Here is a 60,948-nt window from a genome sequence, read left to right as displayed (position 1 = left end):
TAAGGCTTCCAGGGTGGTGAAGTTGGAGCAGTTGCTTATCATGGAGCTGGACCTTTCTTCCTTTCTGTTTTCAGGGTCCAGAGGCAAGGAAGAGCCTAATGGACTTGCCTGGAGGGCAGCGGTGCTCTAGAAGACCTCACTATGCTGAAGTCATTTACTCCTGGGGAGAAGCCAGTGTAACTGAGGCAAAGGAGAGAAGGGAGGGAGGGAGAAGTAACTGGCTTCAGAGTAGCCTCCCAGAAGATGGGTGTTGTTAGGAACTCTCTCAAACACAGGGCCTATGTAGAAACACACGGACTTTCACACACTCATCCATATAAACCCATCCACAAGTTATTTGCTGAGATACACACCAGTCTTGCCACAGATACCACAGATGATCAGATGGCTAACATAAACATGCCGTCCATCTGGGAGTTACACTCAAGAGAAATGCTCACATATATTGCAACACACAGCCACAAACAACTACGCATCCCTGTGTAAGCAGCCTTACACAGCAGGGTTCCCATAGATGAGGGTAACCAAGGACTCGATTTTGCCGATTTCACTGAGCGACTGCAACAGGCACTCTCCCAGGGGCGGGTCGTCAGTTTCTGTCAACCTAATAGGCTCATGGCTTTCCAGGGTTACAGCCTCATCCAAATACAGGCGGCTGTAAAGCAACCAGGAGACAAGAGAATGCGAGCGCTCAGCTACCACCACCTACGGTGAGCAGAGGGGCACATCTCCTGCACTGGACGTTACACCCACACAGCCACGATCTCCCCATGGCAAAGGAGGTCCGGGCTCTGGCAATGAGCCGCAGCACGACACACACACGTACTAGGGCCACCTCCTCTATCCACTGGCCGCACAGAATTTGTCCTGTCCACAGATTTGAAAAGGAGAGAGAGGGAGATGATGATAGTTGGACAATAAAACTGGGCAAGCACTTTCTCTGGGGCTTACTTTATAAACTTTAGCAAAAGTATTACACGCTTTGACTTAGCTGATGATGCAAAAAATGAATCAATCACAAAACCTAAAAATCCCTTCCAGCCCTAAGAATGCAGACTTTAATGTTCAGATCATGGACAATTAAAAGTTGGCACTATCTTCAAAAGTACCCACTTAAAAACAGAAATTAGATATCTACTGGTTAAAACATCAGGAGGGAAGAGAGCGACCTCAGACACACACTCCTCATTAAGTTTTTCTACTCACTGTTTAATGTTCACATTTTAATAACTTAGGTTCACTATAGAAAATCTATGAACATTTAAGGCAAAAAAATCCTGTCTCCCTCAGTGCAGATTTATCTAACTCTACTAGCACAGTTTACCCCTTTTAAAAAGTATAGTCGATTGGCTCCAAGAACTGAAATAGAAATGCATTGTGTTCAACTGTGTGATACAGTTTTTCTGAAAACTTAAAATTTTTAAAATGGCATCTACATTGTTCCCACTGCACCAGTAACTCAAGCTATTAAGAGTTTGCAAGTGCAACGGCTTGATACAAAGATCCTGCATTTTATTATGTTGTTCTTTCAAAAAGGACTCAATACAAAGTCAGCATTAAAAAAAAAATCAATACTCAATTTAAAACAGAAACAGTAATTTCAGAAAGTCTGACATTCTCCTATGCAAAGACTGGCAGAGAGAGAAAGGGGTGGAGAGAGGAAAAAAAACTCCTTAATTTAAACCTTTCTTCACCCTGCTGGGAAGGCAAGTTCCCAAACCATGACTCCAACTTAACCCCTTCTGGACTGGTAATTGAAGACAGGGTTGGAAGCAGTTTTATGGAATGCTGATGGATAGTGTCATTATTAACCATATCAGTATACATGTATGGCACTTCTATTGCTGGGTTCCTGATGCAGCAGCCTCTGATACGTTTAGTCTGAGACAGTATAACCTTTATGTCACCAAAGCCTCACTGTACATTCACCATCCCTTGCCCAGTCTCCCAAAACAGATTCCTGAGAAAGACATCATCACAAGGAATGTCCAGTTTGAAGGGGACCTAAAGGCAAAACTAAGAAGAACAAAAGCACCATGGTTACATGGCAAGTGTTTTCCATAAACCAAAACCATGCAATTAAATAGTCCATCTTGGCGCCAACTCCGTACCGACCAGCTTTTCCTCCTTTTCTAACACATCTTCTTTCTGACCTGAAGGCTGTGGATTCAAGACGGCTGTTTACTTTTTCAGATACAGGTGTGTGACAAACAGCCAAAGCCAAGTTTGCTTTAAGACAATAATAACAAACACTGCACCCCTCCTGGAATGCATAAACCAGTCAGAATACATGGGAACACATATGAAAAGAGCATTGGACAGTGTTTCCCTTGGCTAATGAAAGGTGACCGGTTAGCCTGACCACCAGGGAAAAGCAAGAGTGAATATTTGGCAAAAGTCTGTTGTGGATACCGGAAGGTAGGTGGAGGAACTGAAGACTGCTGCAGGGCTCTGCCTCAGGGTGCCTCCTCCTAGAATATGGCCCAGCTGCCCCCCAGGCCTGGGAAAGCCCCCAGAAACCAGCTGTATCTAAGAACAGACCAGGCAGGCATCGTTTGAACCCTAAGATCGTCCCCCTACTTTCCTTTCCCCGAATGCTGGATCCTGCCTATTCCCTCTCCACACTTGACTACCAACAAGTAATTTAGCACCAGGGCCTAAATCAGCCCCTTCCCGGGTAGTAAGGGGCAGAGGCGATGAGCACACAGTGACGGTGGTCGGAAGTCAGGGACTGGACGCTGCAGCTGTCCCTTGGCAAGGCAGCTTGCTATGGAGCTTTGTGAGGACATATCTCCTGGGAAATAAAGGCTCCGAGCCGAATGTGCCAGCCTAAGTCACAGTGTGGGTCTCTCCCTGGTGGGTGTGGAGCAGCTGGAGGAAGATCGGGAGGGGAGGGGCTCCCGCTGCAGCCTAAAGGGAACATCCTAGCAGGAATGCTCTCCCTGGGACCTACCTGGTGGGCACACCACCCTTTCCTACACAAACAAACAATCCATGGGGCGGAGCCGAGCTTGCGCATGGAGCCCAAGGGCACACACGAACACCCAGGTCCTCTGTGGCTCTGGAGACTGGGCTCCTGGCCAGGCCTGCCGGCCAGGATGGAGAGGGGACAAGTGGGCCATCATAGGGTTAAGAAAGGGCTACCTGCTCAAGCAGGTGGGCAAGCAGGTCAGAACTAGGGCAGGCAAATTCTCTCTTTGGGAAAAAAAAATCATAAAGAGCTGTAAACTGACAGTGCACATCTGTCATTCTGATCCTTCTCCGCAGAACCTAAGGCAACAGAGAGCGGAGACGAGGGCAGGCATTTCATGAACAGCCCGTGGCTCCTGTGGTGCTGGACGCCTGCATACACAGACACGTGCGGACAGGTCCTGTCGGGTTCCCGGAAACAGGACGAAGATGCGTGCCCTGCAGGCCCAGGAGTGGGACGGCCAGGGGCCAGGGCAGGGCCGGGTGCTGGACGAGAGGCAGGGGCGAGTCGTAAGGCAAGGTTCCTAAGACCCTCCAGCTCTGCTTTGGTTTGCAGCTGTCACAGAAAACGCCAGGGAACTGCTTCTGGAGATGGCCCATCCCCAAGTCAGATGTCACCAGTCACTTTCTTCCAGGATGGCCATCTTCTGCTTCCTTCCAAATAAAGTGCAGATGGTCAAAGGACCCTGGTTTCTCATGTGCCAGCTCAGTCAGCCATGAAGAATAATAAAAACAAAGATGCCCCTCTGGTATACATATATATCTCTCTATATATTCTTTCATTTTTAATAAAACCACAAATATAGAACTTTTAAACTGATGTCTCAGACTGCAAGCGAAGGACAAATTTGTGAGATTTGGGGTCTATGAACTCTTCCGAGAGCATGATGAACGGAATTTTCTTCACATTGACAACGAGGCTGAAGTCCAAGCATTTAAGGACAAAAACGAGTCCATCCCGCAGCCCGTTGGTCACAGCCTCGTCGCTGACGAGCCGCCACTGCGTGGAGAGCCAGCGCTCCCGGTCGTACTGCAGTGTGGGGCCGGCGCTGAGGTACCGTTCGAGGAAGGCCTGTAAGGACAGCAGAGATGCTGTTAGGGAGGGAATGCCCACTCCAGGTGGCGCTGCCAGGCTCCCAGGCATGGGGGAAAAAACATCCTCCCAACAAACCAGGACAGCCTGGCTGATCATATACCAATTCCATCAGACCTGCACAACAGAGTCCTTTGCTGGGGAGAGAAGGCTTCCTGACTTCCTCACTCTCCAGCCAGAGGGTGCAGACAGTGGTAAGCACAAGGGCGAGGAAGGAGGGGTGGCTGGTACCCACGTAAGCCGTGGCTGAGACACCAGCCCCATCCAAGGGCCCAGGCCCCATGGCATATGCCTCGGCCTGTACCTGTTCATAGGTTGGTCTCCTCCCATCCTGAGAGCTCCTCGGGGCAAGTGCCAGGCACGGAGGAGCATTCTGGCAATGTGACTGGAAGAAATACAGGGATGTACCTGCTCACACAAAAATGCGTGCTCTGCATTCATTGCTATGTGCCTTTGGACAAGCTGTCTAACCTTTGTGAGTGGAGCAGATGGCAGCAGTAATGCACAGAACGGCTGTGAGGACAGGGTGGTTAACCTGAACCATCTCATAGTGCAAAAGAAGGATGGTTATTTGACTAAGGTGTCTCAGGCAGTACTGGAATCAGATGCACATCCGACAGGGAGAAGGGGGTGGGAACATTCAGTGAAAATATCCTTGGGTAAACTCAAGTGATCTTCCCTGGTAGCTCAGATGGTAAAGCGTCTGTCTGCCTACAAAGCAGGAGACCTGGGTTCAATCCCTGGGTTGGGAAGATCTCCTGGAGAAGGAAATGGCAACCCACTCCAGTACTCTTGCCTGGAAAATCTCATGGACAGAGGAACTGGTTAGGCTACAGTCCATGGGGTCGCAAAGAGTCAGACACGACTGAGCGACTTCACTCACTCACGTACATGGTAATCCAAAGGCTGGCCAGGTCCCACATCCACCTCGCCGACCCAAGCCCGAGGCTCCAGGAGTGCTGAGTTCCACGGGTGGGATACTCCCCTTGACATGTGCCGTTCCTCCTGCTGAATGCCGTCCTTTGGAAAATTCCTCCTGGCTCTTTAAATTTTCTCAAACTGCTCGCTGAGCCCCTCAGAGAGGTGAACGTGTCCTCCTGTAAGGGCCTACAATCATGGGCATGACTCCCATGTGACAGTCTACTTTCTGAACAATTACTGCTGACTGCTTGTCTGAGCCCCACACTAAACTATCCTCTCCTGGAGGGCAGGAATTATTTTTTCAATATGAATTTCCCATGTGTCTGGCATATGCTGGAGGCTCAACTGAATGTGTGTTACATCAATAAATATATCGCTTTAGCTGTGAGAAAGAAAAATGAACAAACCAGGGATACAGATAGAAAATATTAGGATGCATCACTCCGGTCCTCTTCATCCATACCTTACTGCTGCCAGATACAATATTTCTACCTGTAAGTATATATTCTGAGGCAGAAAGGAGAGCTGTGCTTCTACTATAACACACACTTGTATAAAATTGGCTCTCATATGGGAATTCCCCAGCAGTCCAGTGGTTGGGATGTGGTGCTTTCACTGCCCGCCCCTGGTTCAATCCCTGGTTGGAAAACTAAGATCCCACAGGCTGTGCAGCACGGCCAAAAAAAAAAGCTTTTATGAATCATAAGGAAAAGAATCAGTTAGAGAAATGAAACTAAGAAGATAACTTATAAAATAGAAATAAGATATGCAAAGATACTCTATCACATTAATAGTTAAAGAAAAGTGAAAGTATTAGTTGCTCAGTTGTATCTGACTCTTTGCGACCCCACGGACTGTAACCCGCCAGGCTCCTCTGTCCATGGGATTCTTCAGGCAAGAACACTGGAGTGGATTGCCATGTCCTTCTCCAGGGATCAAACCCAGGTCTTCTGCATTACAGGCAGATTCTTTACCATCTTAGCCACCAGGGAAGCCCATAGTTAAAGAAATATGAATTCAAATAGAAAAACAGTATATTTCCCTCCTCTTAGATGCATGCATGCTAAGTCACTTCAGTTGTGTCTGATTCTTTGCAACCCTATGGACTGTAGCCTGTCAGGCTCCACTGTCCATGGGATTCTCCAAGCAAGAATACTGGAGTGGGTTGCCATGCCCTCCTCCAGAGGATCATCCCAACCCAGGGATCAAACCCGCATCTCTTACGTCTCCTGCATCGGCAGGTGGGTTCTTTACCACTAGCACCACCTGGGAAGCATCATGCTCTTAGATGAACACGATTAAAAAAGAATTATAATGCCCAATGCTGTCAAGTGTGTGCGTGGGGAAATAAACAAATAAACAGTCTCATATCCTATAGGTAGAAATATAAAACAGTAATACCCCTTAGAAGGATAATTTGGCAAGATCTGTACCTTTGATCCAGCTATTCCTCTACTAGATATTGATCCCTCAGAAATACTTGCATATATGAATGAAAACATATGTAAAAAAAGAGAGATTCATTGCAACATTGTTTAGACGTGGGGCTGGCAAACTTTCCTTTAAATGTAAATATTTTTGGCTTCGCAAGGCACATACTGTCATAACTAAACTCAGCTGCAGTAGAGAGAAAGCAGTGGTAGATAATCTGTAAACAAAAGGGTGTGGTTGTGTCCCAGTAAAACTCGATTAACAAAAACCACCAACCCCTAGTTTAGACTAAGGAAAGATCTTAATCCGAATGTGCGTTAGTAGGCCATCTGTTAAACAAACCATGGTATTCAGTGGAACAGGACACAGCTATTAAAGGGAATGAGGGAAATCTGTATGACAAGAGATGGGAAAGTACTGACAGAGAAAGACAGCCAAGAACAGCTTTAAGTGAAAAAACCAAGTTTCCAAGCTATACCTATATGGGATGAGATTCCCATTTCCTTTTTTTGTTGTTTTGTTCATTTCTGCTTTAAGCGCACACACACACCTGAAAGAATATAAACCCATTCTTTATATTAGTAAGAACTGTCTAGGTGGCAGGGATGAAAAGTTCACTTCGTACATTATACTTCTCTTTAATGTTTGGATTTTTATATAAAGATTATTAGTTTTAATTTGGAAAAGTATATATACTTTTTTTTTAAGTGAGAAAGAAAGCAGCCAGTAAACTTAAAAATCTTGGGGAAAAAGGGAAATAACCACTTCCATTCCACGTGGTATGAGCCATCCCTCTGCACAGGCAGGCATGCTGTGTTCACTTGCAACCACCGCGTTCACACATTTTTGCATTCTGCTTTTTGTAACTTAATATTCTAACAGATTCTTCCACATTTTAAGATATACCATAACGTGTAAGCCACTGTTCTGTTGTTAAGTTATTTCCAGTTTGGAGCTAATAAAGATTATCTTGCAAAATAATCCACATATACATTAGTGTGTATCGCTGACTGTGCTAAGCCCTTTTTCTAGGAGGGGGATTAGTGAACCAAAGAATATGGAAAATGTTATGGCTTCTTACTGAATATCTCCATATTGGTTTCCTAGGGTTTGATAAGGGTGACAGTGCAGCCAGCAGTTTATACGTATAGGGCAACGTATGAATACAGGCCTTTATACCAATAATATCACTACCAGTGTTACATGCAAACCATATGCCAAGCTCATTTACTCTCTACCACGATTCACATGTCGTGTTGCCATATTTAATATGATTCTCATGCAATGATCCGATCAGGTAGATACTATTATTATCTCCATTTTATAAAAGAGGGAACAAGTGTAGAGTAACTTAGGCAAAGTCACAAACCGATTAGGTGGTGGAGTCAGGATCTGAATCCACTTCCGTCTGAAGAGGTCACTGGCTGAACGCTTTATTCTGCCTCCTTGGCCACAGCCATCTATTAGACACGAGGCTGTTTTTGCATCATCCCCTAAAGCGTGCTCATGTCATAATGGCCCAGAAGATCACTTAGTAAAACTAACCTCCCAACAGCCAAAACGCCAAACAAGTCAGAGCATGGTTTCCACCCCTGATGATAATGGCTATTTATTTGGTCCTTACATTATGACAGATGCTGTTTTAAGCACTTCACAGGAATGAACTCTTTTAGTTCTCACAACAACCCCATGAGGTAGACATTAGTATTATCCCCAACTTACAGACTAGGAAACTGAGGCATAGAGCCATTAAGCTCTTGGCCCAAGGTTCCCCACTAGTTGATGGAGGTGCCAGATTAGAACAAATCAGCTCAGGCCCAGGATATACAGAGTACTCTGAATTACTACCTGGGCTGTCTTTAAGTGAAAGTCTTTCCTCTGCTTGAATCCTGAAGCCTTCAATTCAAAGGCACATTCAAAAAACAACTGTACCCGGGAAGGAGGGTGGGATGTATGGAGACATGAAAACATACATTACCAGATGTAAAATAGACAGCCAATGGGAATTTGCTCTATGACTCAGGGAACTCAAACAGGGACTCTGTAACTACCTAGAGGGGTGGGATGGGGAGGGAGGTTTAATAGGGAGGGGACATATGTATACCTATGGCTGATTCATGCTGATGTTTGGCAGAAACCAACACAATTCTGTAAAGCAATTATCCTTCAACTAAAAAATTAATAATTTTTTTTAAAAGGGAAAAAAAAACAACAACAACTGCACCAAAATAACATAAAATAAGCAAGAAACATTAATCTTTATCAGTGGGAGCTTTAGAGAAACCTTTATCGTTCCTGACAACACCCTAAAATGGGACTTGCAAGCTCGGCGCCAAGACGCACCTTCGGGGTCATGCTGTGGGTGATGCAGAAGGCCAGGTGCTGCAGAATGCTCTCCATGCTGTGGTAGTTTTGCTGCCGAGTGGTGCGCAGGTACTTCTGCAGAGCCCGGGCCATGGACGGGAAGATGGCTTGGGCAGCCTCCCTGGGGTCCATCACCTCCCCGGGGGCTTTCTGCTGCTCCTCAGCCTGGAGACGCTGGATGTGGATGAAGGCCTCCTCCACTGCGACCACCAGCCTGGGGGCGATGAAACATGGTACTCAGGACAGCAGTGCAGGGCTTGAGAACAGAGTCACACAGGACGTGGGAGGAGGACTCCTAGTTGGCCGCCAGCTGGCCCAAGGCTCCCATCCTCAGGTGTCACCCCAGACAATAGGGAGGTGAGGGAAGGGCAAAGGAAGACAAAGGCAAAAGTAATACGCGGAATGGGGGCTCCCTGATGAGGAGGAAGAAGGATGGGACTGCGGAGACTCCTAATCTCAATTCTGCCACTTATTTGCTTGGGAGACTCACTACAACGAAGGGTGACATGCAAAGAGTTTTAAGGCTCTTCTAACTGTGGCTACAAAAGACTCTGCATGCACTGAGGGGTGGCTCATGGTACAGAGGCAGCTTTATGGAGAACCAGAGCTGTATCCTCTCCATCCGGCCGCCCACACCAGCAGCCCCAGGGAACAAAGAAGGAAGGCAGCATGTATGATGAAAACCATCTTTGTCCACTTCAGCTAAAGTGATCAGCTCTGGAAAACCAGCAAGGGCCTGGGGATAGAGGGCGGGCCAGTCAAAGTGTGGGCTGAAGGCCAGCAGCTTCATCATCAGTTGGGAATTTTTAAGAAACGTAAATTCTTGGGTGGGCCCCACTCTAGACCTACTGGAAAGTAAGTAACCTTTGCGGGTGGGGCCGGAACCTGAGACCTGTGTTTTAACAAGTCCTCCTGGTGATGCTTTTGCATGCTAGGGGGTTGTGTTTATAAACTGAAATTTCATTCTGGTTAAAAAAAAAAATGTCTTAAGAGAACAGACTTTTGATTGCCAAAAGGGAGGGAAGGAGGGAGGTAGATGAGGGACAGATGGGGAGTTTGAGATTAGATGCAAACTATTATATAGGAGGACTTCCCTGTTGGTTCAGAAGATAAAGAATCCGCCTCAAGGCAGGAGACCCAGTTTGATCCCTTGGTTTGGGAAGATGCCCTGGAAGAGGGGATGGCAGCCCGCTCCAGTATTCTGGCCTGGAGAATCCCATGGACAGAGGAGCCTGGCGGGCAAAAGTCCATAGGGTCGCAGAGTCAGACATGACTGGAGCGTCTTAACACGCATGCACATTATATGTAGGATGTATAAACAACAAGGTCCCATTGAATGGCACAGGAAGCTATATTCAAAATCTCGTGATAAACCATAACAGGAAAAATACGAAAAAGAATGTATATGTATGTATAACAATCACTTTGCTATACAGTAGAAATTAACATGACATTGCAAATCAACTACATTTCCGTAAAATAAATTTTAAAAAAAGAGTCGGTGTACATTCAAAAAGAAAGTCTGGTCGGGGTGCTGGTGTGGGGGCTGGGCAGTGTACCTTGCTCTCCGCTTCTTCACCCGCCGCTCATGTTCTGCCTCCTCATAATACAACTCGTTGTGACTTGAGTCCCTGCGCCGAGCAGCTGCGGCGATCATGGCCCGGGACTGACCAGTGGCGTTGTTACTGGGGCCTTTGGGGGAAAGGACAGTGGAGGAAGGACAGTTTTAATGCCTTGGGGTGAGAAACAGCAGAAAACTAGTCCACAGTCTGTCAGTACCGTCTGCCCAAGCCCTGTGAAGCCCATATACAAATCCCAAAGGTAACCTCCCAGAAAGATGAACATGACCCCTGCTCTATGCTCAAAATGTTCACAAGAAGAAGGCAGTCTCCTGACACCCCAATCTGATGAATGGAAATGGAAAAAAAAAAAAAGAAAAAACTCCATAGGAGATGAAGAACACTTGACAATTAAAATGCTGACCCATAATAACAGAGTGTGCTGAAGATGTTATTTACCATCTGCCACAGGAAGTTCCAGTTTGGCCATCAGAGCAGCTGGAACATGCATTTCAGCGATGAGACAATGGGAGAGAATGCAAGGGATGGGGAGAGAAGGACAGAGAAAAGAGTCAACGCCCAGAGACACTGAGCATGCTCCTGCTGAAGAGTCAATGCCCACAGGGACAATGCCCATGCTCCCGCTGGAGTGCCATGGTAACCACAGCGGTCACAGAAAAGACCCACGCCTGGGGCTTGCAAAACGTCACGCTCATTAATACAGACCTAGAACTCCCGGTCTCATAGCCCCGACCGTGGATCGCCTGAACTTTTCAGAAGGACAAGGCAGATCACATGCTTTCTTAGGTAGTATCTACTTAATGGCTTGGCTGGCTAAAGGGATTCTGCACCAGGTTTTCAGATCACAGGTGAAATTTACCAATCCTTTAGGATTCACAAGAGAGTGAACATCTCATGTAGCCAAAAGGATAAAAAACCAGCAACCAGGGAGGATACTGTCACCCAAACTGATACCACCTATAAATTACTTGACTTGTTAACATGATCCTCTTCTAGGCTGCAAAGCTCTTGCCCTGACCCAAGGTGTCCTGTTTCTTGCACTTACCCATCTGATAGCCTGAAACACAGCTTTGATGTCCCCACCCTCGCCTCTGGTCTCCCTCCACCCACTCAACCCTAGCTCCCAGCCAGGACTGAGAAACGCCTGTAAGAACCTCACCAGATGCCTGAACTGGGAGTTAGAGTCTTAACAGATTAGGGTAGCTGAATCTTCTGGTAATTTAGCCAAATTTTGAAAAGCAGCCTTTTCCTATGACCTTTCAATATATGATGTTCACAGCAGGAGGCAGAAAAACTACATCACATAGTTTTCATAAAATCTCAAGAGGAATGGAACTCCCACACATGTAGACTGTAAATCAACATTTCTGTAAAAATACGTTTGCCAGCAAAAAAGAAAAAGAAAAAGAGAGGAAAAGAAAAAATCATTCTGACACGAGAATTTACCATAAAGGCAAACTGTGAGAGGAACAGAACCAAATGGAACAGAATTTAATCTATGCAGTTGTCCACCTGCTCCCACACCCACCAGAGATATCACTTCAAGGCACGTACCATCTACGTTGTAGACCTTCAGCCCAGCCATGTGCTTGGCTGCTCGGAATTTGGAGGCTGTTAGAAGGTTGGGGTTATAGATGGTGAAATCTTTATAGTAATTTTCCAGAACCACCAATGCTGCTCGCTGGATACTGAGAAAAGAAGAAAAAATTAATGCAGTTTTTTTTTTCCCCCAGTAAGGTCCTATGTGGAAAAAAAAAAATAATAATTATCTTTTGGAGTCAGGTAAAATAATAAAACACCAAAGATAGCCTCATACAGAAGGCTCCTGGGTTTCACCACATCTTTTGTCTCCAGGATGAAAATTTGAAGACGAAACTAAGCCCCATCGTCCACTGAATTCTGTCTTCTCCCAGGCCACATCATTAGCCACACCAAATGCAGCCAACAGGTGAGAAGGGACTCTTATAACTTCTAATTTAGATTTGTTTAGACTACACAGAACTATCCTCATTTTTCCAGTTTACAGAAGAGCATACTAAGGACCCACCAAAAGGTCAAGAGACTTTCAGATGGCCTCAGAGCTACTAAGTGAAAGAACAAAGAATAGGTTAAGTTTCTCAGGTTCCAGAGCAGTGTCTCCACATACACCTCATTGCCCCCAGTGGAAGGAAGGTAGGGTTTTCAGTTTCCCATAGCTCAGACAATGCCTGCACAGAGCAGAGTGCACTGGAAAGATGCTAGCTACAGACACCTCCTTCTCTTAGTCCCATCCATCCCAGGCCAGCGAGAACTCCCTCTTTCAGAGGAAGTAAGACCCTTTTCCCTCCCCTGAGGTCTCAGCTGAGACCTCCCTCTTTCTTGGTCTGCAAGTCCTCCAGCTCCATGAGTTGCTGCCTCGGTCCCTCCAAGAGGGTATGTGAAGGGGACTCTCCCTGCCAGTGTCCTGAGATCTCTAACCCGTCCTTTGCTTGGCCCCTCTGTGAGTAGTGGAGGAGCAGAGAAGAGGTAGCAGGGTGGGCTGGGGGCGCTGGGGCACCCATACTCGGTATCAGTTGCAAACAGATGCAGGACACTCTCCAAAGAGTGACCTATACTAACACAGCCAGGGATTTTATATACCTCATCTCACCTGACACTCACAATCATTCAAGGGAAGAAAACCAAGGCTCAAAAATCTATGACCTGCAGAGAGGTTAACAACTGCCGAACAGCAGCATGGGAACTTCAATCTGGATCTCCAGCCTCTAACCTGTGCTCCTTCTCCCAGATGTGCGGCTGCTGTAGGACAGTGTACATATGTATCAGCCTCTCCAGGTCTCTTAGATGTTCACTAACCACTGGTGTGCTAAACTCCGCAAAGTTATTTGTATTCTGCCCTTTATATTTGTCTTTCTGGTTCCCTGCTAAGTGCGTGTGTTAAGTCACTTCAGTCACATCCGACTCTTTGAGACCCTATGAACTTTTGCCCACCAGGTTCCTCTGTCCATGGGATTCTCCAGGCCAGAATACTGGAGTGGGTTGCCATTTCCTACTCCAGGGGATCTTCCCAACCCAGGGGTCGAACTCAAGTCTCCTGCAGCTCCGGCATTGAAGGCAGACTCTTCGCTGCTGAAGTAGATGCGCTTATAAGGATTATTTACAATAGCCTGGGCACCAGGACACAACTGCCTTTAATTCCTAGAGGATTCCATTGCCTGCTACACCTCTCCAACTGGCTCAGGGATCTTCACACCAAGACCAGATAGCCCCTAACCCATCAGTTTGACACTGTCAATCTAGTCCTCAGCTCCCCTTGGGGTCGTGTCCCCAGAGTTTAACATGGGAATCGAAAAACAGTCTAGAAGTCAATCAGCTAACCTCCTGGAGAGCTGAGTCACAGCAGTACTTTCTGACTCATATCCCCACACAGGGCCTTGATCTGTGATCTGCATTCAGTCCAGGCTTAGTGTCAACCTAGACATGCACACTCATGCAGGGCTGGGGAGGAGTGGCAAGATCAACTCTCAGTAACAGAAGAATAAGATTCCTAAGAGCAAACCCACATTCAAAAGCCCTAGTCATTTCGTTTCTCAGTCGCCCACTCATCATGTTCATATTTAAGTACCTGCCTCAGTCAAGTCCTGAGAATGCAAAGATAGGGTGGGAGGACCTTCTCCTTGCTGATGGAAGTGGAACGGAAGCTCTGTGACCACCAACTGGAATGCACAGGAGCCGAGGAAACGCAGAGGAGGGCTTCTAACCACCCAGGACTTGGGTGGGCACCTGGGTGGGCTTCCTGAGGAAGTCAAGTGGCCCTTGAGGTTTGTGTGCTTACAGATCTTTGTGCAAAAGATTTCCCGGCTTTCACAGACACCCCTGCCCAGCAGATCCCTGGCTCAGCATGGCCAGCCTCCTCCCTGTCACCCTGTCTGTGACCTTCCACCCGAGGCAGGGCACGTGCTGCTTCGGCACACCTGCTCCATCCTAGACTGATCAAGGCCCCGCCTGGTCACTCATCATAGACAAATGCTCAGGAGCTCCTGTGTATCTCGTCCCCCTGCCAAAGGCGCTGCTTTTCCAAAGTCTCTGGGCTTTTTGGAGATGAGGAGCCCCTCCACACAGACACAGGTCTGTTCATACACACAGATTCTTGGCCTGCAGACCACTCCACCCCACACTCCTGTGCTGACACAGACACACATCTCAAGAGGACTGGATTCCAGCACAGAAGTATACCCCTGATCAAGATATAAAACTTGGTTATTCTCAGGCCTGTCTTCAAAGCAAACCCTCTGTGGTTGTGGGGTTTGGCTTTTTTGTTCAGCCAGCCCGCAAGGAGGGGCCCAGACCATCACACTAACCCAGCTGGGGTCTGCGAGGCAGAGCGGGAACAGCTGGACCAGAGCCTGGTGGCCATATTTTCCAACCTCTCTGCCCCCCAAACCACCATGTCACCCAGAGAAAGGGTGCCTTGCCCACACCCAGCTATGGAAGGGGGCTTCCAGCATGATGCTCTCCAAACTGGGCAAGTCCACAGCCAGCACCAAGCCAGAGTCATGCCAGAGCCCCGGGCGGCCTAGGGAGGGCTCAGGGACCAGACAGCTAACACGGGACAGGTGGCATCTTCCTCCTCCAGCCCCATCTCAACAGAGGCTCCAGAAAGCCCCAGAAGCAACTGTGGACCTGCTCTCCATCCCCACCCCAACCCCTGTCCCCAAGGTGACAGCTAAAGTGGAAGCTAAAAAAGGAAAAAAAACAAAAAACAAAAAAAACACAAAGCTGAGATTTGGATTAAAATCCAGTCTGTCTTTCCTCATCTTTTCGAAGACAGTCAACTATGCGATGTATGACCGGAGTCTTGCTGGGAGTCGGCATGGTCACCACCTGCATTAAGCGCTGGGCTGTGCCCCTACTTATCAGAGCAGAGGCGTCAGACCCGATCAGGCAGTGGAGCTCTGTGCCCACGCCCACACCACGTTCTTCTCCGTGTTCTCCCTCACAACCGGCTATCAACGTCATTCCTAGCTGCTGTTAACCTCGCTGCCTCGGGCCATCACCCTCCGTCCCTGTACACCTTCAACGTTAGGGTAAACAGAGAAAATAAGCTTCGAAGCACCTGAGTGAGGAGCTCTACTCAGACTAAGAGACACTCGCTCCAGTACAACATCTGATGTCAATTTCAACCCCAAATGTGAAGTCTTTCGTTTCTATTCTGGCTCCTAATTCATGCTCTGGATTGGTTGAGCTTGTTCGATAACCAGGATAAAAGAAATCCATGACTAATGTATCTTTTGGCACCTACTGAGGGGATACCCTGCAGGGCACCCTGGCATCGGTCTAGGTCATGGCCCCACAAGGCCAGGATGCAGAAGCACCCCCTGTCCTCAGCCAGTGTGGGGGTTCAGGAGCCACCTGCCTCTGCTCCTTGTGTGCGTGCTAAATCGCTTTAGTTGTGTATGACTGTGCAAACCTATGAACTGTAGACAGCCAGGCTCCTCTGTTCATGGGATTCTCCAGGCAAGAATACTGGTGTGGGTGGTCATGCCATCCTCCAGGGGATCTTCCTGACGGAGGGACTGAACTTGAGTCTCTTCCATCTCCCGCACTGGCAGTCAGGTTCTTTACCACTAGCACCATCCTCAGCATCTTTCAAATGTAGCATCTTGCAGAGCCAAAGGAGAGCTGACTTTCAGGAAACCTTTCCAACCCTCCGGTCCGCACTAATCTCTCAGGAGCGTCTCAAGTGCTAGGCTGTCTCTCCAGCAAGCCTGTGAAAGTCTCCCCCCATCCCCCTGCACAGGAAGACACCTTCTGTGGCTTCCCCTGTCTCGCTGGCCCAGGCTGCTCATTGAGAAAACCCTAGAACTGCCAGAGGTATAGGATCAATTCTGAGCACGTATTTCATAAAACCATGGAGTTTCATAAAACCTCCGAGATGAACAAAAGTAAACGCTTCAATGAGTCCCAGTCTCCAAACCAGATCATTTCAGGGGAAGGAGGGAGGCAAGAAAAACCAAGTCGGTGAGAAACGTGCTGCCTCTCTTATCACCACTGCAGTCAGAGACAAAAGGCAGTAACCTGGCTAAACAGTCCTCATGCAGAAACCCTGTAATACAGGCAGGTGGAGCCTGATGTCCAGATTGATTGTGGACAGGGCCCCACTGAAACCTCATGGCAAGGAGCACTTTCCCAAGATATGGAGCTCTGAGCTCAATAATTACTGCATTTTAATACACCCTCCCAAGGCATTACCCAGGGAAATACCTGTCTTCACAGACTGCATATATGTGGGGAAAAGAGCGCATAGATACACATAGCTTGTAACAGAAATTCCCTTGAGACCTGCACATAAGGACACAAGTACTGGGCTTCGTGGCTCAGGGGTAAAGATTCCTCCTGCCAATCCATCTCTGCTTCAGGAAGATCTCACACCACAACTGTTGAGCCTGTCCTCTAGAGCCCAGGAGCCACAGCTGCTGAGTAGGCGTGCCACAGCTACTGAAGTCTGCGCCCTAGAGCCTGTGCTCCGCAACACAAGAAGCCACTGTGATGAGAAGCCCGCACACCGCAGTTAGAGAAAGGCCCATGCAGCAACGAGGAACCAGCCAGAAACTAAATAAATAACTTAAAGAGAAAGAAGCAAGCACAGGAATCCCAAATGGGCCTAGGAGAGGCCAACACAGACTACGGAATACCCACGATCAGGACCAGAAGTAGCTGATATCCTTCCCAGTGGGAAAGTTAACCCCCACCACCACTTGGTCCAACCTTGAGCCCGTGGACAGGACAGGGCAGCGATGGATCAGCACAGATGTCTGAGGGAATTCAACATCCACAGTGGAATCTGCAACTCACCCTTGCCTTACTGGCCTATTTTCTTTTCAGGACAAAGAAGGTGGAATGTGAAATGCTGCATCTAATCAGCCGTAAAACATCTTCCAGCATCAGTGATAACCATCATACGAGTGCCATGGCAATGGAGCAGAGAGCTCCACCTACATGCTACGCTTCTAGAACACCAAGAGAAGCACCTCTGAACACAGTTCAAATTTTAGTTCATAAAACTCTGAAAGACATGCCTTCAAAATATAAATTCTGAAAAAACCAAATTCATGTCCTGCGTATCTATACCTCTGCAGCCTCCACACGCTCTCTGATGGGGGAGAAGAATGCACCCTGCAAACGGTGCGGGCTTGGGACCCAGAGAGCATGACCCCTGACTTCCATTATTCTCTGGCCTTGAACAAATTAACTCATTTCTCCCCACCCCAGATTTAAGACAATCTCGCTGTAACATGGTACGCATGCGTGCTAAGTTGCTCAGTTGTGTCTGACTCTTTGAGACCCTATGGACACTAGCCCTTCAGGCTCCTCTGTCCATGGGATTCTCCAGGCAAGAATACTGGAGTGGGTTGCCATGCCCTCCCCCAGGGGATCTTCCCAACACAGGGGTCAAACCTACATCTCTTACGTCTCCTGAACTGGCAGGCAGGTTCTTTACCACTGGTGCCACGTGGGAAGCCCCTATAACATGCTCAATTGTATATAATGTATGCCTAAAAGGTTAATGAAGTGACGTGTGCAAGTCCAGTGCAGGCAGCTAGTCAGAAATTCTAGTGACAGATCCTGAGATCCAAACATACAGGTCTGAGCTGGGACTGGAGTCACACACGGTAAACTGTCTCATAAGCATAAGTGTCAATGGGGACAATTCCAAAGTCAATGACTTCCTAAGATTTCAACAGTTGGCACTAAGGTCAGGAAAAATGTTGGAGACTCAGAGTCTGCCCTTCACTTTCCTATTTCCCAAGAAGAAGTTGCCTGCCTGGTTTACGTTTGTTTTAAAGATTAAATGAGATAATAAACTTTAAAGTCCTGACCTAAAGCAAATGGCTTATTAATGGTAGCACTGTGAGCTTACCTGTCCATGTTTATTGTGGGGGCCAACCTGTCCCCTGTGTGCACCTGGATGACCCTTCCCATCAAGGGCCAACATGTGGGCACCATGAAGACCGGTCCCCTCTATATTGTCTTCCTTAGGGACTCAGACTGTAAAGTCAGGCTACTCTCTGTTTTTACGCAGTATTTGCTGCCAGCTCTCAGCCTTCTGAAAAATCAAAACCATAGCTTCAGGAGTCATCCTACAACATGGACATCGCGCTGACTTGGAGTCAGAGGGCCTGGATTCCAGCGCTGATCCTGTTGCTCTGTAAACTGTGTAAGTCATTTTTCCTTTTTTGGCCTGTTTACTGGCTGATGATGGAGAGAGAAGACCAACTATTGCATTTGGTTGTTGAGAAGAGCAAATGAAAAACTGCCAGTGAAAGCGTCTATAAACTATAAAGGATTATATGAACATAAAGCATTAGCATATTACTAAGGAATATGAGTATTTTGTAGCGAGGGACAGGGTTGTTTGTTGGCTAAAATATTCACCCCATTCCTGGACATAAAAACATGACTCAATCTCTACTTACATCAAATCACAACATTTTAGAAGTGAAGAGAGTTTGGGAGTTCACCCACCCAATCATAGACTCAAGAATTAGGGAAATCAGAGTCCATCTAGTCCCAACTTCCAGTCTAAGCACCGGCTCTTTAAAATACCCCAGAAATCATTCAGCCTATGCTTGATAAGAAAATGTACTCTCAGCTCTGTACTAGAATGACCTTATTTTAAGTTCTACCCACTGGTCCACCCGCCACCCCCCCAACTTCCTTCCACACCCAAGCCCCTCTTTCTTGTGACTGTCCAACAAATACTAGAAGAAAACAATAGTGGACATAAATCTCCTCCCTTTTAACCTTCCTATTTTGCAGATAAGGGTCTGAGACGTAAAAAAAAGCATTGCCCCCCGCCCCCCACACCCAGTACAGAGTTGTCTATTTCCTGTTCATTCACTTTTCCTTGGATTTGACTGGGACTTCCGCAGTTAATCTTGTTGTTTGTGTTCAGTCGCTCAGTTGTGTCCAGCTCTTTGTGACCCCATGGACTGCAGCATGCCAGGCTTCCCTGTCCTTCACCATCTCCCGGAGTTTGCTCAAAGTCATGTCCATTGAGTCAATGATGCCATCCAACCATCTCGTCCTCTGTAGTCCCCTTTCCTCCTGCCTTCAATCTTTCCTAGAATCAGGGTCTTTTCCGCTAAGTTGGCTCTTGGCATCGGGTGGCCAAAGTACTGGAGCTTCAGCATCAGTCCTTCAATGAATATGCCAAAGTACTGGAGCTTCAGCTTCAGCATCAGTCCTTCCAATGAATATTCAGGGTTGATTCCCTTTAGGATTGACTGGTTTGATTTCCTTAATCTGGCACATGCTATTAAAATCAGAAATATTAAGGCTTTAGCGCTCACTCATCAGAGGCACACTTTGCAGCTTTATCTTTTCCCAGAGCAAAGAGAAAGGGTCTGACAAGGTCAGGTGGGGAAGCCTTAGTCACCTCTTTTCAAATGTTAATTGCTTCCTTTAGCTTGTCAACAAAAAGAGCTTTCCCAGTGTGTGAAAAACAAGAAAGCATTTCTTACATGCTATTGCCCCACACAAACGCTAGCTTTGTTGTTGATAATGCTTTCCGACTGTGGTGCTGGAGAAGATGCTTGAGAGTCCCTTGCACAGCAAGGAGATTAAACCAGTCAATGACTCAATGGATGTGAATTTAAGCAAACTCCAGGAGATAGTGAAGGACGGGGGAGCCTGATGTGCTGCAGCGCATGGGGTTGCAAAGAGTCAGACACGACCTAGTGACTGAACAACAGCAAAACCCCACTAACAGGAAGGCATTGGAGAGAGAGTGTTCTGACCACAGAGTGAAATCCGCAAAGCCCCCTTTCAGGGTCAATTTTCATTATCCTACCAGCCAACTATAGACACTGACATTCAGAAAGATCTTAACGACCAGCCTTCACAACTCCATCCACAGGCAAGTAGTAATGGAAATTATGAACACCCGCTAAGTCCCAAGTTCTGGGATGGATGTGAACGGCACCTCATGGGGCTCACAATCCCATCAATGATGACAACCACCTGAACAGGTAAGTACACTGAGTGACCCGGGGCTGAGACAGAGCATTTGAGTGGAGACGTTTCAGGTGAAGATCCACAGAGACGGCAGAGCCGAGCCTTTGAGCTGAGTCTTAAAAGATGAACGATGGTCAAACCTTGTGGAAGAAAGCTTCACAGGCAGAAACAGACTGGTGTTCAACAATCCTCCTAAGAGGCTATGACAAGAGCAATGGGGTCACAGGGGAAGAGCACCAAGGACTGCAGGCAGCTGCGGGAAGCCAGGAGGAGCAAGGGAGGCCTCTTTCTGGGTGCAGAGAAAACATGGCTGTGCCAACACCTCAATTTTGGATTTCTAACCTCCAGAACTCAGAGGAAATGGTTTGTGGTCCTCGGTGGCTCAATGATAAAGAATCCACCTGCAATGCAGAAGCTGCAGGAGATGCAGGTTCGATCCCTGGGTGGGGAAGAGCCCCGGAAGGAGGGCATGGCAACCCACTTGTGTTCTTGCCTGGAGAATCCCATGGACACAGAAGCCTCGTGGGCTACAGTCCATAGGGTCACAAAGAATTGGATACGACTGAAATGACTCAGCACACAGGCCGCCAGCCACCATGGAAGTGAACACACTTCTGTGTAGTACAGAAAGATGGAGGCAGGTAGAGGGCGAGGCTGGGCTAAGGTTAACGGTGGCTGAGGCTCTGGACGAACGGCAAAGGAGAGAGGATGAGCAGAGAGGCTGAGGAAGGAGAGGTCGGTAGGGACAGGGGTGGTAGAGAGGGTGAGCCAGCGGTGAAGACCCAGAGGATGCGGCCAGTAAAGGAGCCTGGGTACCCCAGCCACCCCAGCTCCTGCTCTTTAAGGTGTGCTACCCAGTAGATGCCTTTTAGGCTGGAATCGGGTCCTTGAGAAAACTCTAAAATGAAGGATCCACAATGAAAACTGATTCAGCTCTTTGGGAAAGTCCCACCCTGGGAGAGAAATGGATGACCTTTATTTGACCTGATTGCTACTTCTTCCCAGGACAGTCAACAAGGCGACAGCTTCCTGGATGTGTGGGTATCACTGGACTTGGGAGATAAACTGATTTCCATGTGACCAACAGTCAGGAGTGTTTGCAGTAAAGCTGGGACTCATTCATGTGAGTCCCAGAGATGCAAATATAATTACCCCTGAACGCTGTTCCCACCTCCTCTGCTGAGAACTGGACACACAAGTGTTTATACCTCCTGGCCCTCCTGCCCTTTAATTAGAATGTTTGTCCTACTGGGGCCAGTAGCCTACACAAGTCCCACGTAGATAACAGGCAATGATCACCTTGGAACCTGAGGATAGGGAGCAGCAAAAGCTGGCATCTGCTTGTGTACACAGACAGGTCTGGGTTAGGATGCAGGAAGATGTGGGAGAAAAGCAGGATTTTCTGGGACCTTGTCATGACGGAGCAGGGGGGACACACATTGCCACTTGAGATCTCAAGGTGAGGCCCATCCTGAGAGGGGACAGTGGTCAGCATCCCTGTCCTGCTGGTGAGGTCCAAGGCGGCCGTTCCTTAGGCAACATGGATTCCCCAGTGACCCAGGCCTGCTAGAACCTCAGCTACAGTGACTACATTTTCTGAATCGAGATCTGCAAACTGGCAGGTGTCCCTGGATGAGGCTTTGAGCACCGGCTGCAGACAAGCCCTGCAGGAGATCCCACTGAAAGCCAGCAAACTGCAACCAGAAGCCAGGATAGCTACTTCCAGGAGGAAGGAGGTGAAATGAACGTGCAGTTTGGAGGGCACTCAGGGCACTTCAGGCCCTTTACTGTCTCTGTTAAGGGAAGCACACTAACTGAAACCACCCACCCTGGCCAAGCACCATAGTAACCATGTGGGCGAGTTATTTTACAACAGATCTTGGTAAGGAACACAGAACTAATAAGCCACCACCAAGCGGAAGAGTTTAGGAAAGGTCAAATGGAGATACCACATGTCCAACCACCTCCCAGAATCCTTCTCGCTGGGATCCATCTTGGCTGAGCAATGGATAAGCCACCAGGAAGGACCCTGAGTCAGAATGACCAGCCAAAGAAAACCCAGAAACTAATCCCATCACCATAAAACCAAGACTGCAAGCCACGTGGCAGAGCAGTTCTCCTGGGTTCCCTCACCCTATTACTCTCCACTTGGGTGCCTGTTCCCAATAAAGTCTCTTGCTTTGTCAGCTCATGTGTCTCCTTGGACAATTCATTCCTGAGTGTCAGACAAGAGCCCACTCTTGGGCCCTAGAAGGGGGTCACTCCTTCCTGTAACATCCTCCTTTAAGTTCCTGCTAAGAAAGTGTAACCTGGGAAACATCCTCTCTAATAAAACAAGGAAAGCCACAAGAACCAGCTCAGAGGAGATCACACTGTCAGCACTGGTAGGAGCCGTGAGCACAGAAGTAGCTGACAGCTTCATACAACACCCTGGTCCGCCTAGTCGCAGGAACTGAACGACCAGACGCATGGCATCCGTCTAGGCTGGAACACCGCCATCACCGGGAGGCTCTGAGCTAGCTGACACCGCTGATGAGAGTCTCCACCTAGGGGATGATCCAGTCACGCCTGACTGTCCCACAACAGAGAGATGCTGGCAGACCCCCGCACTTGGGGGGAGCTGTGCCTCCCATCAAGTGACAGGCTTGGCTATGGCCAAGTCTGCCCAGAGAGCTTGCAGCCCACTTCCAGCCAGGGCACAAGCCCCAGTGCACTGTCACCTCCCAAGGGTCCAACCTGGGCTGCACCTGCCATGCCTGCGAAGGGAACCCTGCCTTCCAAGCTTTAAATCACTGAGCTGAATCACACCAGATAAACGTCAAAGACAACCACCTGTTCTGGGTGCCTCGAAAAGCAGATTCAGATCAGGACTGAGAGCAGCTCCAGACCCACCCAGGATGCTCGGCTGGCCTACTCGTATCCAGCCTCACATCCCTTGACTCGGGTACCTCTGGCCCTAAGAAGAACTGCAGGTGCCCATATGGAAAGATCTGGAGCCCAAGGGCAATAGGCCTAGCCAATGGATCTCTACTTACAGAGACTAATCGAGGCCAATACAGAGCAGGGCAGGGAAAGAGAGTCCTGCCCACTTGCCCTCAAGTGCTGTTAAGACAGCACACACACTGCACTAAGTCACACCCACTGGTCTGTGGAGGAGGCATGAAGAATGCTGGGCTGGCCGCGGGGCGAGTCCCTGGAAAACAGACCACACACCAATCCGGTGTGGACCCACCACCAGCCGCCCAGGGCCCTTGGGGAGACGGTAGAAGCCAGGGCCACGTCCTGAGCTCCGGCCTGTCCGCTCTGCCTCGGAGCAGGGCTTGTGGGCAGATGCCGTGAGAGGGCAGCCTTCCCAGCTGTGGCTGCTGCCGGCAGGCAGCTGAGCAAACACAGGCTCACGGTGTCCAGCACCTTACACTCTCATTAAAGCCACTTTTAACAGGCACCACAGGGCCAAACCACAAACGGCAGCTCTGAGCCCACCTTCCAAATTCTCCCATGGCAGAGCAGAGACTGAGCAAAACCTGACACTCTGCTCTTCCGCTCTTACTCGTTCCTACCCTTTGTGTCCTTAGGGAGTGGGGATGGGGACTACGACTCTCTTTACTGAAGAGCAGTTACACAAGAAGGTATATTTCTAAAAATGAGACTGCGTGCAAAGCCACAACCATAAAAATCATGAACCAAGGCCTCTGGTGGTCATTTAAAAACATTCCCAACTTCAAAGGTGATGGAGCCAGGCTCGCAGACAGCTGGTGCTGGTCTTGCATATGGAAGGGAGGGGTCCACAGCCCAGCACGACAACCAAGCCTGATCAGCAGTGTAATCACCGGTTTTGATATTATTTGACCCAGAATCACAGACATAAGATTTCCAGTGGAGCTAGATAAACCCTGAAATAACCTTAACCTCCCTAGGAGACTCTCCCTTTCTCACTTCTAACTGGAAAGCCAAAGTGCCATGGAGAGAAACAAGGCCCCCTACTCAAGCTAAGAGGAAGCAGGCATGAGCTGGAGAGAGGACAACAGGAGCTCTGTTTCACGGGGTCAAGCTATGCTCACTGATCTGTGGTTTCCTGGGGTTTTGGGGTCAAAGGTCAACAGTATGGGGAATGTTCCCGTCCTTAGCTCAGCCACCACAGATTGGGTGGCTTAAACAACGAAACTTCTTTTCCTACAGATCTGGAGCCTCAAAGTTAAGTTCAAGGTCTAGCCAATTCAGTTTCTGCTGAAGACTCTCCCTGGCTTGCAGATGGCTGCCTTCTCACTATGCTCTCATATGGTCCTTCTCCAGTCCTCATGCACCAGGAGAGAATGCACACAGGTAAGATCTCTGGTGCTTCTTATAAGGACACTAATTTACAAGACCGATGACCTCCCTTAACCCTAATTACTTCTTTAGAGGTCCTAACTCCAAATACAGCCAAACTGGGGTTTAGAGCTTCAACCTATGTATTTGTATGTGTGTTCAGTTACTCAGTTGTGTCCAGCTCTTTAAGACCCCTGGGACTGTAGCCCACCAGGTTCCTCTGCCCAGGGGATTTTTCAGGCATGAGTACTAGAGTGGGTTGCCATTTCCTCCTCCAGGGGAATCTTCCCCACCTAGGGATCGAACCTGCATCTCCTGCATTGCAGGCAGATTCTTTACCACTGAGCATTCAAGGAAGTCCCTCAACCTATGGATCTGGGGGTATGCAATTCAGCCTGTAACATTCCATCTCTGGTTCCTCCAAATTCATGTCCTTCTTGCATGCAAAGCACATAAGCACATTCATCCATCCCCACAATTCCCAGACCCTGAAATTATTCCAGCATCAACTCTAAGTGTAAAGTCCAAAATCTCATCTAATCAGATATGGATGGGACTTGAGGCAAAATTCCTCCCCAGCTGTGAACTGTGAAACCACACAAGTTATGCATTTCCAAAATTTCATGGTGAATCAGGCACAAGAGAGACATTCCCATTCCAGAAAGACAAAACTGGAAAGAAAGAAGGGGTGATGGGTCCTAAGCAACTCCAAAACCTAGCAAGGTAAATTCCATTAGATCTTAACACTTGAGAATGATCTTCTTGGGCTTAACATTTTGTCCCTGGGGCCCACTGGGGCGGCCCATCACCCTCCTAAGGCTCTGTGGCCTGGCCCTGCCAATGGAACCAGGCCCACTAAAACCAAGGCAGGGGACCATCGTCTGAGCCCAGGAAGGAAGCAGCCTTGCCCCTGAGCCTGTGGAGGAGTGATGGTCCGGAATCACCTCTGGAGTCATTCTCTTTTCCTGAAGGATAAGGCGTGTTCACAGCATTCCCTCGTTTTACAGCACTTTCTCTGTTTCCTTTAGTCTCAGGTGACAGTGTAACCCCACCTTTATTCCTGGCTTCTGCTGAGATGACTGACTCCACCCTTGGTTCACACCTAAACTAATCTCCTTATCAAACGGCTGTCAGGCACCTGTTGGCGGTCTCTTTAGCACCTGCGTCCTCATTTTTTTGCAATATGGATGAGCTGAGAATCTTTCCAATCTCCAAGTTCTGGTTACCTTTTGCTTAACAACTCCTTCAACTCCTCTCTCTTCTTCATTTTAAAATAAGGAGTAAGAAGGACTCAAGCTGTACCTTCCACAGTTTGCTTAGAAATCTCTTCAGCTAAAAAACCCAATTTCATTGCTTGTAAGTTCTACCTTCCACAAAACACTCGAACAGAAACATAATCCCACGAAGTTCTTTGCCATTTTCTTATAGAGATCACCTTTTCTTCATTGTTCAAATACATGTTCCTTGCTTTCTCATTTGTAGCTATGAATTTTGGAGGGAACATATTCAGTCTATAATAGTTCTAACACCATGCTGCAACCACGCACGATCATAAATTTCCACTGTTTGAAAATCAGTCCAAGAATCATTTCTTCTAATGCATGAGTGGTTCTGTGAGCAGTAACCAGACTTTTGATTAAAAGGTCCACAGTCAATGCCAATTTATAAGGTACTCTTAGACTCAATGAATGAAACATTGAGTTAAAAAAAAAAACCCAGCTGGCTGGATTAGGTACAATGGAGCTTCAGCAATCTGAGTATCTCACACAGCGGGTCACTGTGAATAGACAAGTCTCCCAGAAGACCAAGATGAGAGTTAATTCTGCTTTCGTGGCTTCTGTGTCTTTCTCCTTGCTTATGACTATCAGCTATCACCCTCCACTGATGTTCACACGACCTCCGTACAGCAGCTCTTTCTCTGATGTAAAATATGTTACTTCTGGACTCTGGGAGGAATTGAAGTCAATAATTAAACTTTTTAGAACTGTAAGTATATGCAGGCTCTGAAAATGAGAGCCTGAGGTTGTCTTGGGAGCCTGCCTCACCATGGACCCTAATGAACCAACCCTTCCAAAAGTCCCTAACTTGTGCAGTCCTGCTCCTTAAATCTGGGCTGGGGCTTTGACTGGCTCTAAGAAGAGAATGCAACGCAAGGTACTGGTTGAGTTCCAGGCTAAGCCTTAACAGGCCTGAGAACTTCTGCTTAGGAGCCCTGAGACGCTGCAGTACACTGAAGAAACTATTCCCCAGGGGGAAGGCCCTCTGGGGAAGAAGAGAACCACAGAAGAACCTGGACAGGAGAACAGCCCAATCCCAGCTGACTCACCACAGGACTGCAATCACACAGGGACCATCGGCCAGACCAGCCAAAGAACTGCCCGGCTGAGCCCTGCCCACGGAACTATGAGAAATAATAAAGTAATGTTGCCAAAACTAGTAAGTTTTGGGGCAGTTTTAACAGCAACAAATAAAAGAGGTGTTCTTTGGGACATATGACAAACAGAAAGTTAAAAAGGTTTGACCAGACAAAGGCTCAAACCTACTTACTACTGTGGTAATAAGGCAGAGGTTTGCTTGCTGACTGCTTGAATGAAAGAACCAGTGGGGCTAAGGAATGACTGCAGACTGGGAGCCAGCCATCTCTGACAGTGCTCTTCATCCCTTCCTGTCCAGCCCTGAAGCTATGATTTAAATGAGAGAGCATAATGTGTATAAAAACAGCTAGCACTCAGCTCAGCTCACAGTAAGCCCTCAAAAAATGCTTAAAAATTTCACTCATGCGTTCTTAAAGCAGTGAACATGAACACATATGTTCCTGGGCACCATGGTGAAATGGTTAAGATCATCCTGGAACTAGCCAGGGCTCAAACCCTACCTCCCACAATTACAAACTGTATGGCCATAGACAACCTGTGTAACTCCTCCAAGCGTCAGTTCCCCCATCTGAAAATGAGGAAAACATACCTACCTTGCAGGGCTGCTGTGATGATTAAATGATTTACATGGTAAGCGTTTAGAAGGTGCCTAGCGTATGGCAAGGACTATGTCACTGCTCACTGCTAAGGTTTCCACTGCTGTTGGTTTACTCTGCCACTTGGATTCAGTCAGTCAATTGCACTAGCTGCTATGCTCGAACAGTCACAGTATTTAAAGATTTCAAAACTGAGAAATCATTAATGAGGATCGTTAAACATCACTTCGAGTCTCTTTTCTCCTGGGTTTCTCTCCATATATAGTCAGATCAAAATCTTAGTGATGGGGGACTTCCCTGGTGGTCCAGCGATTAGGACTCCATGCTCCCAACACAGGGGGCCCAGGTTCCACCACTGGTCGGAGAGCCAGATCCCACATGACAAAGCTAAGAGCTCGAATGCCATGACTAAGGAAGGTTCTGCATGCCACAGTGAAGCTCAAACATCCCTCGTGCCGCAATTAAGACCTGGCACGAGGTCTTAAGCCAAATAAATATTTTACAAATTCTTAAAAAAAAAAAAATAGTGTTTGGTGAAATCCTGGAAAAGTGAGCAACTCACTGTGAGAATGTGGCCAGGAAAACACGTGAAGCATGTAGAATTACAATGTGCGGAAACCCCAGGATGCTGCGGAGAACATGGGGATGGGGTGTGAGGCACAGGACACGCTGGCTCCTTGAGGCCTCAGGTATGGCCCTAACCTATGGCTTGGGGCCCTCAACTATAAAAGGTGACATCACCACAGCCCCTGCCCCCACCCCAATGGCAGCAAGGAGGGGAAAGGGAGACATCTGAAAAGCTCCGTTAACCCCTGCAGCACTGGGCAAAGGTTAGAAGTATCTTAATCTCCTTTGGAATTTCCCTTCGCACAACAGGAACCTTTTCCGTTTCTGAAAGTTTTCAAATAAGCCCCCAAAAGCCATTCCAGCCAACAAGGAAGGCTCCTAAAAGTAACTTTTATGAGAGCTAAGAAGACAGGGGTTTTCTTTAAGACACTAAAGATGAGGCATTCTTCTGACAGTTTTCTAAAATACCTCCGCTGACTCTATAAAACTGCCTGAAAACAAGCAACAAAAGCCCCTGCCATCACTCTGCACCTCAGCCCAACAGGTCGCTGCTGGGGGAGGAACTTACGTAACAGAGGGCAGACCATCCTGATTCCTGATTTTGACAACCCGCTATTCTGCTCCCCAGGACCTGCTCTTTGTCTATTCCAATCTCCCTTTCCCTCTTGTCTTTTTCTACACTTTACAAAAGAGCTCAGAAGTTCTATTTCTGGCCCAGTGACTCTTCCAGCCACTGCTGGGTTTAGACCAGATTTAGCCCAAGGCTCGGCAGGTGACAGGCCCACTCAGGCCAGCAGGGAGAGATGGATGCCAAATCTGTCCCAGATCTCACAGCCTGACTGTCTCATGGGCAGCCAGGCCCACCTGAGGGCTCTGTGAGTGAAGATGCCTCTCCTTCCCTGGCCATCTTTCCACCCCACAACCAGGGTCTCCACACAAGGGACAAGGGGGTCCTTATGAAAGCAGGAGAGGAGGAAAACTTATGGTCCTGAGGAGGAGTCAGAAGGAAGATACGGGGCCAGCTCAGGCCACCTTCTGTCTCCTGGGGGAGCTGGGGCGAGAGGCTTCAAGGTTAGCCAGTATGGACGGGGCAGCTGCTGGTCATGGTGAGGACAACTCCGAGGCGTCTGTGATAAGCCCTGGGCCACACAGAACACCCAGCCCTGCCTCCCGGGTGCACGTCACCTCTGGCCGGTGCACCCATGTGGTAAGGAACCAGCACCACCCACAACTGTCTGAACACACCACGCCGCGCGTCCTGGGCCGTTTCGTGCGTCCCCTCCCCACTCCCAGCCGGGCCCAGCATGCACAGCAAGCAGCGTTGGGGCATGGAAGCCCCTGCAGGAGGTCAGCCCCACTGCATGGACTGCTTAAAATGCGAAGTCACCCTTCCCTTTTCCACCTCTGCAGGTGGGATTCACACAGCTAGGGCAGAGCCAAAACTCAAAACCACGGCAGACTCACTATGGGCCAGTGTCCTAGCTACTGACATTCACAGAGTTGCAAATGTCACTTCCCTCTCTGTTACCAGAGCTGGATTTCTCCCCACCCTCCTGATTTCGGGCTAAACCTGTCCATTCCTGAGACAGATGTGGGGTTGGGCTTTATTGCTGTCACTGTCTGAAGTGCCCTCCTCCTCTTGGGTTCTCACCCATTCCAAGGCCTGTGTCAGCAACTGTCCACTGGTCTGTCTCCAAGGAGTTTTGAGACAAAGCTTGGGAGGCAGCAACCCTGTGCCACTGGAGCTCTGCACACAGCAGACATTTAATACAAGCCTGCTGATCATTCTCCAGTGTAAAATGCGGGGGAAAAAACCTGTCTGGGATGAATAAGCAGCAGTGTCTTACTTGCCTTCAGAGCCCCACGGGCACCCATAAAGTACTCGATACACCTGGCTTTGCAGCGCCAAGCATGGGAATCAGACACTGATTCCCTCCAAGGATTGGTCAAGGTGGCACAGTCCTCGACTGCTAAACCACCCAGTCCTCAGGTGGTATGAGCTGAGCCAGAGGGATGACAGATCCATGCCAGCACCGAGATGGTCTGGCAGTATAACTGACTCCAAACCAGAGTGAGGCCACCTCCCCAGCCCCAGCCAAAAATATGACAAAGCCCATTGTTCTGATCCCCACTAAGGTGCCCTTACCATCTTGGCTGCTCTGCAATGATAGCTGCCATCAACAAAGCACATACCATATGCCAGCAGATACACACATTGACATATATGGCCCGAGGAGGCAGGAGAGCCCTATGAGAAGACAACGTCAGACATCTCAGATTGTTCTCTCACCTGGAACCATCTGGGTGCCAACCGTGTGCCAGGCTCTAGGTCAGGCACTGAGGATGCAAAGAGGAGTAAAATGCAGCACCTGTCCTCCGGAGCCCACAGTTTGTGGAAGAAAACAGAAAAATAGGCCAGTGACACAAAGTGAGAAACGCTATAATGAGGACATTAATGCAGGCCTGGCTTCATGGATTCTGCACAAAGCTAGCCATGTTCTTTCGTATAAATTACTTAAAATCCCTAAAGCCCTGTTTCCTCATCTGAAATACAGATGAGCTCTATGAAGATAATTTATATGACATGCTTATTCTCGAGGTACATAAAAACAAAGCAGAACAGAACACGGAATACAATAAATAATGATGATCACTCTTTTCGTTAATCACAAAATAATTACATTTTGTGTACAGATTTCAAACATAACATCTTAAAGTGTTTCTAGTTTTTTCTCATGTATACATTTTCAACTCTTACAAGTTTAGCGTCTCTAATCTACACCTGATTCTTTACTGGAAGGTCACTAGGGTGACCATATAATTTATTGTCCAAATCAGGAAACCTCTGAGAGTGGGGGAGAAAGGAATGATTAATAATTCCACTGGGACAACACAGTAAACCAGATGTACCATTATGAACAAAACTGTTGATCACTCCATCATTCACAGGCTGATTCCGGGGGCAGGGTCAGCAGCCATCACTAAGGCTTCCTTTCTCCATCACTTTTAAGAGCTGTGAACAATTTTGGAAACAGGCCCAACAAAACTCCAACCTGGAAGACAGCCAGTCCCTGTAACATGCCATCCAGAATTCAGTGAAGTCAATGTACGTGAATTTCCCCCTCCACACACACACATACACACACAGCTCCTCCCAAAACCTGAAAAAAAAAGAGTCAGACCCTGGTCTTGCTCTTGGCACCTGGCAACATCCCTCACGTGCTGTAGACTTAACTGTCTTCTAGTAAACAGCAGTGGTCCTTTCCGCCCCCGGAAGAGCCCCCTCACCTCAGGTGTCCCAAGCTGTAGAAGCGGGACTCGCCGTCGGTGGAGCGGACCACCTGCAGTGTGAACATGGGCTGCAGCTGTCTGAGCTCTAGCAGGACGACGGCCAGGTAGTGGATGAAGAGGAGCGCGTCCACGAGAGAGACGGCATATTGCACAATGCCCTGGTAATTTCGGTCCCGCGAGTCCAAAATGCGGACCCCGTAAAAAAGCCAATAGGAGACCACGAAGAGAAAGATGAGGACCAACAGGAGGGCACGGAACACGAAGATCCGCGGCATGTCAGCCCTCTGCTTGCGGAAAAACAGCGCCCAGGTCCCGATGAGCAGAATGAGGAGCTTGAATGCCACGGAGATGAAGAGTCCCTCGCAGATGGTGCCGCAAGGCTCCAGCTCGTCCCGCCACAGGATGGGGGGCAGCAGAATGAAGGCGATGGGGGTGAGGAAGACCAGGAGTCCGAGCACCGCAGCCACAGTGAGCCCCAGGTAGCGCCTGCAGTCCAGCCCCACGCTGTCCTCCATGTCCTTGCTGATGCGGGCAATGTCCTCCTGTGAGATGCTGTGCTCCGACGTGCCGGTGATGGCCGTGGTGGTCTCGCCCCAGTTGTCATCCTGATGGGGAGAGAACAGTGAGGACAGACGGCCACATGCACACTGCATGTTAAAGCCACAAAGCCCACAGAAGCACGGGGGACAGGAGAGCCCACCTTCCTCAACCGCAATCCACACGTCTGGGCTTCCTGGGAAACGAAGCCTGATACACACATAGGCTTTCTGGGAGATGAAGGCTTAACTCTTTAAATAGAGGAATGTTTTAACTATGACAATTTTGCTTGAAGTTTTGCAAACTACACCGTATATTTACCTTTTTCAACAGAAAAAAACAGAACTTAACCTGTTTGTTGGGTGATTTATTGTTACAACAGTGACTATCCCCCACTGTGTTGGAATTCCCGAGAGGCTTGGTGATAGACAATCTGCTGTTAGAAAATTGTGTGCGAGTTCACCTACAGCCCAAGGAGAAAACCTTCTGCACTTCCTTCTGGATTCACGACTGGGCTGTAAAGGCTTACAAAGTCTCTCTCTCAGAAGTGGGGAGTAATATGTAGCCTGTGCCCTCCAGGAGCTCTGAGGAGTGAAGGTCTTGCACAGGAGGGAACTTACATGGTTATGCACAAATCAAAGCCCGCCTGTAGTTGGTACACACATTTTCTTAAACCTCCATAATGTTTTTAAGACCCATTTAATAAGTCTCAAGCACTCTCTGATATTTCTCATTGAACAAGCAAAATAGATTCTGGCATCGATGGCCCAGATAGCTCAAAAATTCCTTCTTAAACACGAGTGCCTGTGACAAATTGAGCATCAAAGGTATAAAAATACTGAGACTGAGACTTCCCTGGTGGTGCAGTAGCTAAGACTCTATGCTCCCAGGGCAGGAGACCCAGGTTCGATCCCTGGTCAGCAAACTAGATCCCACATGCCACAACTAAAGATCACGCAGGCCGCGGCAAAGATGGAAGATCCGTGTGCTGCAACTAAGACCCAGTGCAGCCAAATAAGTAAATAAATAAAAATAAACTTTACAAAATACCAAGATTACTGGAATGCACGTCTTTTACTATCTTGCTTTCGCTTGCTTTTTAAAGTCTGTAGTTGTTTGGAGCAATTGTCTCCTCACTTAACATGATCCAGTTGTCAGGGTTTTAAACAGTTTTGCTATTTCTCTGGCAACGACGACTCCATTCCAAAGCAACAACAGAGCAAGACGACGATGAAAAGCCACACTGGGTCCAAAGGGGTTTGCCTCAGAAATGTGTGTGTATGATTTAAGTTGGAAAAGAGCAGTCAGATATGGTGGTAAGCTGGGTGAAATTAATGCATAAGATACCAATTTCAAAAAATCTAGTCTAAGTTAATAGCTGAATCAGCAAGCTAGAGATCTCACAGCTAAACGAAAACCTCAAATCTCGCAACAATAAATAAATATGATTCATGAAATGCATAGGCTACAGAAAGAAACAGTAGTGGTGGCAGGAAAGATCTGAACCTATGAACAAACAGATCTTTGACTCAGAAAGTTACAAGTATCATGTACTAAGAGAGAAGTTGTTATTTAAGATAACAGCCAGAAGCAACCACTATTCTCTCATTGCTGGTGGAAGTACAGATGGTACAATCACTCTTGAAAACTGGTCTGGCAATCTCATACAAATGTGACTTTACACTTAACGGGATAGCCCCAGTAATTCCACTTCCAGGTTTTTACCCCAAATAAATGAAAACATATGTCCACAAAAAGGTTTGTATAAGAATGTTCTTAATAGGTTTATTTTCATAATAGCCCCAAATGATGCAACTCAAAGTCTATCCATAGGAAGAAGAATGGAAAACAAATTGTGGTATATGCATACACTAAAACACTATTGCTGAAATACAGCAAAACATGGATAAATCTCAAAGTTGTGATGCTGAGTGAAAAAAGGTCCAAAACAAAAAAATGTGAATCCAATTACATTAAATTCTAAAACAGGCAAAACTAATCTATAGTGACTGAATCAAAGCAAGGCTTGCGTTGGAGGGGGCTGGGGGCAGGGATTGACTGGGAAAACATAAGAGAACTTTCTAGAGTGATAGAAATACACATTTTAATAGCAGTGCGGGTTATATGGACTTATTCAGCTGTTACAACTTCTTGAATTATATACTTAAGATCTGTTCATCTTTGGGTAAATTTACTTCAATTCTGTAAAAAGAAAAAAATCACAAGCATGGAAAGAAACGGCTACACATTCAAAGATGGACAACTTGCTTTAACCTAAGGTGAGTCTGTTCTTGTTTAGTTGTGACCCCATAGACTGTAGCCCACCAAGCTCCTCTGTCCATGGGATTTTCCAGGCAAGAATACTAGAGTGGGTTGCCGTTTCCTTCTCCAGGGGATCTTCCCGACCCAGGGATCAAACCTGCATCTCCTGCATTGCAGGTGAATTCTTTACCACTGAGCCACCTGGGAAGCCAACAGTTTAGTAAAACAAGTTATTTTGTTACACTCTTAGTGAAGGCAAATATTGGATCCCATGTTTTGCATTGGGCCTAACACTCAATTGATGATCAGTATTGAAATAATGATCTCTAGTGTTGTGGTAATTTGGTTGACATTGCTGATTTGGTTACTCATCCTTTTTCCTGCCAAAGAGTTGCTAACTAAATCCCCTGTCCCTTTTAATAATGTGTGCACACTTGTGCCCCAAAATGAAGATGTCTAAGGTCTTCCCAAGCTTGAGGTTCTCAGAATAGAAAGGATCTCAGACCCTCTAAGTCAATCCCCAAGATTTTCAGTGAAGAAAATGAGGCCCAGAACGCTTGGACATGCCCAAAGTCACATAGGTGCTGAGAAGTACAGCCTCCAAATGCCCACCTCAGTGCTTTTCCCTGAATGTAACTTCAGAGTGAGCTACAAGATGTAGACACGACGGATGAACTGCCTTCACTGTGGGCCACCAGCACCTGTGAATTCATCCAAGAAGAAACTGACCCCTGTGGCACTTAAGAGGGGTCCAGTCTTAGGACTAGCCCAATCCATTCAACCACTCCTCTAGCCCTCTGGCTCTCCACCCCTATGACTGTCCCAGAGCCAAGGCAGGAAGCGCAACAGTCAGGACTAAAGTCATTTACTTATCACTGAACAAACGCCACATTCAACCACAGCAGCAGCTTTGGCTTCTAACAGCATCGCGTGTGCTCTGAAGAATTCCAATTTCAGTCCATATATCTGCTTACCAATGCATATCTGTCTGTACTTATAAGAACATACAGATACATGCTTATCTGTATCTTTACAGCTGTGCAGGCACCCGTTCATTTATTTGGGGCCAAGGCTGGACACGCATATACTTCAAGAGAGTATACAAACATGTTTCTGAGTATAACTCGGACGTTTGTTTAAATCAACTGGACTGTGAGACAGTTGGAACCCAGAGAGAAGAACACAATGTTTGTTTGTTTGTTTTTTTAATTAATAAATAGACAATACTTTAAACCTGGGTGATTTGGGGACTTCCCTGACAGTCCAGTAGGTAAGACCTCGCCTTCTAACGCAAGAGGTACAGCTCTGACCCTTGTTCTGGCAGCTAGGATCCCATATGCCTTGTGGCCAAAACACCAAAGCATAAAACAGAAACAGCATCAAGACAAATTCAATTAAAAAAAAAACTTTAAAAATAGTCCACATCAGAAAAAAAGATCTTAAAAATTGGGTGATTTCACATTAAATCCTAATTTCCAGCTTTTCTTAAATATTGCAAGACCCAGGAACACTGAATTCCTGCATTCTTGCACAGTGATAAGCATTCACAGCTGAGAAGCTGCCACTCCTTTGACAGAAGAAATCTATTGTCCAGGTGCCAGGCTCCATCACTCCATGCTGCAGCCCTGACATTGATGTACCATACAGATTGCTATTTATCCCCAAGCAAGCCTGACATATTTTTGCTCTTCTGTGTAACCCAGGGCCTATTTCACTCACTTCTATTTCCCTATCAGGCATCTAAGTGTGTGGCCTCTGGGCTGGTGAGGCTCCATCTGGGCTGTCCTAACTTCTCTGCTCCCCTTCCCAACATGACTTAGGGGCTCTGGAGAGCGAGCGTCCTTCTCTTCAATACTGTTCTGCTTTGGAATGAGTCTCCAGAGCCCATAGCCTGCAACTTTCCTGTCTCTGTCCTGTCATCAGCCCTTGCTGGCTTCTTTTCAACACCATTCCAAGCAAGCCAACCAATCACACTTCAGAATAATCCTCAAGCTGGCCAATAGCAGGACAGGCTGTTCTTAGACCAACAAGAAACCACGGGACATAGATAAACTAATTAACATGCTAGAAAAATAAAGATAAAAACCCAAGAGAACCTGTGGCAACAAGACTTAGGAAAACATTTACAGAAAAGAAGCCTGATCAAGCGGCAGTGTACTTACAGACTGCCTTTGATCCTTACCTGAGCTTCCTCTGTCCGCGCAGAATCATTTGCCAACAGGGGCTCTCCAGTGGGAGCTTGAATGGTGACAGATTTTTCTGACCCTCTGCCATCTTTATTCCGGGGTGACTTGTGCCTCTCTCTATTTCTTTCCCTGAAGAAACATGAAAGATAATCAGCTAGCACATTTATATCACATTAATTAATCCTCATCAAAACATGTTATGAATTTCATCTTGAATATAAGAAAATTCTGCAGATACACACACACACACACACACACACTGTGCCAATCCCCACCCACTGCCACCCCCACTGTGAGAAATAAGTTGATCTTTATTCCCTACTTACTATTTTCTTTCTGGCACTCTAAGACCCCAAACAAGACTTTCACTCCTCTCTCAACAGTGGTCATATTTTTCTAAAGTCTAATATTGTGAATTTTATAATTTCTGTAGTCAGGTAAATTTCATTGTAAGATTACTGATTTGATTATAATTTGCCTAAACTTACTTTCTAGGACATTATTTTATTCGGACAACAGAGCAAAATACTTAAGCTTCGGTCTGCCCAAAAATATCTGGGACACATTGTCAACCCTACACCTTTGGACAAGAGAAGAAAGGAGATTCTAAACCAAGAGAATCACTTATTTCTCTTTCCTACAAATTCGAAACTAAAAGTCATTCCCATAGGTTCTAGATGGACTCAAGGCACCCACAGAAACAGACAAAGGCTAGGACAAATGACACCAAGAGGTACACACATGAGCGTGTGTGTGTGTCTGTGTGTGCGTGTGCGTCTCTGTGTGTGTGTGTGTCTGTGTGTCTGTGTGTGTGTGTCTCTGTGTGTGTCTCTGTGCGTCTGTGTGTGTGTGTGTGTGTCTGTGTGTCTCTGTGTGTCTGTCTCTGTGTGTGTGTCTGTGTGTGTGTGTGTGTGTGTGTGTGTGCTTTTTCTCTAAGGAAAGCAGCCTGCTGCATCAGTTTACCCCAGATGAACTTCCTGGGTGATCTTCTAGGGTGACTAGGAAAGCACTCTGCTGTGGGTCAACGCTGAAATTACGGAAGGAATTAACCACTGTGCAAGTCATGACCTGGGCACTAACCATCTATGAAGACTGGTACCCCCAAGACCAACTGTGAACGGTCCACCCAGGAGCCCCACCAAAGGAGCCCCTCAGTGGCCAAGAATAAGCTCCCTCAACTCCTGTCCTACAGGTCGCCCTGATATCAGTCCCCCATTCTCTACCCAGGTGTCCTCCTCCCCAAGGTTTCGGGGTGGAACAGAAGCATCGCACACACACACTGCAGAGACGGATGGTCAGATTTTGGCTCTGTCCCTATTTGACGTGCGAGCTTGCACAAATTCAACCTGCCAACTAAGGAAAGTGTCTCACGAGTGGCTCAAAGGGTAAAGTCACGAGCCCCTGCAGTCGGTGACCTTGAAGACACCCTGAAGGGAGTTCAGGGCAGAGAGTAGGAATGAGGCCATCTATACTCTGGGAAAACTGGCAGAACGGGACTTCAGTCAAGATACTTGCAGGAGAAAGTTTTATGAACCCAATTTCTCACATCTTTTCATACTTAGAAAAGCACTAAAATCATTAAGAGATCATTTGTTCCTCGTGACTAGCAGCAACCTTCTACCAAGATGTGGGCTTAATTGCATGTGCCCCCTTCATCAAGTCATGCGTATGCTCATCCCCCAGCCCCCACCACGTCTTCAGAGCAGTTTCTCAGAGCTATCGGAGATGCTGTCTTCTGTGCTTTAGTTCTCAGGAAGCCCCAAATAAAAGTGAGCTCATAGCTCCCATGCTGTGTGCTGTAATCAACAAATCTCTGAAAACCTCGGTTTTACCATCTATGAAATGGGGATAATAATCACACCACATAGATATAGGGATATGAAATAATACATAGTAGCAATAATATTAACAAAAGCTATAATTATTGCTGTTACCATCAGCACTTGGCAAAGAATGGTGACTTGACTTGGTGAAGCAGAGTATGTGTTCCTTGGAGAAAGATGAAAAAGAAGCTTTTAACATACAATCAACCCCTCTGACTTTGCACAGTATTTCTCCTATTAATCTACTTAGCTAACAGAATCACATGCAGACTTCCTGTGGTCAGACTTCTGCCTTATCCATACCTCCCTAGGATAAGCCCTGGTTAATTCCTTTGAAGGGGAGGGAGGCTCCAGCCATCCCAGAGAGGCTTTCAGTGATAGCATCTTAATTCCTAAGGCATAATCTATCATTTCAATCTACTGCTAAATGAGAGTCCAGAAAGAGATGTGTTCTCATCAACACTGATGTTTTATTTTAACTGGGCAACTAGGGAAACGGCTAAGAGATTTTGTTTATCCAGAGATGTGTCTCACTGACGATCACTCTGCTCCCTACCCCAACGCACAGGGCACTTTGTTCACTCAGTCACGTCAAACTCTTACGGCCCTATGGACTGTAGCCCACCAGGCTCTTCTGTCCATGGAATTCTCCAGGCAAGAATACTGGAGTGGGTTGCCATTCCCTATTCCAGGGGATCTTCCCAACCCAGGGATCGAACCCATGTCTCCTGCGTCTCCTGAAATGGCAGGCGGATTCTTTGCCTCTGTGCCACCCAGGGACACCAAAGAGCACCTTACCAAGTGCTTTATTATTTGAAACTTGTTCAATCCCAATAATAGCTCTATGTGGTATTATTGTCGCCATCTTAATCATGAAGCAACTGAGGCTTATGGAGGTTGAGTGACTCCCCAAAGTCAGAGTAAGTGGCAGAGCAGGGTGTGGACGCAGTCTCTTGATTCAGACCCACTATGCTGCACCATTTGAAGAGCAAATGGAAGATTTTCTAGCCTACGAATTCCTAATGCTCATTCTCACACCCTGAACTTGAACTACCAGAGCTGCGGAATCTGCCTTTGAAGCTACTTCTAGAAGTCATGACTGGACCCTGACCTTGGAGAACACAAAGTGGTGTGCCCAACACTCTGGCCTGCCAAAGACAACCACTTCAAAAGGACTCACTGTGAGAAACAATAAGAGATTTGGGAGTGATTTCCCATGTGTCTGGTCAGTCTTAGAACGAGCTGTTTAGACTAAGTCTGGAATCACTGTTCCCTGGGGCCCCACCTCAGCCAGACCAGACCAAGGCACCTCCTCTTCTCGCTCTGTTCCCACTTTCCCCAACGGCTCTCACATCTATCACTGTCCTGCCATCTGCCAAGTCACGTGCTCCCCTGACCCATCTATCTATTCACTGGGCCCACAGGTCAAATCCTGTGACAGCACAAATTCCACCAGCAATCAAAATTCTTTCACTGTGTGCCAGTTCCTGCAGCCTGAACACCACTAGGGCCAGAAGTGGACAGGGAACCACTCAGGGTTGGAAACAGCCTCTTGGGGGGCCAGCCATCCCTCGACTTGACCCCAGTGGGCCTAGTCTGGTTTTTAAAGGCCCCAACAGTTCCCAAAGGAGAAGCGATCTCTACAATTCCCCTGGTAGCAGCAGAGCTAAACCAAATAGGAACTATTGTCTGATAACCCCCAGAAGGTTTCTCATCCTCCAAGACCGAAACCCTAAACCAGTGCTTCTCAAGAGTTGAATGTACAGACAAGCCACCTGCGGTGCAGGCTAAGTACAGATTCGCTGGCCCCACCCCAGAGAAATAGTCTGGAGCAGAGAGACAACAGGAATCTGCCCTTTTCATCAGCAGTCCCAGCTGATTAGGATGCAGGAAACTGCTCAAGGCTCTCCCACCCAAATGCTGCTCAGGGAGGAGGTAGGTGGAATAACTTACCACTTAATCGCCCTGTTTGTGAAATGCCCTGTATATGGCGAGGGCCTGATAATGGGAGCCGTGAATGCAATGCTTAGCTATACAATGTACAGTGTGGCTTCTACAATAAAACAGCATTAAGTGGATGAGGCTGGGAGTGGGACTCAGGACACTCTGCACTGGGTCCAGAACCAAGAGCTTTCCATCTGCTGTCAAGTAAGGGGCCAATAGAAAGCTTACCCTATCAACTCAATGTGGGCTGCGCATCACACTGGTCCTTGTTGAGGGAGCAAGACCTGTTGTACAGCTTTTGTAAAAATCACTGGTCCTGAATGACTGCTCTGGGAAGGTGCCTGAGCCTGGATTACTTAGAGAAGTCCAGCAAAAATGCTGCCATACAGACTTTCCAGAATGCAGAGCTATGAGCCCAGTATGGCTGCCTCACTGCATTGGTACCCAAACTTTCATCCCTAGAGTGTTAACTGCTGTGATGTCAAGGACGTGCCAAGTACCTACGGGAGAGCACCCCCCCCCACACACACAGTGGTGAAGACCATCAGTTTACCATGTCTAAAAGAAACAGGAGACGTGGGGTAGGCTAGCAAACCACTGAAAGGGTCTTTCAAACACAAGAGCACTGGGTGTCTTTCCAGCTCCACCTGAGTTGTCTTGATCCCCCACACACCTTTGCTGGGCAGGTGTGTGAGCCACAGGAATCCTTGTATCTTTATCTCTGAGCCTGTCTCCATGGAGCATCTGCCTGTACTGAGTAAAGATAAGTCAGGGATGGGGGGGCAAGCAATAACACGTTGGAGGCCAGGCATCTGTCTGTACCTGCAGGTGTGTGCGTGTGCAAACGCATGTGTTTAGGCGATCCTAGAGCTGAGCTCTGGGAGGGTGCTGTAAAGTCTCTCTCACTCCAGTCAGAATCCCCATTGAGCCCCAGACCATTCCCACTTACAATCGGTATTTCCTGGGAAGATGACTTGGTTCTATTTCTGGTGTTTGTCTACTTCTATTTGGGGGAAAGCCGGCCCCACCGGTTACTCCTCCCTTTCCTTCTCTACCACCACCCACTACCTGTCCTTTCTCTCCACCGACTGCAGGGCCTGGCTGGCTGCTTCCTCTTGGGTGGGAGGGCCGGGCACAGCAGAGACTGACTCTGAAGTGGCCTCGGAACAAAAGGACCACTCCGCCTACGCTCTGGCAGCCTCTATTGGACAATGCATTTTACACATCAGGCCCAGGGCTGACCCTCCAGGCCTTGTTTCCCTACCAGTTATTCCTGCTGCTATCCACTGTGCATGGCCCAGGGAGAAAAGCATGGCTTGCAAAGCAGTAAGAAATGGGGCCTGAAACCTGAGGGTCCCGACCAACCTCATTTGCTAAGTCACTTCAGTCGTGTCCGACTCTGTGCAACCCCATAGACAGCAGCCCACCAAGCTCCCTCGTCCCTGGGATTCTCCAGGCAAGAACACTGGAGTGGGTTGCCATTTCCTTCTCCAATGCATGAAAGTGAAAAGTGAAAGGGAAGTTGCTCAGTCGTGTCCGACTCTTAGTGACCCTCCTGGACTGCAGCCCACCAGGCTCCTCCGTCCATGGGATTTTCCAGGCAAGAGTACTGGAGTGGGGTGCCATTGCCTTCTCCACCAACCTCATAACTTCAGGCAAATAATGCTCTGTCTCTGCATCTCAGTGTTATCACCTGTTGAGCAGGGGTCCCCCCTCCCACCGTTTAAGGGCTGCTGTGAGGATGGGCAGCCATGACCCAGGATCTTAACAGGCTCTCTCAGAGTGGTCGTGGACAGCAGTGGAAGCTGCTGCACTGAGCTCGAGGAACTGGTGCTCTAAACCTGAAGGTTAGGTGAGGTCGGCTGGAGCCTGCATCATTTTCCCAGCAGGTTAACTGGATATCCTCTGGAGGTATCAAAAAACCAGACCACTAGCTTCTTTGTTGGAAGAAGTCATCTGTCATCTGCTTGGAACTCTGCCAGTACTCAAAGATGATCTCAGTGTCATCAAGCATATCAAGTTCGTTGCCCTTCATTATTCCTCTCTGAGAGTTCTACGAAGATTCCCAAAGAGCACGGTCCCACTCCTTTCCTACTCTGCCATGCAAATCGCTGAGCAAGGCAGCCTTCACAGGGATACTCCCCGCTGATACACTACCCTCTGCTGGGAACAGGGCATGCCTTTGGAGGGCTACTATGACTGTTCAATACCATTTACACCCAGACAAAGGACCCCTGACACCTACTATCTACGGATTACAACCTCCACCCCACAGTCACTATGCCCTGTCATGGGAGTCATCTCAGCGGCTGTGGTTTTTCTAAAGACACCAGGGAGCACACCTATAAATCTCCAGTGGTCATCTCTCACCCAGAGCCCTCCTGAGTAGGCATTCAGCAACATCCCTGATTAAAGTATTAAAAGTCTCAGCTTGTATTATCATTTGCCGAGCGCTTTCTGCAGGGGTCCAAGAAGGTACTCAGAGTTGTGTGTGCTATTTTCATGGAAAGTTATAGTCTCTTGAAGTTACCACAGGAGCACTACAGTATCAATTTCTGGGGGCCCCCAGGGGCTGAGGGAACACAGAGCAATGAGTGTTGGGATGGGACATGAGTGCAGATGAAGGAGGCCAGAGACGGCTTCTCCTTGGAACCCTGCAAGACACCCCTGCTTTACTCATCTCCAAGCACCCAGAGAACCCCAGATTCCCACTCCGCTCCTCACAGTGCAGGACAGGGAAGCTTGGCACACTGACAGGGGAACTGCTTTTCCCGGTTAAGTTCAAAGAGTGGATATTTTTAAACAGCTGTTTCTGGTATTTTAGAACAAATCTGATATGTTTACCCACTGATTGAAATTGGTGATTAAATTTTTCTCACCAGAGGGTTCCTGACTTTCCCAGGATCTGGGCTCTGGCCTCACTCAGCCGCGCTTCTTTCTGTTTCCCATGCTGACTAGAAAGTCTTGCCTGGGTTCCAGCACAAGCTCATTTACTTCTTTTCCCCAGATTATTATGATTGTAAGAGCAATACATGAAATTCGGAAAATAATGAAAGTTTAAAACACACACACAAACTATGTGTTACCATTCATCGTAAGAATATATACCTATTATAAAGTGCAAAGTTTTGAATCTTGGTTTTTAGTAACATGGCCTCATATATATTTTCTCATGTTATTAATCTTCGAAGGTCCTTTACATTTTTATTCTATTTGTATTTTTAATCGCAAAATGTATACGCTTATAAAAGACTGAACAAGTGTAGAAAGATAAAGCATCTAAGTGCCCATCAGTCACCATCCTGTGTGGACCCCTTCCCTGTGGAGGACCACTTGGGGCAGCTTGGACACTACCCTTCTAGACCTCTTTCTGCGCGTGTAGATCCGTATGGACTCACAAATAAATAAGTCAATTAGATACATGTGGCATACTGCTGTTTCACAAAACGAAATCCTGCTCTGCACTTAGCTGCCTGTATGGGGAACTGCTCAGTCAGGGAAACCCCACTACAATCACCATTCCTAGCTCTTCCCTGGGTCTATGGACTGGGGTCAACTGGGGCCTTCAAATGTGGTGCTGAAATGCCAGGGCCATTGATAGCATAAATCCAGGCACTGGTGAGTGGCCTACTGTGTGCTGGGTTAAATGCTTCACAGGCATCATCTGATTTAATCCTCCCCACAGCCCTGTGAGGAGGGAACTGCTCTCCCCATTTTACAGATGAGGGGTCTAAGTAAGAGGCAGCACTATGACTGTTTCAACTGCACTCTTCACTGGCCTGGTACTACCTCTTCACTCGCTCATTTCCTCACCATTCTGCAGGTCTGGAACACGGCAGGCCCCAGGAACACCAGCACAGACCTGTTCATTCTGTACAGAGGAGGGGAAATTTGGCACCCCCCATTACCCAGGTCAGATGTCCAAAACCCAGGCCTGTTCACTGGGAAGATGAGTCAGAGACAGAGAAATGCGTTAGGCACCAGGCCAAGCCTGCCAACCTGCCACTTCAGTGGATAAACCTCACAAGCAAGGGCATAATGGACCATGAGTCGGCAGCTCTGGGTAAGAAGCGACAAATTAACACTTTTTCTTTTTTTTAATAAAACTTTCACTTAGATTCTTGGTAAAGCTTTTGGGAGAATTGTCATCTTGGAGAAGTACTTAGAAATGAAAAACATTTCCACTGAAGGGAGCAACTTTAATTTAAAATCAGTTGTGAGAAGCGAAGGTCATCAACGGTAATGGTGGCTATAAAATGTAAATTGGTGGTGCCGTTCCTCCCAAAGCATGTTAAAAGGTTCTGAAAGCTCAGCTTCTCAGGCACCAGTGGACTGAAACTCCAGTGCCGGCTGCCCCCCAGGGGGATTGTGAAAGGGAGTCCAGGAAGCCCGAGAAACCTGCAAACTCTGCCCCCAGAGGAAAAGTGGAACAAGCAAGAGCTTACATACCCTTGTCTGTGAGATTTTTTCGAATGACTTGAATAGTAAGAATATCCAGAATACGTGGATTCGGTATCCATAGCAATGGAGGGCTTGCTCTCGCTGCAGGAGCAGGTACTGTTTCTCCTTAGAGGTAGAGAGAATTTCACCTACGGGACTCCTCAGACCTCAAAGGGCCTGGGAATCAAGGAGTCACTCCGACTGGAACAAATTCTGGGAAAATGAGAAAAACAAACAAACAAAAAAGATAAAGCCAACCTCGAGGAAGTTAAATTGGAAGATAAACGACAGTGGCAACCTCCACTCTGGGATCTCTGCTGTGGAACACATGAGCAAGGGTGAGGCTCCAGGGTGTCAAATGCTCCGCTCAGGTGTCTGGGAGGGGGACAGGTGGGCGGAGGCAAGCCACACCCCTCTGCAGCAGCAGTAAACCGGAAGTGGGAGAGACCTGGCCCCGGGCCATCTCCAGGACACAGCCCGGGCAGCCGGGCTTCCAGGCCTGAGACGCCATGTCCAGCCCCCACTGTCAGTGTGGCGGTTACAAAACAACACCCAGGGAAGCAGCCTGTAAGCCATTTGCTCACAGTTTCCTAAAGCCAATGGAAAAAAAAAAAAAAGTTCTCAATTCTTTAATCCAGGAATGCAAACTTCTAGAATTTCTCTTTTTAAAAGAAAAACTATTATTAGCACATTGCCTATAATAGTGAAAAGCTAGAAACACTCTCAATGCTCCCCAAAAGGAGGAACTGGTAAGGGAAACATGAGTCATTCACCCAAAGAAATATCACTGTTGTTGCTGTTTAGTCGCTAAGTCATATCCGACTCTTCTGTGACTCCATGGTCCTCCACAGAGGACCCCCAGGATCCTCTGTCCATGCCATTTCCCAGGCAAGACTACTGGAGTGGGTTGCCATTTCCTTCTCCAGGGAATCTTCCCAATCCAGGAAACAAACCCGCATCTCCTGCACTGGCAGGCGGATTCTTTACCAGTGAGACCCTAAGGAAGCCCGAAGAAATATCATAAAGCTGTTTAGAATGATAATTACAAAGAATAGAAGTTTATATGATCTAAATTTTAAAAGCAGGCTACAGGACTTGCCTAGTGGTACAGTGGCTAAGACTCCACACTCCCAACACTGGAGGCCCTGGTTCACTCCCTGGATGGGAAACTAAGATCCCACATACCACAATTAAAGATCCCATGTGCCACAAACGAGACTCAATGCAGCCAAAGAAATACATTAAAAAAAAAAAAAAAGCAGGCTACATATAGCATTGTAGACAGACTTTGAAATCTACACTCCAGTTACAATCACAGAGGATGAGATGGTTAGACAGCATCACTGACTCAATGAACATGAACTTGAGCAAACTCCAGGAGAGAGTAAAGGACAGAGAAGCCTGGTATGCTGCAGTCCATGGGGTCACAGAGTCGGACACGACTGAGCGACTGGATGACAAGACTGCTTGTGTAAGGACGAGGATGAGGGAACATCAGAAAATGAAAGCAGGTGGTTTGTTTGTTGCAGGCTCCTGGGTCTTTTGCCACACTTTCATTAGACACTGCTACGCAATAAAAATAAATTGGAAACATTTCCAAGTACATTCCTGAGCCCCGCATGTCAAAAACCTTTACTTCGAGACAAAAAGGAGCTCTACAGCCTTCATTCCAGAGCTGGTCTCCGCCCCTCAGGGCTCCTTCTTCCAGTGACCCTCGTGAGTTGACACGGCAAACAGAGCCAGTGAGATAAGTGTTAGGAAAAAACAAAGGAGCTGCAAATACCATCACTACCCTCAGCTGGGGGCTTCCCTGGTGGCTCAGCTGGTAAAGAATCCGCCTGCAATGCGGGAGACCTGGGTTTGACCCCCTGGGTTGGGAAGATCCCCAGGAGGAGGGCATGGCAGCCCACTCCAGTATTCTTGCTTGGAGATTCCCCATGGACAGAGGAGCCTGGTGGGCTACAGTCCATGGGGTCACAAAGAGTCGGACATGACTGAAGTGACTTAGCATGCACGGAAAAAGCCGCATCTGTAAAACGTCAATAAAAGGGCATTCGAGAAACGAACAAGCTACAACTGTGATTGCACCCAGAACCACTCCGATGTGCCAGATAAAGGGCAGCTGTGGTTCTCAGGACTCCTGTGACAGTCCTCCACCTGGCAGCTCTCCATGTCCCTCTCAGTAAGAGAAAGGCTGGGAAAGGAGCAGGCCAGAGTGAGTACCTGTGTTCACCTGCAGCCAGACAGCACTAGGTCCACCCAGGTAAGCTTACTAAGCCCCTCGGAATCTCAGGCTCCCCATCCATAAAGTGGAAATAAAGTGGCCTATTTTGTGAGATGACTGTAAAGAATCAGTGTGGGGGAAAAAACCCACCGTGGGCATTTTTAAAATACTTTTGCTTTTGGACCTACCCCTACTTTTGCAGAAGACTTCAAGAATCAGCTCACCCATTTTTTCTCCCTACTCTGCCTCTCAGCAGATTCAGTAAGTTTCGATGAGCTTTCAGCACCTCAGACTCTCACTTCCTTTCTGCTTCCTTGTTGCTTGTTCTGCTTCATACCTGCCAGACATCAGCCTTAAAAGGTGAGCCAAAATCTCCAGACCTGCCCTTGAATAAGCCTCTTTCCCCGAAGGCCTTTCACCCAGCTCTCTGCTAACCTGCAGGTTCTCATACCAGGCTGCTTGGCCCAGAAACCTGACTGCCATCTCCTACATTCTGAACTGACCATCCACAATGTCTATGCTTTTTTTCTTTTTTTTTTTTTTGCCCTTCAACCCAGAACTCTTGAGTCTCCTTTCCATGCCAGCTTCTAGCTATTTCCGGCTAAATGCTGCCGAGGTGTCTCAGAGGCAGGCACCCCAGGCTCCAAAGACCTGGGCTGATCCTATTCACATTTCCTGGCCATGACACAGTGTGACAGACGCTCCCCTCTGTGAATTTACCTCCCCTGGGTTTAAAAAAAAAAAAAAAGAGAGAGACTTAATGCAGTCTCTTCCTAGGGTTGTTGTAAGCACTGATTTACAATTTATTTTGGAAGCTCCCAAAATAAAGTCTCTGGCACATGCTAACCCAAGTTTTATTCCCCCTGTCCTTCTGCAAAAGGACGTCATCCTTCATCCTCATTAAAACCTCCAGCCGTCCAATAAAGCAACTCCGGGCATGTCCCGCAGAGGAAATCATGGGCTCCCAAGTGCCCTTAGCGGGAGGGCTTTACCTCTAGTCTACCAGCTGCCCTTGTCTGGTTTCTCTCCAGACAATACCTGCCTATACTTATCAAAGGGGTGATCTGTAGATCCTGCCATCCCCTCCCTCGTCACCCCAATTCTCCATCCTCGACACTCCACTGAAACAGCTCTAAGTTGGCCACCGATTGTTGCTGTTGTTCAGTCACTAAGTTGTGTCCAACTCTTTGTGACCCCATGGACTGCAGCGTGCCAGGCTCCTCTGCCCTCCACTATCTCCCTGAGTTTGCTCAAACTCATGTCCATTGAGTTGGTGATGCTATCCATGATGCCACAGTTTGCCATGAGCCAGATCCAAAGGTCCCTTCCTTGTTCTCCTTCCCCCGACCTTCTTATGCCATGTATTCATTCATCCGCCTCCATGTTTAGTGGGGCCATAAGAGACCTACTAGGTGCTGCTGGGGCACAGCAATGACAGCAGTCCACGGCACACGGCTGCCCTCACAGAGCTCTCTGTTGCCTGTCCTCCTCCAAGGCGACAATGTTTATGCTACTACTTCTCCCATGCACCTTCCCCCTCCCCCATCATCCCTTAAGTCTCAAAACTTGCCCATTATGGGACTTCCCTGCTGACCCAGTGGTTAAAACTCTTGAGCTTCAATGCAGGGAGCTCAGGTTCGATACCTGGTCAAGGAACAAAGATCCCATTTGCTACAGGGCACAGCCCCCCCGCCCCCTCCAAAAAAATCTCTCCCATTATTCTCCTCCATCTATGGATTTACTCTAGGATAAGCTCCTGGGATACACTGAACATAAGAAGTACCCAATAGATACTTACTGAAAGGATAAATCCCCAGGGCACATTTCCTACTTGTTTTCCAGGTGGTGTAGTAGTAAAGAATCCACCTGCCAACGCAGGAGACTCGGGTTCGATCCCTGGGCCGGGAAGAATCCCTGGAGTAGGAAATGGCAACCCACTCTAGTATTCTTGCCTGGAAAGAGAAGCCTGGTGGGGGTACAGCTTATGGGGTCACCAAAACACAACTCAGCAACTGAGCACACACACACTCGCATTTCCTACTTAGACCCCTCTTGCTCCACGTGGGATTATCATCACCCCCAAGATGCTCTCCAGCGCTCTGGCCTATTCTTTTCAATTTCCTTCACTGGAGTTGTACAGTCACCCTACTGGCCCTACAGAGCCAACCCGGCACCATTTTCATAACTTCCTCTCCCTCTCATCCCACATATTTCACTGTCACTAAGTGCCCTCTGTCCCCTGGGGTCCACCCTTCACTCTTCTGGTTCTCAGCCACCCACTTCCTCCAGGCTCTGGGGACACAGGGCTAAACTATTACAAAGCCTGCAGGTTTCCTCACAGAATCCAGGTTCTACAGAACTCGGGCCCCTTCTACATCACAGTTTCTATCAGTTATCAATTTTTTTTCAAGATCTCAGTGAGGATTAAGAAGCAGCAGCCAAAGGCAAACTGACACAATCCAGAGTGAACTCATTTCAAAAGCCAACATAAGAGCTTCGGTATGGTTAACAGAAAAACACATCCTGAAGCTTATCTTTGCAGCAATGCATTTAGAAGATAGTTCCCTTGTATGCACAAGAAATTAGCAGACCTCAGATAAGGTCAGAGGGGGATGCCTTATCGGGAAGATTAAGTAATGAAAAGGGATCAGGTTCCCTGGGTAATAAACCAATAGGCTCTGCACTAGCCTGAATGGGATAGGGTCATAAAAAGGTGTAAATGTGGATCCTTGGAATGCAGAAACTGTGCCTCCATCATGCTGACCCCTGACAAGACCCAGATTCTGGCTGGCGCTGCCTGGACAGCAGCCAGAGCGATCTCTCAGGTCACAGTGTGGATGTTGTTTCCCTGCTTGAAACCCTTCCATGGCGTTCTGCTACGCTTCGAATAAAACACAAAACTTTTCACTTGGTCAGCCAGGCCCTGCCCATATCTCCTTCTTGGCCTTCCTTCTCTTTCTAAGGTCCTCTAAGGCAGCAGTCCCCAGTCTTTTTGACATCAGGGACTGGTTTCATGGAAGACCAGTTTTCCATGGAACTGGGGGCAGGGTTGGTTGCAGGATGGTTCAAGGGCATGACGTCTACGGTGCACACTATTTCTATTACTATTTCACATTATACTTTATTACTATTACATCAGTTCCAACTCAGGTCATCAGGCATTAGATCCCAGAGGTCGGAGACCCCTGCTCTAAGGCACCATGCCTTTCTGCAGCCTCAGTGTATACACTCTACCAACTCTTCACCCACCTCATTCCACCCAGTTCCTACCAATCCCTCTCAAATGAAATATGGCTTCTTTCAAGAAGCCTTCCCTGATCCTCCAATCTCAACTCCCTGTACTTCTCCTTGACGTCCTGGTTTTCAGTTACACAGGGACTGGCTCCTGGAGAGACAGGACGCTCCACAAGGGCGGGGCCTCTTTCATGACTGTCTCTTCAATCCCTGGAGCACACCAGGCTCTCAGTAACGCACGCTGAAGGAAGGAAGGGTTCTGGTGGCAGATAGCAAGATGTGGAGGCCACAGACTCATGCAGAAGAAACCTTAGAGGTCATCTATTTTAAGTCCTCAATTTTACAACAGAGGGAAAGATGCAGAGATTAGATCCCACAGTGACAGCTGAACCGCCGAGAGTGGAGGTGCCCTGCTGCTCACACAAGTCTCTCTCACCAGCAAAGGTTATATTCCAGATACTTTGAGTAAGAATCAGTATTAGTTCTCTGCCTCCCCCTCCTGTCACTTATCCCTTCTGGGAACTGGAGGCTAACAACAGGATAGGGCTCAGTGCTCATCAAGCCACATCTCAGGGGGGCAGGAGGGCAGCACTGTAAATCTGGAATTCCCCGGCAACAGCAGCAGAGAATGTTCTTCACCACCCTTTGTTAAAAGCAAAATGGGGATCAGTGGCTTTGAAGTGTGTGTGTGTGTTCAGCCAATCAGTCATGTCTGACTCTTTGCAACCACATGGACTGTAGCTTGCCAGGCTCCTCTGTCCATGGCAAGAATATTGGAGTGGGTTTGCCATCTCCTACTCCATGGGATCTTCCTGACCCAGGCACAGAACCTGAGTCTCTCACATCTCCTACCTGGGCAGACTCAGGAGAAACCGAGTCCGAGTCCATCTCCTGCATGGGATTCTTTATCTGCCCCTAAAGCCATGTTCACTTACATAAAATATACGTGACTCCTACTTAAAAGGAAAACACAGTGATCAGAAAATCATAAGAGGGAAATAATACACTATGGTAATGACAGTGGTAAACATAAGCTAACCTTCTCAGAAAACGAAATCATAAAAACATCAACAGCTCTGCCTAGAGCTATGAAGTAATTAAGTGAACTTGGGTTTGGACGGTTACCTTGCAAGGGGTACAAAGACACACGCTGAATTTAAAGAGCCATCCCGCTCCTTCTGCACTGGATGTATTTCCAAGGGAAAGAGGTTTCTGCTGCAACTGTGTTTACATATACTGTGTGCATTACTTTGAATATTTTGTTTTTTATCATATACAGAACTCTAAAGGATTTATGGCATTTATAATTTTTATTGTTTTCAAGCTAACATTTTTCTCAAGGTACCCATTTTTAATTACTCACGAGGAAAAGGGTAATTTAGATATTTTGTTTAGAGTCAACTTTTCTTTTACAGAGGATAAGCCATGAGCACAGGTTCTGCAGTTAGATCGTTACTGCTCAAATCCTGGCTCTGTTCCTTATCAGCTATGTGACCTCAGATTAAGTTACTTAACCTTTCTGTGCTTGTTTCCCTAATTATAACAACAGAATTATATTTTGCTTACCTTACAGGCTCAAGATGGGTTAAATGAGATCATTCGTAATCTTTCAGACTAGCGCCTGGTACAGGATAGGTATTCAGTTCAGTTCAGTCGTGTCCAACTCTTTGCAACCCCGTGGACTGCAGCAAGCCAGGCCTCCCTGTCCATCACCAATTCCTAAACTCATGTGCATCGAGTCGGTGATGCCATCCAGCCATCTCATCCTCTGTCATCCCCTTCTCCTCCTGCCCCCAATCCCTCCCAGCATCAGGGTCTTTTCCAATGAGTCAACTCTTTGATAGGTATTAATTACTACTTAGTAAATCTAAATTCCTTCCATTGGAAGGAAAACTTTTAGAAGGCACATGACTGCTGTATCATTTTCATTAAACCTATGTGTATGTTTCTGGTCCACTTGAGTCTACCTTTAGTGTTACTGCTGTCGTGTCCGACTCTTTGGGACCTCATGGACAGTCACCCCCCCAGGCTCCTTTGTCCATGGGAATTCTCCAGGCAAGAATACTGGAGTGGGTTGCCATTCCCTTCTCCATGGAATTTTCCCAACCCAGGGATTGAACTCACGTCTCCTGTATTGCAGGCAGATTCTTTACCATCTGAGCCATCTACCCTTAATGGATACCGTTAGCTACAGTTAACTAATTTATTGATTTCCATTCTGTTCCTTGCAGGTCGTCTTTTACTGTTCCCAGGTTAGAAGTGAGTATCAGAGAAAACTGTGTGTTTTATCGGGTTTATCTGGAGGAACTCACGATTGTAAGGGAGGGTAGAAAGAAGTATTTTACTGAACCTGGGGTCTATAAAGCATAACACATCATCCAGGTCACCGATGTGGGAATCAGAGGGACTGGTGTATTTGCAACAAATCCAGTGATTCTTCAACAGGGCTCTTATGAAAAAGTGATTCTGGGCCACTATTCACAAGGAAAGAAAATGTCAACCTCACTGTACCTGTCTTGCCAATGATTTCAACTCATCTTCTTCAAATAATTGCTCTTGGCTCCAGTCATCAATTACCTCTGAAACACTCCCAGTAGCTGGGTATAAATTTCTGCAGAGCTGTGAATGGTTTACATGGCTGGAATTCTTACGATGTACATTTGTTATCAAGTGACCCCCTTGTCCCCTGCCAGATTTTTAAGCTTCAGAAAAACACATTTCATAAACATTTACTACCTCCTCTGTAAATCCAGTGGTGCCAGGTCCAACAACTGCTGTCCAATAAGTGGGATTCAGAAGGGAATGGATTCATTGGGATGGAAGCACACTGCGGCAGAAGACACATGTACCTTTTCATCAGGCTTTGGGTGAGCCCTAAGCCACAACCAGAAACATGGGCCAGCCCCACGTCCACCTAATCCTGTTGGGTCCACCTTCTGGAAAATGGCATAGAACGAAGCTCTAATCATATACCCATACCCAGCTAGTCACCTAACCACAGCTAGTTCACTTTATAGAGAGAAGACGGCCATAAAGAATCTAATGGCTCAAAGTTAGTCGAGTGCCTCTGATGTGTCAGGAACTGCTTTCAGTCATTTGCCTGTTATATTTCACTTAATCCTCAGAACAAGACTTATATGGGAGAAAAAAATATTAATTTTCTGTTACAGTTAAGAAAACCAGTCACACACCGGGTAAACGCTGGAGCCGGGCCTTGAACTCTTGAGAGTCTAACTCCAGAACCTGCTCTTAACTATAGAAACTATACAGCAATATAGCAATTATCAGAATTGCTTATTTTCAGAGAGGAGGGTAGGCAACAATCATAAACTGTCCCAAACCACACATAACCTACAAAGATTTCTGCAATTTCAACTCCTATTCACAGGTTCAGTGTCCCAAGCACTGTGGAAAGTACAGGAAAAATGAAATGAATCTGAAATAGTTCTAACTGCTGCGGCGCTCACAGCCCAAAGGTGGAAACTGCCTTTTCAAATACAGTCTGATAGGCGCCTGTGCAAACCAACTCCTCCTGAGGTCTGGAGTCACAACCAGGGTGTGTGTGTGTGTGTACTGGGGGATGGAGAGTACCTTCCTCTTTCAACACTTGTTCAATCTCCAATGGGACCAGGGTGACAAGGCGTTGTGGCCTGGTCAGGGCACTCTCCTTTACGGTCTCATCCTTTCACTCAAATACACAAGGCAATAAAACATGTACTGCCTGGCAAGCGGTCCTTACAAATATGCCATTCTTAAAATTCTCCCATTTTACTTACAAATTAAGTTGCAGCCAAGTCACACTGCCAACACTGTAACAGTGAAAATTTCACACTAGCTGTTTCACTAATTATATTGTGAGACACCAAAGTCTGGGAATACTAGAAGCTCATGGGGTAGGTGAAGAGTGTTATTTCTTTGAACTGGAGAATAAACAGTTTCCTCCCACAAATCAAAGCCCCAACTATATCACATTGATTTACTTCAACTCTAAAAACTCTAATTAGTGGTTTCATAAAATGACTAATTACATCTCCCTGGATTCAGACAGTTTCTGCCATCTCACTTAAAGAGCCTAGGAGCTGTGTAATCAAACAACCCACCCACTGGAAGGAGAATGCTAATTAGCATTGTTGATTGGTGACACAAGTTACAATATTTTTCCAGCAACCTTGTAAAATTTATAAACACATCAGTGAAAACGCCAGATTCTTTACAGCTTGCTAGCTTTTGGAATAAGTGTCTTAAAATACATGCATTTCCAACCACAGCCCCCTCGAAGGGGTTTAACAAAATGCACGTGTCAGCTACACAATCATCATCACAAAGCGCTCTAACGTCTCTTCACGAGCAGCTAAACGAGCTCACAACACCTTCTCGGGTGGGCCTTTTACCTGGTTTGAAGCTGTGAAAACGGAGCCACGGATTTCTCGGCTCCAAGTCTCACCAGCTCATCTCCCGGCCGCCAGGCCGCGGCTCCGCCCCACTCCTGCCTCCGACACCGACGCGTTTAAATTTTTAGAAAGCTTCACACTTCTCTGGACGCGTTTGCTCGGGGCAGTTCAAAGCCTGTAGGAGGAAATGAGGTCCTGCCCGTGGCGAAGGCTGCCCCGGTGCGGTAAGATCGCCTCCAACCGGGACGCCTCGGGCAGAGACTTGCCGGACACCTCCTGCTCCACCCCGGCGTTTTTGAAAGTAAACTCCTACCTGCCTGTTGCGCTCTCTGAAGCGCAACCGGACTCGCGCCCCCGCCTCCCCCCGGCCTCCTGGGCCGGTTCCATTCTGGAAGCGAGGTGGAAACACAGGCCAGCTCTGTGCTGATTTCTGGCCCTGGATCGGGCGGGCCCCCGGGCGCGAGAGGTTCCCAGGTCGAGCTCCGCAGCGAGGTGGGAACCACGGAGCGCGCCCGGCTCCCAGGGAGCGCAGGGCGCCCCAGCCCCCGCCTCGAACGGCGGGTTCCTCCGCCCTGGTGCCTGTACGAATGCTCGGCCACTCCCTGCCGGCCGGGACGCGCACCCCAAAGTACAGTCTGGGGAGAAGGGAGCGTCCGAGGCGTGAGAAGGGAATGCCCGGACCGAGAAAGTGGGGTGCGCGGGGAGCGGAGCGGGAGGGGCGCACCACGCGCGGATGGGAGAGGACTGGGGTCCCGGAAAGCACGGCTCGCGCTGCGGTCCGAGGGGAGGGGGCTCCCTGCCAGAGGCACGGGGAGGGCAGTGAACCGGGGTCGGAGTCCCGGGTGGGGCTGCGGGAGGAGGACGCAGGGGCTAGCGGGGTCCCAGGTTCGGGTGGGGGCGTCTTCCCGCGGAAGGTCTGCACCCCGCGCCTGCCGCTCAGCCGCGGCCGGCCTCCGGCGGGACTCACCTCCGCGCCGGCCGTGCGGGCGCCGCGGCCCGCAGTCTCGGCTCGCAGCGGCCCCGGCTCTGCGGCCTGCGCTGGGCTCCTGTAGAGGCAGAGCCCCGCCGCCGCCGCCGCCGCCGCCGCCGCCGCTGCACTGCTGCTTTCCGCTTCCTGTCCCGGCGCCGCCCCGCAGCCCGAGCCCAGCCCTGCGAGCCCGGCGCGGCCGCGAGCCAAGAGCAGCGAGCGCGGCCGGCCGAGCGGCGGGCCCAGCCCACCTGCAGCGGAGGGCGGGGCCGGGCCGGCGTCTCCCCAACCCCCGGGAGCCCGGCGCCCCGAACACACTCACACGCACACGCACACACCCTCGCGCAAGCACAGTCGTTCTCACACAGACCCCAGGGGCTGACCACACACACACACATTCACACATCACAGACACATGGTCAGAGATTGACCCCTACCCACTTGTTCAAGGGTTTGCCTGATGGGTCGGAGGGTAAAGAATCCGCCTGCAGTGAGGAGGAGCTGGGTTCGATCCCTGGATTGGGAAGATCCCCTGGAGGAGGGCATGGCAACACACTCCAGTATTCTTGCCTGGAGATCCCCCATGGACAGAGGAGCCTGGCGGGCTAAGTCCATGGAGTCGCAGAGAGTCGGACTGAACAACTAAGCACAGCACTTGCTCAAGCTCACACCCTCACGCACACACAGACTCACAATCATACACAAAAATTCAAGCCCATTTGTGCACACTGGAGCCCCAACACAAGTATATTTGCATAGCAGCCCAGGGACTAAACCACCCCCCTCCATACACATATACACACTTAAATACACATATTCCAAGAATTAGCCCACAAATATCCATATATGCATGCATCTCAAACAACATACACACTCACACTTAAACTCACACACAGCCCAGGAAATAACCCCACATGTAACCATACACACCCAGACCCCCTATGGGCTCCCAAAGCTAACTCTACCCCTCCTCCTCCATTTAACAGAGTGGTGACTGCCCCCCCAACCCCAGTCTCCTAGAAACTACTAGAAGAGCACACTTCTGAAGGCAGGCAGCCCCAGGTTCCAGTCCTGATTCAGCCAGGTCTGTTTCTGTCTAAGTCTTTGTTTCCCTGTCTGAAAAGCAGAGAAGAGGATAAAGCCAGCCTTGCGGGATAGTGATGAGGATTATGAAAAGTGGCTGGTCCCTCGACGCACTACACAGTTGCCAACTATTCAGAGGAGCATTTACACTCTTCTTACTTAGTTGTCTGGTGTGGGTGGACAGGGTCAGGGATCCATGTGGACAGTCCAGAATCTGGCTGGGACCCACAGCAGTTTCCACGGCAGTGCTCACCAGTAGAGGTGGTGTCTAATGAAGCAGCATGGGCAGTTGGGTGGTGGAACACACCCATGCTGGACTAGCCTTAGTTGTGGAACTTCAGTCTCTAAAGCCCTCACTCTCCCCTCACCACCTCTTCCCCATCCTCCCCAACCCACTTTCTCTCCCCTATGTATATTTCTTGAGGACATAATATGTTCCATGTAGGTGATCTTCGCACAGCTCCACCAGCCCACCAGCCCTAATGTTCACTCTAAGGGGTGTAAGGCGTCAACCACCGCCCCCACCCGCCAACCTCCTACCTGTCTCCTGAGGGCAGCCAGCTTCCTAGGGGTAAAGCCTGTTGTCTCTCCACCTGAATTAGTGCTCAGGGGCAGAAACGTAGAGCTTTGTAAAAACACATCTCTTTCATCTTTAAAATGTAGACCCTTCAAAGTTGCAACAGACCAGGGGTCTCCAATTCTAGTTATGATACACCTGAATAGCCCCCATGTGAGCTACAGATCCTCAGTGGGTTCCCATGAGAAGCGATTTTAATTCACATTGGTGTATTATGTCTAGCTACCTTACCATGTGGATGCTTTTGTCGCAAAGAGGGGTAGTGCAAAATAAACCCCTTTTAAAGATAAATTTACCTATAAATGCCATCTACTGCTTGTTTTTATCTAACAATCTCAAGTATTTGAATTGAAAAAATTCTCAGGAACTGAATCTTCTGTGTAACCCAGCTCCCATTATCTGTTACAAAGTGGGTCAGCTATATCCTAGGGTCTGGTTAGCAGGCTTATTCAGCTCTTGCCTCGAGTGCTCCAGCTTAGCCTTAATCATTAAAAAAAAAAAAAGGTAATACTGAGGACTCAATCTGCCATTCCTTGGTCTTATTATTTACACCAAACTCATTTGGGGAATTAGGGTACTATGTACTGGGTGCTCTCAAAACAACAGTGTGACTGTAATTCCACAATCATGCATGTGTATCTCCATTCCTGCTCACTCTTGCAAACCCTAGAATGCTACCCAAGAAAGTTTTTCCTGTCTACCAATGCTATCTCTTACATAAAGCCTTCTCCAGTTCTCCCAACCAGAAAATATTTTCTTTCCCTCATTTGAATTCTCTGGATTTTTATGTTCACCTTCTACCTTGTATTGGTTATTTTATCTCACTCCTCAATAATGTGTAAATGCTGTCTTTATCTCTTTCCTATCAGATATTTGCTCATAGTAGTCATTTTGAAAAATACTTAGCAAATGAATGAACAACTATAAAATACCACTTGCCCTGGGAAATTAGTAATCTAATCAGGGAATAGTCTGATTGGAAAGTTATGACATGTGCACATAAAGATTGTTGTTGAGTCACCAAGTTTTGTCTGAGTCCTTTGCAACCTCATGGGCTGCAGTCTGCCAGACTCCTCTGTCCATTGGATTTCCCAGGCAAGAATACTGGAGTGGGTAACCCTTTCCTTCTCCAGGGCGTCTTCCTTACCAAAGGATGGAACCCGAGTCTCCTGCATTAGCAGGCAGATTCTTTACCGCTGAGCCACATGAGAAGCCTGAACATAAAGATAATTAACAACAAAAGAATATGTAAAATGCACTATTGGAACACTTTTTAAGAAGTCACTTATTCAGCCTCAAGAATGCTGAATATACTTGAAAAACAGGAGTTAAGTGAGAAAGGCTTGTGATCAACCAAGTAGATTGCATAAAGTTATGCTTTAAAACAGAATGACTTTATACATAAGGTCGTCTCTTGCCCTTACTTAGACACTGTTTATGTGTCGTTCACAAATATTTCTAATAAACTTCGTTGTCTGATTCCTAAGCCCACCGTAGATTAGAAGCACATTAAAAGAGAACAGGAGGTGACCTCAGGAGACCCCAGGAACTGTAAAGGGGGAAGGTCATTGCAAAGATTGTTTAACTCCAAAACTCACACCCTCCTTTCACTAGTTTCTCCTCTTGATACATTACCACAGCATAGAATACTGATGACCCTGAGTCATAAAAGTTAGATGTATATTCTATAGATAGTACTCTATTTAAGAAGACAGGGAAGATGCTGAAAAAAATTAGATTTCCATCCGAAATGTTTGAGAAGTTTAAAAGGGCTGATTCTTTTTTTTTAATTGTTATTATTTATTTATTTTTGATTGCACTGGGTTTTCACCGCTGTATGCAGGCTTGCTCTATTTGCGGCAAGTAAGAGCTACTCTTCGTTGTGGTGTACCAGTTTCTCGCTGCGGTGGCTTCTCTTATTGCGGAGCACAGGCACTAGGCTCTTGACCTTCAGTAGTTGCTGCACACAGGCTCAGTAGCTGTGGTGCACGGGCTTAGTTGCTCTAAGGCATGTGGAATCCTCCCAGACCAGGCACTGAACCCCTGTTCCCGGCATTGGCAGGCGGACTCCTATCCACTGCACCACCAGGAAAGTCCAAAATACTGATTCTTCAAAAGTCCTTTTTATGTAAAATACGGAGATGTACACATAAAAATATGTGTACACATGTAAAATACACATACGGAGGTATGTATAATACCTGTTTATGTGTTAATAATGTCAGTGATAAAAATACGAAAATAATGTCTTGTGTTATGTTTAATGTCTTGTTTAATGTTTATAAGAAAATAATGTCTTGATGAAAGTGAAAGAGGAGAGTGAAAAAGTTGGCTTAACACTCAACATTCAGAAAACGAAGATCATGGCACCTGGTCCCATCACTTCATGGCAAATAGATGGGGAAACAATGGAAACAGTGACAGACTTTATTTTTTGGGCTCCAAAATCACTGCAGATAGTGACTGTAGCCGTGAAATTAAAAAATACTTGCTCCTTGGAAGAAAAGCTATGACCAACCTAGACAGTATATTTAAAAGCAGAGATATTACTTTGCCAACAAAGGTCCCTCTAGTCAAGGCTATGGTTTTTCCATTAGTCATGTATGGATGTGAAAGTTTGACTATAAAGAAATCTGAGTGCCAAAGAATTGATGCTTTTGAACTGTGTTATTGGAGAAGACTCTTGAGAGTCCCTTGGATTGCAAGGAGTCCAACCAAGGAAATCAGTCCTGAATATTCATTGGAAGGACTGATGCTGAAGCTGAAACTCCAATCCTTTGGCCACCTGATGAGAAGAACTGACTTATTGGAAAAGACCCTGATGCTGGGAAAGATTGCAGGTGGGAGAAGAAGGGGACAACAGAGGATGAGATGGTTGGATGGCATCACTGACTTGATGGACATGAGTTTGAGTAAGCTCTGGGAGTTGGTAATGGACAGGGAAGCCTGGCATGCTGCAGTCCATGGGGTCGCGAAGAGTCAGACACGACTGAGTGACTGAACTGAACTGAGCTGAAAGTCAGTGATGAGGTGTTAAAATATGGGATAGTAAAAGACTTCTCTGGTGGTCCAGTGGTTAAGACTCCTCACTGCCAATGCAGGTGGTGTGGGTTTGATCCCTGGTCACGGAACTAAGACCCCACATGCTGCAGCCAAAAACTATGGGTTATTGGTGCCCACGAGGAGAGTCTGAATGGTCAGGGTCAAGTTGTCCATGAGGTCAAGGAAAGAAAAAAATGGAAAAGAGGGAAGAAAGAAGTAGAATGAACATAAGTGGAGGACAGTGGCTGCAACAGTGATTGGTTTATCTCAAGCGCTTGCTTAATAAATCTGATTTGAATAAATGAGTAAATAGTATTTCTGTTTGGAGTCTGGGCAGGGGTGTGGAGATACAGTCAAGGGCATGAGCAGAGCAGTTAAGCTTAAGATAAGGGCTTGTGAATGAATAAAGTATTCATCCATCCACTCATTCATTCAAAAACACATACTTAATACCTTCTAGAGGCAGGCAATGTATGAGCTACTGGGGATACAAAGGTAGATAATGTATCTTTGATCTGTGATTTAACGATTTAGTCAACAAATCTTTATTGAGCTCTTACTTTGTGCCAGTCACTATTCTAGGCTCTGGGGATACATCAAAATAGACCAAAGCTTCTGCCCTGGTGGAGTTTATATTCTAGAGGGGGGAGATGGACAAACAAGCAGCACGTATATCATGTCAGATGGTTTAGCAAGGGCTCAGGAGAGAACAAAGTTGGATGAGGCATGGGGGTGGGGCGCCGTGT

General features: G+C 47.6%; 1 protein-coding gene across 2 annotated transcripts; it reads right to left on the bottom strand.

Annotated features, from left to right (window-relative positions):
• Positions 1-1,188: 1,188 nt before the first annotated feature.
• VANGL1 (VANGL planar cell polarity protein 1) lies at positions 1,189-55,692 on the bottom strand. 2 transcript variants are annotated; one of them, XM_069601524.1, is made up of 9 exons: positions 55,501-55,692; positions 54,534-54,708; positions 44,694-44,897; positions 36,474-36,606; positions 31,490-32,097; positions 11,914-12,047; positions 10,339-10,471; positions 8,759-8,993; positions 1,189-4,042 (listed from the first exon to the last, which is right to left on the bottom strand). In XM_069601524.1, the coding sequence occupies exons 3-9, from the start codon at positions 44,762-44,764 to the stop codon at positions 3,782-3,784; spliced, it is 1,575 nt and encodes a 524-aa protein (XP_069457625.1). In that variant the 5' UTR covers positions 44,765-44,897; positions 54,534-54,708; positions 55,501-55,692; the 3' UTR covers positions 1,189-3,781. The 2 variants fall into 2 exon arrangements, with proteins under 2 accessions (XP_069457625.1, XP_069457614.1); XM_069601513.1 differs by lacking the exon at positions 54,534-54,708 and having other exon boundaries at positions 55,501-55,672.
• Between the last annotated feature and the right edge of the window lie 5,256 nt (positions 55,693-60,948).

Source organism: Ovis canadensis, chromosome 1 (genome assembly GCF_042477335.2).
Source record: "Ovis canadensis isolate MfBH-ARS-UI-01 breed Bighorn chromosome 1, ARS-UI_OviCan_v2, whole genome shotgun sequence".
In the NCBI taxonomy this organism is placed as follows: Eukaryota; Metazoa; Chordata; class Mammalia; order Artiodactyla; family Bovidae; genus Ovis; species Ovis canadensis.
This window is presented reverse-complemented; position numbering and strand designations above follow the sequence as displayed.

Bases quoted from the DNA above. Each gene is read 5' to 3' on its own strand.
- VANGL1 (XM_069601524.1), bottom strand. From the start codon at position 44,764: ATGGATACCGAATCCACGTATTCTGGATATTCTTACTATTCAAGTCAT. The intron at 32,098-36,473 runs GTAAGGATCAAA...TCTCCCCATCAG, and splicing joins CGCGGACAGAGGAAGCTCAG to GATGACAACTGGGGCGAGAC. The intron at 10,472-11,913 runs GTACGTGCCTTG...TTTCCCCCAAAG, and splicing joins GAAGGTCTACAACGTAGATG to GCCCCAGTAACAACGCCACT.